A 54,386-nucleotide genomic window follows, 5' to 3' on the forward strand; every position below is an offset into this window, starting at 1 on the left:
GCCCGTTTTAAATGTGTGATTTATCTCCTGGACAGACAGCCCAGACCTGCAGGCTGGTCCTCTGCGGCATGCGCCATGCGTCGCTGAGATTAAGTTGTTTGGGTCTGAAGGCGCAGTCCGAGAGCGCTGCGCAGTCTGAGGTAATGCGACGACGCGTTCGGCTGCGTCGCATTCGGCTGACCTGGCCGCTTCCCGCCGCTCGTGAGCTACGGCCAATGGCGAGCCGACGCAGCCTGGCTCCCCGTGGCGCCCCGTGACGTCGGGACAGAGACGGGCCGGTGCCTCTCTTATCGAGTTAGCTCTGCGCGTATCTGCTGGAGACGTTGGGCTCGTCCCAGCCGCTAACTCTCTGTGAAGCGTCTGCGTGGCTGACACAAAGCCCTCTCTGACGGGCTTGCGATGGTGCAGCTGACACAGATTACCTGCCACGTAGCGGTTAATTCGCCCGACAGACACGGCTTTCACTGCAGCCCGGTTTTCTGTTCTCTGTTTCTTGTGCCGACAGACTGTTGTGGGACTTCTCAAATGCGATACTGATCTCGGAGTCAACAAAATTAAAGGAGGCGCCACGTACAAGATCAGATCTCGCCTGTCAGGTCAGGCCACACTCGTGACCCTCCTCTGCCCCCCCTCACGGGTCACAGTTATGCTCCGGACAAATGTGTCTTTGAACTGCGACCGGATTTCATAGGGAGACATATAATGAGGAGACATCATTACTCGCTCTGGTGTGTTCAGAAACTGTCTAACCACCTTCCGCTTCAATCCTGTACGTTGCCGTGGATTCACGCTTTTTCAGAAATATGTGTACGAATATAGAAGTCGGCAAGTCTCTGCAAGTCGTAGTACGGTGCAGGCTGTCATTTCATCCTGTTCTATTGCCCTGGAGACAGTAACCATAGAAACCGTGGCAGAAGGGTCTTCCGTGGAACCTTGGTGTAGATTAGCTAAGTTGCGAAGAGCAGCTCCAGGTACGTGTGTATCTGAGCAGAGCAAGAAATGGTTAACAGTGCTTTGTCGTGAAATGGTGTGTCAGTAGGAAAATTATACACAGCCAGTGTGTGAGTATTTCAGTTACCCAAAGAGGGCAACCAAGCAGAACGCTTGTGAAAAGAAATTCTACTCAAAGTATGCCTCTGTGTTCGGTGGAAATGCTATCGGTTTGATTTGCTTTCCTTTGAAGTGCCACATGAATGCTGCAACACTGGTAGCTGTAATATTTGGCACCAGAGGGTGTGTTATAAATAGCAGCAGTGTGTGTGTCCTTATCTTTCACAGGAAGTGAATCAGGCTTTTCTAGTGCCTGGGAATTTATCGCAAGAAATGACTTTATAAAACGCGTTGTTTTCATGCTGATTGGCTGAGACCTCGTTCTACAGTTTTAAATCCGATACAGTAGCAATTATTCAAACAGCCTGTTCGTAAACACAAACGGTTACTTACGAATAATATCACAAAATAAATAATATTACGTCATTGGTTGTATCTGTATGTTGTAACCATTTTATAAATGCAATACGGCACGGGACGCTGTGTTGTATCGTGAATACAGCTGCAGGGGGCTGCCAGCACTCCATTTCCCACAACACCCCTGGAGCCTTGACTGTACTCACGATACTGCACGGTCTTCCGTGCCGTATTGCTTAAGTAAAATCACCTCGAGCTCCTGTCCCTGTGAACCGCGGGACCGCGGACGTCGTTCCTCAGTGAGCAGGCGGCGTGGAAAAACTGCGCGTACAGAATAGCGAGCGAGACGCAACGGACCCGCTACTCTGAAACTGTAGAGAATTATTCTGGGCCTTCTCTGTGGGCCAGTCTTAAACGTTTTCGAGCGCTACGCATGTGCACAGCGAGGACCGGAGTCGGTGGCGGTTTCTGTGCTGAGCGGTTTTGCCGCGTGCTGCCGCCCGGATGCCGAGTCGCGCGTCGCGGGCTTCTCTGAACCCTTTCGATGTGCGCCAGGGCTTGCCCCCCTCTGCCACTTCCTGCCTGCGGTAACAACGCAGCTCTGTGCTGGGCTGCCTGCAGACCTTCTCCTCTCCACCGCAGTGCCAGTGCATAAACCCCCCGATCGCACAGAGCATGCCCAGGGGCCGGAAGTTTGGTGGTCGCTCAGAAAGCCCCTGGTATCCAGGTGCTTTGTCACGGCGCGCCCTGCATTTTTTGGGTTTGTGGTTGTTGCTTCCCTCTTTGTTACCATGACTGATGTAAATTGATGTGATGTGATGTAAAATATTTTTCTTTCTTCGGCTCAGCCAATTAAAATTGTTCTCGGCTGCGATCCCTTTTGATTCAGGAGCGACTTCTCGTAAGGCTTCTCTGGGTGCTGCTCTCTGTTTAAAAATAAAAAAAGAGGGGAAAAAAAGGTCCAAATGAATATTTGCTGATAAGCACACAGGGGCTCTGAAGACGGGAAACCGCGACGTATAATTACCCAGCAGCCCTCTGTCATTAATGCCGCCGCTGGAATGCGGCCAACACAAACTGTTTATGTGATGTCAGCAGAGCCTTTCTTCCCCTGGTGTTGGGTGCCCCGGTAACCCTGTACTTAGGGGAGGTGCCCCGCGAGAGAACAATAACACATCTGTGTGCGGAGGCCCCGAGACCCACGCGGGCCAGGAGAACACGGGCCCGCTCTCGCTGTGCGCCGCCCCAGGGCCGGCGCACGCACAGGTGCGATTTAGCCCCGCCCAGACGGACGGCTGTCATTGGCCGGTCACTGCAGCCCCCCGGGGGGGACGCTGCTCTCCCAGGGCACCTCGTCAATCACACCCCGCCAGCGAGTAACCCTAGAGCTCAGGTTCCCTGCTCAGTCCCCGTCCAGGCCCGGCTGCCTGGGCTTTTCACACGCGGAGAGGAACCAGTTTCATGCAGGGATATGGAAGGCCTGCACCCTGTAAACACTCGTGCAAGTCCACCACTTCCCTCCCCTCCCCCTTTGATTCAAGGTAGTTATGATTCAGACAGTGCAGGCACTGTTTACTGCCGATGATGTCACCTTACACTGATTTGGCCGTATCTGATTGTCTGACGGCCTGGCAGGTTTTACCTGCCGGTTGTGTGAAGGGCTTTGTGTTTCCCCTGCTCTCCTGTGCATTGTCCTCCGGCTTCCTGCTGCACTTCAAAGGTGTTTAAAAAAACAAAAAAAAAAACAAACTGCAGAAAGAGAAGCATGTGTTTTTAATTCTCCCTTTCATCCCGTAAACTCCGCGCCCCCGAGCGGATTGTGTTTCCTCAACGGCACGTCGGCTACGCGCTTCGTCCCCGCTGAGAGGGGCGCTGGCTTCAAAGCCGATCCCTCTCGCCGCGATTGGCGGGGTCCCTGCTCGCACGGTTGGCCCCCGTTTTGGGGCACGGCGCTGTTAGCGGCTCCCATCTGACCGTCCGCGTTCTGTGTCTGCCTCCCCCCCCCCCCCCAGGTCCTGCCGTTGTCGTCCAGCTTCAACGGAGAGCTCCTGATGGGCGGGGCCGGCGACCTGGCGCTGACCTCCAAGCCCCCGGCGTCCATCCAAGCCCCCCTGTCCATCGCCCCCGGCGACTACCTGGAGCGGCGGGAGAGCGGGAACGCGGCGCCCGTCAAGACGGAGGTGCCCATCCACCTGATCAGCACCACCAACCAGCTGCACAAGCAGGGCGGCGTCCAGCAGCAGATCCCCACCAAGCTGGCCGCCCTCAGCAAGGGCAGGGAGAAGAGCGGCAGGGCCAAGGGCTCGCAGCGCTCCGAGAGCTCAGGTCAGAGTCCCCGCCCCCAACCTGGCAACCACAACCTGGCAACCGGGCTCTGCCGGCTGCCTGTGTGCTGTTACACGCCCCTCTGCTCCTTTAGGGGGGGTGGGGGATAAACTGAGCGTGGTGAAAGCTGCAGGGTTATCAGATGTTATGCCATGATTGGGGAAACTCGATGGTGCCGGGTTATATCTGTCTGCTTACATTATAAATCTACATATGAATTTCAACTAACATTACAAATGGGTTCTACATCACTGTTATGCAGCACATATATCAGGTCCATTCAGAATCCGGCAACTTTTGTTTTTCTCGTTGGGGTACAACTTATGTAACATAATATTGCAGTAGTAAAATATTTGCAGTTTATTTATAACCAGGGGGTACAATGATTTCAGTATAGACCTCAGTATAAATAGCCTGTAATGTTGCCCTGTCTGGTTGTGGTCAGTAGCATATTTAGCATATTTTTAAAATTTTTATCTTTCATTTCCACTGCGGTTGTACATTTTATCGAGTTGTGTGGTGTGACTGTAGATTTTCAGCGTTTGTTTAGAAACTGTCAAAGGTGAAAGGAGTGGTGGTGGCCAGTAAACGAGCAGCCAGTTGGCCTGCTTGCTAGAAGCCAGTTCCTGTCTGGTCTCAGCTGTGCCGGGCAGGTTGCATGTGATGGTGTAAATTGGATATCGGAAAAGCAATAGATCCAAGATCCCTCTGTCCTATAACAGCATCTGTAATTTTACTCTGTCCTATAACTCCATCTGTAATTTCCCTCTGTCCTATAACAGCATCTGTAATTTTACTCTGTCCTATAACTCCATCTGTAATTTCCCTCTGTCCTATAACAGCATCTGTAATTTTACTCTGTCCTATAACTCCATCTGTAATTTCCCTCTGTCCTATAACAGCATCTGTGGACATGAAGCAGATGCTGCCTCTGAAGCTGTCAGGGAGAGAGGACGGGAGTTTAAGAGCGAAGAGATCTGTGAGTCCTCTCCAGCTCTCCCACCCAGGTAAAAGCCGACGGGTCCACTGTCTGACCTCTCTATAAATCACAATTAGTTCTTCGAAAAGTAGCTTTTTTTTTGGAATGTTTTTTGTTTTCTTTCAAAATTCTTATTCAGTGTTCTAGAACTCCATTGCTTTGAGTTACCAGTAGTGATTGTGACATCAGCATTAGAATGTTGAACTAATAACATTCTAATCCTGGCCCGTCTGGGTAGTGTAGAGGCACTCGCCTACCACCGCAGAGACCGGGGTTCAGTCCTTGGCAGCGGTACTTCCGGCTTGGTTAGTTGTTCCTATGAACACAATTGGCAGTGTTCACTGGTGGGAAGCCAGTGGGGTATGAGTCCTGATCGTTGCATTAGCGACTCCTACTTGTTGGTCGAGACGCCTGTTCAGTGGGGAGGGAATCTGGGGGAGATAGCGTGACCTCCGCACGCTCTCCCCGTGAAACCCCTCACTGTCAGGTGAAAAGAAGCAGCTGGCGACTCCACATGTATCGGAGGCTGGCATGTGGTAGTCTACGCCCTCCCCAGACCGACAGAGGATAGCGCATTGACCAGGACTGTGTGATACACACGGGGAATTGGTATAACGACTAAATTGGGGGAGAGAATGGCAAAAAAAGAACATTCTAATCCTGTGTTACTGATCTTACCCCTTAAATGGTTTGAGAAACAGTTCTGAGCATTCTGATGACGGCCCAACACTACGGCCGTAACGGTAGTGGATTTTATAGAAATGGATTCAATAAAATGTAGATATTTTTACTGAGAGCAAGAGTTGCATCTGTTCATCGATCATTTCTTTGGTTATCGGGCAGATCCTGCAATCCCTCCGGACAGCCACCCCGACCCCCAGCCCGCGTACAGCGCCAGCGTCCCCAAACAGCCCAGCCAGAGCGCACTGCAGAACACGCCCCCGGCCTACACCGCCGCGGAGGACGTGGCCAAGGAGGACGTCATCTTTTTCTGAACTCCATCCCCCCCACCACAGGCATTATGGGACAGAGCCAGGACCAAAAGGGCGGGGCCTCTGATATCTAATAAGAGAGCAGAGTTATTTGCTTCGCTCCCCATAAAAAAAGAAAAGAAGTATCCATGAGGTACCAAAATAGATGTATTTTTAGAGTTTTTTTTTTTTTTACTACAGTTATTTTTTCATGAATGTATTTTATTATGTCCTGTTCTCAGATACTGGCACCTGTTCTAAATTCAGCCCAAAAAAAAAAAGAAGTTAAAAGTGGTACGCAAAAGAGGAAGATGGAGATATTTCCTGGTGGATTGGTATTATGAAGGGGGTTCCCCTAGTGCTCCATGGGCGAGAAAGATGCGCTTGTTAAGAAAGGATCCCTAAATGAAGCGTTGACTCGGTGTTCATTTGCCTGGACAGGTGTCTGTTTTGCACAGTGTGAACATGAATGGGCAGGCAGGAAAAGGAACAAACTCAGTTTCCTTGGTATTTTACGTTCGCTAAAAACGATGAGGCGGCAGTTGATTTTGATAAAAACGAACCTTGGATTTGTGGGGATACTTTTTTCCCCTTCTTTGTTGGTCTTCATGAAACTTCCTAGTTGGTCATAATGCAGCTATGTGCACATGGTTTTAAGTAAGAAGGTTCCCGCAAGTCAAAAGCCTTTTATATGCAGAATTTATAGAAAGCCGTTTAGTTTCGAGGAAACTTTCCCAGACACCAGCCAGCAGCATCGTTTGTGTTTTACAGTAAGCCTTACGAAATATTTTCCAGCAGATCTTAAACCTGTAGCGGTAGTCGGAAGAAGCCGTGCTGAAATAAATATTTGACTCATGAAGTATTTAGAATCCTCTGAAGAATGATGACAGGCACTGTTTGTGACCCAAGTCTCTAAATGCACTCTGGTCTTAAAAGGCTTGTGCTGTTATAGTTATCCTGAGCTCTCAGAGTCAGGGAGTAAAATCAGAGCTTCAGGGCAGCTTTTTCATCATGAATGAATGGGAAAGGGGTTTCAGAGTGCAGCAGAACTGAGAGGCCCCACAGTCATTGGTCTGTCATTTCCTCACTTAGCCTCAGCGATATCGTCCATTTTAATCGCAGCGGTTCTGGGTCCCGTCTGTCTCCTCACGGTATGCGAAAAGCCAAACATTGAAATCATCGTGCCGCACCATAGCAAGGCACAACATGGCACCTGCACCATTCCAAATAAAGACACTGTGATGACCAGGCAGTGCTACGTCACTGGGCCACCGCTTAAAACCGTGACTGAAGTGAATGCCAGTTCTCTATTTGGGCAGCCCTTCTGTTTGCATAAGCATCAATACTTAAGTCTTAAATTCCAGCCATTTTATACTTGTCCCCTCATCAAATTCCATTTCCACCTGGTGTACACTTTGACTGTCAGGTGTACACTTTGACTGTCAGGTGTACACTTAAACTGGTCAATGTACACTTAAACTGGTAGGTGAGGACTTAACTGGCGGGTGTAGACAAACTATAGCTGCGCTGGGTTCCACTAGCCATTCACCAGGAAATTATGGTTTTATTATTTTATTTTTTCGATGATGCATCTAGGGTGCAGATGAGAAAATATATTTATGTGTATATATCTCAGTATATGTCATTGTACAGAACTGAACAGGATAAATGCTCTCCTTTCCTTGATGGTACTAGAGTCAAAGGTAGCGAAGCAGGGTCAAAGTTGCCAAAGTTGAAATACCTGAACACCCCAGTTACCCCAGCGAATTCCCCAACGTGAGAAACCTGTGAACACGTGGGCATTCCTTTCCACTGTGATCATTTTGAAATATGTTTGATGTAACATTTCTGTGCGTTTGACCCGACTGTATATACTTTATGAAGTCTTAAGCTCTGATGTAAATGTTCCTGTGAAGAGTAGCCTAGTCCTGTTTTATTTTTTTTATTATTATAATTATTTTTGAAGTAAGGATGTCCAAGCTTGGCAGTAAGTGTTTTCTTAACTGATGAAGGTTCCCGAAAGGTGGGTGACGTTTCTTTGCGGTGGTCTTTAGGGGATTAGTTCCTCATGACTTGTTGTTTGCCCATTTGGACCAAAGGGGAAGAGCAGACTGTGAGTTGAGGCGAGTTCTCTGAAAGCACAGAAAGCAGGGTTTTTCCGGTATAAACCGGCGAGGTCTGGTCATAGCGATGAAGGAATACCTTGTACGTACAGTTTTGTGTCTCTTTTAATCTCTCTGTCAAGAGTGTTGTGAGGGTTATGAATTGGTACATTGTAATTGTTTTAGTGTATATTTTACAAGTCATTGTAATCATTTTGATATACTTGGTACTAGGTGCGATTTAATTGTCACCAATCTGTTCTAACGGCAGATGTATGTTTTTATTTTGATTACCAAAGAGTCTGCTTGTGACTAGTGCTTATGTAAAATCGTTCTTTTCTTGTCTATTAATTTAGAGAGGTTACGTGAAACTGCTTTCCCTTCAGACAGCAAGAAACATTTTTCAGAAGTGTAAAAGTAATTTAAAATGAAGTGTATTGTCAAAGGTGAATTGTGTGTGATATTGACAGGATTGTAGTTTCTGTCCTTCCTCTGTCCATCACTGGTCTGCGGAGCACTTTATATCCCATCGTTGGTGAAGCTCTTTGACATGAGTGACAATCACATTCTCAGAGCGCCTGCTGGAAAAAAAAATTGAATTTCCCGACCACTAGCTCGAAATAGCACGAAGGACTCGCTCAAAAAACCAGCCACATATTTAAAGTACGTAGGAGATGAAGGTGGTGATATGAAGTTTTTTTTGTTTGTTTTTTAGATGAAACTAAAGCAATTACATGTGTCATTTTCTTACACAAAGTTTGATCTGTGGATGTAAATAGTGACGAACTCCGCCAATTACACTAGTCACTTTCGGATAGTTTTGAACTTGAAGGGGTAATTACTGCGTCATTATGCATTTTATTGTTTGTATACTTTTAACAGACGTTTCATGAGATCTGTAGCAGAACGATGATTTTTCTTTTGTTAAATGCTGTTTTATCCACTGTGAGACTGACGCCTGTGGACATAACTACTGCCTTAGAGAAAGAATGACCAATTTTAGTAATAAAAAAAAAATCCAAAACATGGAAGTTTTTTGTTCATTGTTGTTCATTTTTGTTCATTGTTTTATGTAGTTCTATACATATTGGATCAGAGTTTCTATCATTGATGCAAAAAATAATGCACAAAAGTCTTAATAAAATAAATGCGACTTGTGTTCAACATTTGCATAGAACTTACATTTGTAGGAGTCTAGAACGATTTAAAATGAAGATTTACTTAGAAGGAAAAGCTTAATTTCATTCAAGTTTTCTTCAAATTCCAACAAATTATTTGCCGAACTGATAACTGTGCTCAATGCGTCTGTTCTTAGTTACTACTGAATGACAAATATAAAAGGAGATTAAGTGAGAATGACTTGCTATCCAACAAGAAGTCAGGCTTCTGTGAAGTTTACAGTAAAATATTTATATGCAGTTGGGCCAATGTGTTCAGCACTTCTCTGTTCAGAATAAACAGTGCCATGTTGGACAATGAGCGCACTGTTCTCCCAAGTTAGTAACGGAAATTTGGTGCATCATTTAACCCAAATAATGCAGGGCATGACCTATGTGAGCAGATTTAGCCGATACAGTGTGCATATTTACTCTGCAAACCTGCAGTCGCTGGAATGGAGAGGCTCATGGGATTGGTGACGGATCCCCTGCCTGTCTGTTCCCTCCCTGCAGGTGTGTCTGGGTCTAATTACAGGGTCTCCATCCCCAGTCCTGGAGGGCTGCACTGTGTACTACTTCTTGGCAATTAAAAAATTTTTTTTTGAAGTTATTGATTGGCTAATAATGAGTCTACAATACCCTGTTTCCTTAGCCTAAATTTGCAGCTGATTTGAAAGGATCCAGTGGCCTTCCAGGTCTGGAGTTTCAGATCACTGGTCTACCTGTAAAGACTGCAGAGAGACTGAGTCCTGGGGTTCTGAGAGATTTAAGCGATGCTTGAGTAAAAATCCACCTGAGCTTGGCGGTCAAGGTCGAGTGCAGGAAACCGGGTTGCCCTGACCCAGTTGGCAGCCGCCAGTTCGTTTCATTTGGTTTTCGAGGGGCGCATTTTTCCTGCTGATTATATTTTATATAGAAACGTCAATAACAAGCCATGTTAATTGTAGTCATTTTGTGATCAGGCTTCTTACCACAATGCTTACAAGCAATTGCACATTTTCCATTCTTTTGAGTGAAGTTTCTGTTCATAGTCTTTCTGCTTGACATCTGCTCACCTTGTGGATGTATCCCAGTTTGCTTGTGCTGTCTTTGTACCGTGTGATTGTAAGCATATGAAATGTATTATTTCCGCTGCGTCCTCTAACTTGGCTTTCCCCCTTGAAATGAATAGCTGAGCACATCTGGAATAATGCACTTGAACTGGAAATATCAAAGCAAGTCCAGTGTATGGGAATAATTAAGGGAATGTCAAAGGAGTATGGCATTAAATGACAGTGCTCTTTGGTCTTTCAGAAAGAGGTTTCTAAGTATTAAGCCTGTCTTTATATACAGGTGGCCTGTTCTCAATGCATTCATATTATAATGCGCAGCAAAGCTATCGGTCTTAAATAAACACTAGCAGCATTTATAGGTGTTTAATACGCACCAGACATACTCTATGCTATCAGGGTTGATTTTACACTGAATATTTTGCTGTGTGTGAAATAATATTCCTGGATTTTGGACATCAAAAAGCTCGTCAGATGAGCTAACAAGTATTACCTATTCTCAAACACACACAGGATCCTGTATTAGTCTAAAACCCATTTTTGTAGTTCCTTATTTGTGTTCTGGAAAACACCATTACCCAAAAGTTGTTATTTTCAGCCAGAAATGGTGTGTGTGTATCTACACTACATTTTCAAAAAAGTATGTGGACACCTGAACATCACACCCATATGTACGTTTTGAACATCTCATTCCAAAACCATGGGCATTAATATGGAGTTGGACCCTCCTTTGCTGCTGTAACAGCCTCCACTGCTGGGAAGGCTTTCCAGTAGGTTTTCGAACATGGTCTTCCTCGAACTGTTGCCACGAAGTTGGAAGCGCACAATTCTCTAGAATGTCATTGCGTGTAGCATTAATATTTCCCTTCACTGGAACTAAGGGACCTAGCCCAAACCATGGAAAACAGCGCCAGACCATTATTCCTTTTACACCAAACTTTACAGTTGGCACTATTCGGGCCAGTACAGTTGGCACTATGCATTCCACCAAACCCCGGTTCGTCTGTCAGACTGCCAGATCCTTACTTCACTCTAGTGTTTCTTTTGCGCCTCTACATCTTGAAACCTATGCACTTGTTGTACGTCGCTCTGGATAAGAGCGTCTGCTAAATGCCTATAATGTAATGTAATGTAATGAAGTGTATCCAAAGAATGCATTTCCACTGCTTCAGAGTCCAATGGCGGTGAGCTTTACACCACTCCAGCCGACTCTTGGCATTGCGCATGGTGATCTTAGGCTTGCGTACGGCTGCTCGGCCACGGAAACCCATTTCATGAAGCTCTTGACGAGCTGATGTTGTTTCCTGAGGTAGTTTGGAACTCTGTTGCGTATGTTGTAACCGTGGAAGGATGATGTTTTAGGTGCTACACGCTTCATCGCTCTGGGTCTGTGAGCTTGTGTGACCTACCGCTTTGTGGCTGTGCTGTTGTCACTCCTATACGTTTACACTTCACAAGAACAGCAATTACAGTTGACCAGGGCAGAAATTTGACAGACTGATTTGTTGGAAATGTGGCATCCTATGACAGTGCCATGTTGAAAGTCACTGAGCTCTTCAGTACAACCCATTCGACTGCCAATGTTTGTGTATGGAGATTGCATAGCTGTATGCTTGATTTTATGAACCTGTAAGCAATGGGCGTAGCTGAAATAGCCGAAACCACTAATTGGAAGGGGTGTCCACATACTTTTGGAAATGTAGTTTTGCTTTTTGACCTCTATCGTTACGGTGGTGACATTTTCATTTGCTTTTTGACCTCTATCGTTACGGTGGTGACATTTTCATTTACTTTTTGAAATGCCAACTGTAAGTTAATCCTCTGTTTCCCTGTCTTACCAATGGTTGTTATGACAGGTTACATAATTTTTTATGTCTTCACTTCTGTGTGCCTTGTTTTAAAACACAATGCTCTCTTTATTGAACTTGACTTGCGACATTGGAGGCAATTACGAGGTGATAACTGGCAGTAAAACAGATTGCACAACCAGTCGTCCTCTCGGGATGATGACTTTCATGTTGGGTACTCAAAGCTAGAACACACTGGCTCCGATTATGTAACCAGGGCAACAGAGCAAGTAGCTAATTTTCCATGCACTGTGAACACCATCATTTGAATGGATTTGAGAGCAATTTGAATGGAATAGAACGTGAGAGGTCTCTAAAAGTGTTCTGTATGCGGAAATGTTCCAAGTGCAGCTAATTTATATGATGTGTAAATTACAAACACTGTAGCCTGGCAAGCTCTGTTCAACACCAAATATCAGAGTCGCTGTACAAATGCCGTTATGGAGAGGGGCTGATGCAGGTCCTGTGGGGCATTGTGGAATGTCATGCTGTAACCATTCTGTTCTCATGAATCAGATTACCCATATGCCAGTCTGAGCAGACACAGTCCCTCTGGCCACACCTCTCTTTCCTCATACCTGTGGCACAGATGAAAGCACTCCCGGCATCCTGCTGCAGAGACTTCTGGGTAAGAAAACATTCCTCATGAAGACTCTGTCTGGGCATGTCTTCACAGATACGTTGGCACAGCCTGGATTCAAACCTGCCATTGCTGGGCCACATACATGGTAGTGTTTGATAACTGTTCTCACGCGTCCTTAGGAAGCGTCTCGAGGGTACACAGCCGCGTTCGAAAGCCAGACGTGGACCCCTGCTCGGGCCCAGTGCTATAGCTGCGTTTCCTAGTCAACCGTGCGAGCTGAACGTTGTGGTGGGCGCTGTGCAAACAGCAATAAACCACGTTCAAGTGCAGCTGTGGGGTATGAGTGGGTATGTGGTATGGAAAGGGCTCAAGGCTATAGTTTACATATGCAGCACGGTGCTGGAGAAATCGCTTGTGTAAGCAGCAAATGTGGCATCGTTTCTGAAAGTACTTTTTTTTTTTTCTCTTCATCTCCTCAAGAAGTGTGGAATGGGTGGGAGGTCCGAGTGACATTTAAAGAGCTCAGGAGAATTCCCCCCCCCGCTTTTTTTTTTTTTGTTAACTTCTCAATCTCAAGCCAAAATCCTGTGTTGCCAAAGCAAACACACTGCATGGAATTTTTGTGCTGGCAGACTTATGGCAAATATAGCCATGTACATATTCAATCTGTACACATTTCCTGTTTTTCTTACCAGGTTTCAATGCTGTAAGGTCTTATGCATACGTATTACAAGTTGATCAGCTGTAACCTTACCATTGTATTGTAAATGTATTGTGTATTGGACAGTGAAACTGATAGATGTGCAGAATTCAATGTCCATAAAGTTACATCATAGTGAAGAAACAGGTGAGGGTTTCCCTCTCAGAAATCTGTGAACCAATACCAAAGCCTGGTGATAGTTATCTTACTGTACGGCATTTTATTAACCAAAGGGACACATTTTCCTTCATGAACTTCTCTCAGGTTTAGAAATGAAAGGGGCGTCTGATGTCTAAACTATTTTCAGTCCTCGGTTTCTCACAGATAGCATCATCATCTTCCCCTGAGCCTCTCCTTTGACCAAAAAATGCCGCACATCAAACGCATAGCTTTCAGCCAGCCGTCACAACCACTCAGATTAGCCCTGTCCTTCGTGTGTGTGACCACCCCCATGTCCAAATACCTTCAGAGTAAACACACAGATGTGGGAGGTCACCAAATAGGTTCCCAGCCCCTCCAATGCGCCCACAGTAGTATGAACACACACACACTCGCATGCACGCACGCACGCACATGCACATGCATACTCACACGCACATGCGCACACACACACGCACACGCACGCTCACTCACACACATGCAGACGCACATGCACGCACACACACACACGCATGCACGCACCTTCTCCCTAGACCAAAACTCTGTGAGAACTCTCTCAGGAGGTCTGATGTTTGGGGTTAAAGCTACACCTTTTTGAGGAGCGGGGTGCTCAGCCGGGACACCAGGCACTCGAGCAGGTCTGTGAGTGACAGCGCAGTGAAAGTCCATTGTGAAGCACCCACTCCACGAGCTTATGAGCAGGACGGTGCCTTCCTGAAGACGTGCCCTGTGGGTGTTTGAACAGCAGAGGACTCTGAAATGAGGTGGAAAAAACAACAACTCAAAAGTGCTAGGAATGAATGCCTGCCCTGAACCCTTACTTAACTTTTAAATCCAAATGTACGGAAAATGTATATAAGAGCTCTGAGTTTTCTTTCTTTTTCTTCCTCCTGACCTCCAATTGTTATGAGTGGCCCTAACCATATGGCCTGCCTCCATTCAAAAAAGAAAAAGAAAAAACCTTTCTTAATCCGCGCGCACCTTTTAACCCAGCGGAGATTCGGTAAAAACGCGGCCTTTTTGAAGGAAACAGAAAGGCGAATGGGGAGACTGGGGCGTGAGTAACCGCCACACAATCCTGCCGCGGTGGCGTCTGCCGTCGGCCGAGCGCGCACAGCGAACGCGGGCGGGCGGGCGGGCGGGCGCTTCGGAGGGGCAGACGAAACGGAGGATTTGTGCGCTGAAACGGAGCGGTCCCAGGGCCCCTCTCCCTACAGGAACACGCAGTCGCCGCGACGCGTCCCTGGCGTCTGCCAAGAGACCTGGGGGCCAATGCCCGGAACGGACAGCCAGACAGCTGGGGCCCCGGAGACTTGTGCTGCGTGCACGTGAGCAAGTGCCAACAGGAGGGGGGGTGGGTTTGGGAAGGGGAGAGGGGGGTGGGTTTGGGGTGCGATTCTGGGTGAGTTATCACTTGGCTACTTCAGATTAAAGCCCCGATTGTCGTGCCAGATATTTATTGAAAGCGGTGTTCCAGAACCGTGGCGTCCTGCCAGCCCAGCGATCTATAAACAGCAGACCCCCTGACTAACGGTTGCGGGACCTTTCTCTGCGTTTTGTTTTTTCTTTTTCGCGTCTCCCTCTTTTCAGGCGGCATCTCTTTGATAATGTTCTCATTGCCCCCTCGATTGTGGAAGCCGCCACTGGGGAGGGGGGAGGGGGGGGCGGTTTGGCGGTTGGAGACGAACGTATTCACCCCCGCTACCCCGCTCCCCCCTCCCCCCCCAAAGCTTCCTCCTCATTAGCCGTGTTTGCTGTGTCTCAGGCTTTGTGTATCTTTCCACCCCACAGTTATGTCCAGGAATGTTTTTTTGACTCTGTTATTTGTGCTAGGGGAGGCGTATTGTGCCTGTAGTCGTGTGAGTTTAAGATCGAGAAGCGCAGGTTTACAAAGACTTTCACCGCTGGCTTTGTACCTGAGCCCAAGATCTGACAGAAAGCACAGCTCTCTTACGCTTTCTGCCCTTTTCTTTCTTCTTCTTTTTCCTCCTCTCGGTCTTCCTCTGCTTCATTCTCCTCCTCAGCGGGACATCTCATTTATTTTACAGCCGCCGCCCCCTCAAGGATTTCATTATCCCCTCGGCCTCCTGGGAATTCAAGCTGTAAGCCAATCGGACCATAACCGTTGGCATCCTCTTTGTTCCTTTTTGGAAAATAAACACGTACTGTACACGGCCACCAGTGCAGTGCTTCTCCAGACCACTTGTGAAACAAAGCAATGGCTTAACCTAAAAAAAAAAATGAATGTGCTTCATTAAAATTCTAAATCTGTGTGCAAGAAGATGACACACTTCTGCTCCTAGGAGGGAAACAGATGCAGATGTATTCACCTTATGGCCAAGTTGTTTTTTTTTGTAAATCGTATTATTCATACTGCTGTCTGACTGTATTGGAGCATCCAGATTGACAGTGCTAATCAAAGGCAGGCTCAGATTAATTATTCAGATTTCATGTACATCTGCTAGGCCCCATCTCTTAGAGCAACAGCCCTGTGTGAAGGATTTAGACGTCCAATCACAACTGCTCTGACTGGAGACTGCTTTTATTTGATGCATCCTCCTCAGCCAATCCCCTCGAGATCCCCCCGCCTCTTCCTTTTCATCTCAAATGCAGAATTCTTTCCTGTTTTGGTAATGCAGCTCAGTAGAACAGTGAGTGATTACCCCGCCGCCTCTGAACAATAGCTTGCTGTGACTCCGGTACGATGAATGTGAGGAGCAGAGCTCTGTCCAGAAGCGCTCCCGTTCCGGAACGCAGCGCCATGCTAACATTCTGCAGACATAGCTGGAATTTCTGTCAGCTTCATGTCATCGGCTCTAACAGCCCACCACCTCCTTCATTGTGTATCGGTTACGTGATAAAATGTGCCACGGCTTCTGTACAGGGAGGTGGAAACGGGCAGCACTTCTGCTCAAAGCGCTATAATCTTTTGCTGTCAGTTAAGATAAGATAAGATAATCCTGAGATTATGGGAGTCTCTAACTTCATACAAACTACACAGCCGTAGTTTTATATAATAAATCATTAGTTTCATACAAATAAATCATTTTGATAGCCTAACCTGCCAGAGAGGCTTGTGCATTAGGGGTGTATGTAATTACGCTGACCGTGCGCAGGTGGAGAAAAATGTTCAACAGCAGTAAAGCGAAATGGATTCCCCATTTCCCCAAAGCAATAAGAGCTGTTTTAAGGCCTAATGTGTCAGGCCTTTGACATGTAGCTCTTAGCACGCGGGATAGAAATGCCGGGGGAAGGCCGCTGCAGGTTGTGGTACAGTAATGAGGCCTCAGCTTGACTGGCAGGTAGATATGAAAGTGCAGTCGGGAGCGCTGCGCCAGGGGCGTCGCGTTAGCCACGGCCCCGCCTCGGCCCAGGCTCATTACCGCCGCCGCGGCTCTTCAAAGCCGAAACCTCAGCGCGTCAAGGCCGCTGTCAGATAAAGCGGAGCAGGCGGGGGGGACGGAGGGGGGGGGGTGTAAAGTGCTGCCTCGGCGCTTCTGTTCTTCTGAAAAGCCCCCTTTACAGTTGCTGTGCAATTTACTCTGTTGTGTAAACAGCCGTTATGATCCTGGGCGCCGGGCCCACGTGACGCTCGCCGGCCTCGGAACGTTTACGACGCCTCCTAATTTCAAAGGTGCAGCCTCTTTTAAAAATAGAATCCATATTTCATATGGCTGGGACAGGAGCTGTTAAGGGCCAGTCAAGAGTCAAGAGGCAATCTTCCCAGTTAGTTTATGAGTTCTTCAAAGGCATTTCAGTTTAATTGTTTCTTTGGACTTCTAAGGGATTTGACAATCCACAATAACAAAGCAAAGCTTTACCTCGCCTGATGTGGTCTCTGCTTTGAGTCTGTTAAAGCTCGTATATCAAGACTGTCTTCTTATCCAACACCCAAGATCCTCCTGTGCGTCACGGTCAAACATTACACTTTACCCCAGATGAGCGCAGGAAGTGTTTATGCGCTTCTGTTTAAAAGTGGAAATACAGTCCCTCGCATTTCAAAGGGAAAATGTCACTGCCTGCGTCGGTCTGTCTCAAAACAGCGCTCTGTACGCACCAGGGTCCTGCCCCAAAAATGTGCCTGCATCTCCTGACATGCCCAAAGCTGTAGACCTCCACAGGGCCCTCAGATGACTCTGCTCAGACCTCCACAGAGCCCTCAGATGACTCTGCTCAGACCTCCACGGGGCCCTCAGATGACTGTGCTCAGAGCTCCACGGGGCCCTCAGATGACTGTGCTCAGAGCTCCACAGGGCCCTCAGATGACTCTGCTCAGACCTCCACGGGGCCCTCAGATGACTCTGCTCAGACCTCCACAGGGCCCTCAGATGACTCTGCTCAGACCTCCACGGGGCCCTCAGATGACTCTGCTCAGACCTCCACGGGGCCCTCAGATGACTCTGCTCAGACCTCCACAGAGCCCCGGGGCCGTGACAGCCAGGGAGCCCGAGGTGAAAACACTTTTCGTTGTTTTGGAAACGGATGCCAGACCAGAGCCTCCACCTCTGCGGTCGCCATGGGAGCCGTTTAGCCGCGCGTTTCCTGACCGCCCCAGACCGGCCTCGACGGAGCGGCGGAGCTGAGCTCAGGGATCTGCAGCCGGGCGAACCGCAGGCGTTTCGTGGGGTTTGATATCCCGTCTGCATCCCGACGCGACCCCTCTAGCCTCACGGAGGCGCCACCCTAATCGGCATGCGGGAGGGCCAGACCCCAGCACCACAGAGGTGGCCTGTATTTCGGCAGAGAGCCTCTCCACCAGGGCTTCCAGCGCACTGAGGTGACTGTGGTCCGATGCACAACCTGTGGGCCAGACTGGGTAATTATCGCAGCTAAACAAAACAGTCCTGTCAGCAAGAGCTTGGTATGGGAGAGGACTGTGTATATGCAAAATATTCATTGGTTATGAACATCATTTTTAATTCCTTTTGACCCTCTCTCTCTCTGTATATATATATATATATATATATATATGTATAGTATATATAAACACACTCACACTCTAAACACAACATATGTATAAAATATATACAATATATACATATTCCTCCCATTTTCTCCCTCCTTCTCCTTCTCCCTCCCCCATTTGTGGCCCTCTCTCCCTGGAGGCTTGTGGCCCCAGCAGCAGAGGCGGGGGCCCCTGGGGAATATGAGTGGAAGTTAATTCTGAACTAATTCTGCGTCTTTGTGTTCCGTGAAGCGGCCCAGCTGCGGGCCTCAGCCTGGCAGGCACACGCCGATATTAGGGTGGAGCGTTGGGGCGTACCCACCACCTCAGCTCCATCTCACGGGCCCCATTCTGCTGGGGGTCACAACGAGCGCTCCGCCCCCCCGGCCCACGCGCACACACACACACACACAGGCACACACGTGCACACACAGGCACATGCACACACACATGCACTGCACTGCACACACTCGCACACATACACACAGGCACATGCACACACACATGCCCTGCACACACACACTCACACACACACACACATGCACTGCACACACACACTCGCACACATACACACACACACAAACGCACATGTGCACACACACACGCGCACACACACACACACACACGCACACACACACACACACACGCACACCCCTCCATTCAGATTGGACCAGCGTTTGCGTTCTTTATCTCTTTTCTTCCCTCTCCGTTTGGCCCCTTTGTCTTCCGCCGACCTTCGAACGTCTATTTATGCATGGCGGTTTGACTGCGCCGTCGGCAGAATCCGTTTGAAATTTTCGTTTTTTACATTTTGCATGACAATGGCCCCATTGATAAACCCCCCCTCCTCCCCTCCCCTCCCCTCCCCGCTACCCCATGCCAGATTTCTGTTTGAGAGCAAGATGTTTCATCTTCTTATGCATGTCCGTTCCCATTGTGTTTTTAAATCCATAAATTAAAAGTCGCTTCCCCAAATAGGCGTGGAAACATGCAATGGCTGAGGGGACAGGCATGACTGCACTGATTTTGCTGGTAATGATGTCAGATTTTACAGGCCCAGATTTTATTGTCTTGCGGTTGCTGTTTCCAAATAGTTTTTGTTAGACCTGCATGTTTTCAAAGCTTCCTATTGTACTATAACCTCCATCTGTTCTAGGTTTGCTATATAATTGATTAAACAAAAACATAAGATGTGCACATTATTTCATTTTTGATAATTTATTTATTTTACATATGAGAAATCTACAAAAAATGTCCCCATCCCCAAAAGCCAAAAACTAATACCACAAATTTGTTTTGTTAATTTCTATCATATACATTTATTTCTTATATTCTACAAGAAAAAGGAACAACCTATTAACTGCCTAATTGGAGTCCAGGAACATGATTGTTCTAAAGTGTACGTGGAAGACAGTGTTTACGTTTCCCCCCTCCCAATCCCAGTTTCCATTCCCTCCCAATCCCGTTTCCGTTTGGGCGCGCTCTCCACCCCTTGGGAGGGGGCCCAGCTGTTTGTGTTTTTTCGGTATAGCTGCTCCCATCTGGTGTCTGCGCTGGCCCGTGCAGTGGCCCCTTTCTGCAGCCGTCCGTCAAGAGCCTCCCTCAAGGTCCCGCCTCTGTCCGGCATGCTTCAGAGGGGCGTGGCTCCGCCGGGGCACGCAGCTTGGCCACGCCCCCTCCACTGCCACCAGCCACGAGCCCGCGGGGCCTGGGCAGAAACAGCCGCTCCCCCAATTCCCCACAACCCCTCCCTCCCAGCCCCTCTCAGAGCCTTCTGGGGGCTGACTTTGATCCCTCCTGGTTTAGCTGGAGGCAGGCAAATGGGCAGATCAGTCACCCCGCTGTTAATATACTAACTCAATCTGAAAAAATGAAATGAATCTGTTGGGACACAGGCCTGGGTGCGATCGAGAGATTCGCCCATTCGCCTTCCCAAGAAATCCGGTGAATCAAAGTGAACTGTTCTGCTTTACGGTCCGCAGACGCCGCTGCGTTGGAAAAACTTTGTTCTGCCGAGAGTTGAGCTGTCCAGACACCTCTCCAAACCCGCCATCTCTGGCTGAATCATTTCCGTTAGGACCGCCGTTCTGCCCGCCCACGTCTGATCGGAGGGGGGCGTTCGACCAGCTGTCATCTGCAGGCCTTTCTCAACAGGAAGTGAGCACTTCCCCGCTGGAAACTGTGCCACGCCCTGCTCTCTTATCCCAGAGCAGCATCGCATTCTTACCCCCCCGCCCCCCCCGGCCCAGGTACCTCTCCCTGTGGCTCTCTGAACTGAGGAATGCAGCGAACGCTGCGCCATGGCGTTTCCCTCCGCGTGCGCTCCCTTCCCTAGAGGAGTTATGACAGCTCCTCGCTGTGCGAATATGAAAAGCATGCAGAAAGCGCTTTGCATGTCATTAAACAGTCGGTTCTGGGCATGTCCGCTCGCTTTCCCTCGGCGTGTTTGGAAGTCAGGCGATCGTTTCTGGCCTGGGTGCGGGCAGACCTCAGCACACGCACCGCACTCAAGGCTCATACATGGCAGAGGGACAACACAAGCGAGAGGCCACTTTGTTTTTTTGGACCGTATAAAAAAGACTTGTTACACTATTGGGGGTGTTGGGGTGCATTTTTCTAACTGGCCAGACTGAAACCATGCACAGACCTGGATTGAGGAGCTCCATTTATCTGGGTGTGAGGCTCTCTCTGGAGAAATGAAACCTTCGGGGCACTGTTGTCCCAGTGAGGGAGCGGGAGAATTTGAGCGAAACAATCTGAGCATTATCATCTGAACCGACTGGCATTCCTCTGCGCGGCGGTGATAGCCGCGGGCGAAGGGAGCCTCCTCAGAGCGCCAGCGCTGGAAAGCCACCAGCCATCCATCTCCCCTCGCCAAGGAAACGCGCCGCAACACATCGCCACGGGCGGCTCCGCGGCACCGAATAAGCCCATTTGTTGTCACCAGTCTTTTGTCCAAAGTACCTGCCAGGCAGCACTGGGACTTAATAATTTAGTAGATATCCCAGACAACCCACGGTAGAAGACTTGTTTGTCTCCACCGAGCCCATCGGTCTGTTTTAGGCAGTAGGAACGCACCAGAATGTTCCCTCATATTTAAAACGATACCCCAGTAAACAATATATAATGTATAATAAATCCTGAGGCTCTTATCACTGATCAGATGAATTATGCATATATTACAGTGCATACTTTACAAAATACCATTACTTCAATACATACCTTTTGACCAAATGTTATTGAAGCCCAAACTGTACATTCTATTCAAAGCTCAAATCTAGTTGGTCACCCCAAAGACATATTTGGAAATCCAAATTTAGTCATGCTCTACAATTACAATGGATCATATGGTTTTGAATGCTGAGTAGTCCTTTAAATAGTCAGGAAAAATGAAGAACAAAGTTATTTGTATTCTTTTTAAAGAGTTAATTTATTGTTACAAAAAGTCATTTCTCAAACATTTTCATCATCACGTACCTACAACATCAACTAACATCAAAAAAAGCTTATGACGTGGTAACATTGGTTTCATCCACAGTTCTGACCCCTTTGAGTATGTGGTTGTTATTCTATAAGGGTCTCAGAAAAAGCACATAATGTACTCAAAAACATGCTACGATTCTCCTGCCAAGTCATTCAACATTCTCACAGAAACAACAGTAAACATAATTAAGACAAAGTGTAAAAAAATCTAAATTATGTGCAAATCAAAAGCCATTAGACAACAAAACCTTAAAAAAAAACATTTAAAGCAAAAATATAGAAATCTGGATCCACTGCCGAGGCTTTGCCAGAAAAAAGGAGAAAAGCTATTTAGTTTCTCTGCAGCAGGTGAATTAAAGACATGAAAAAGACATTTAGCACAATCCTAATCCCGAAAAATCCTATTCTGCTTGAATGTGAACGGGCAGAGGAAAGCTACATTAGGACTGTGATAAACAAACAAACAAACAAACAAACCCCTGAGAATACACACATACACAACGTGTTAAAACAGTGCACAGATACATCAGACATACACACAGAAACTCTTACAGTGTGGAAAAAGCATCTTCATTCATAAGTCACATTCTCTGCATAGCTATTTAAGTACAGAAAGAAGATACAAATTTAGATAACCAAAATTGAAGGCAACACGACTCCAGAACTAAAAATATCCAGGACATGTTTTTGTGTACAAAACTATCTACTTCCTGAATACGGCTTCCAAATGCATAAGTGTGAGCCGTACTCATGATTTAAGAGTAACACGACGTCCCGACCAACTCTTGGGGTTACTGGAGACTAAAAGAAAACATGTCTCAAAAACTTTCAACAGACAAATGTAAACGGTTAGTTTTTTTTTTTCTTCTTCAAACGGTGGCATTTCATTTCAGTAACTTGCAGGCAATTTCGGGGTCCGTTGTGCAGATACTGCAAGTAGAATTCTCCACTTGAAATGCACGAGAGCACACAAAATGGCTCCACAAGCTGGGGCTCTACACCTCTACAGCAGTCCCAATAGGGCCCAGTTAGCCGCTGCACACAGGACTGTGACCGGGCCCAATCAGAGCCCAGCTGCGCTATCTGCATCGCAGCCATGGTTACGTGCCCTTTCCCTTCTGCGTTGCAGTCCCCACTCGGAGCGCCGCGACCGAGCCGTCCTCCGGTAGCGAGGAGGCAGGGGGCGGGGGGGGCAGGCGGGTCGGGGGGGGGCGGGACAGGAGACGGGCGTGACACCCGTTTACACGGTTCGATTCCACGACCTCGGGTCCCTTCTTGCCATGCTGATCCGGTCGGAGCGAGAGGTCCTTGTGATTCCAACTGCTGTGGAGGATTTTCCATCTTTCTTTCACCCTAACCCCCCCCCCCCCAAAACCCCCGCCCCCCCCAATTCTCCACCCCACAGCATTCCGCAACCGACCAGGGGAGACACACACCCGCATTCCAGACTAGGCTGCTCATCTGGGGACAGAGAGAGAGACACACACACACACACAAGGGTTAGGAATGCAAAGAACTCTGAGCTACCCTGCCATGTAAATCCCTCACATTTCTGTGAAAAATAGCCATGTGACCACTACAGATTCAGGGCTGTTACAGGCATATCACAGCATGCAAACACTTCAATAGTAATTATAATTAAAATAGTAACAATAATACATTTCATCATTTCATTCATATAACACTTTTTAAGGATACAAAGATGCTTTGTTGTCTCTGAAAAAAAAAATTCTGAAATGATTTACTAGCAATTATTAAATTAATGATTAAATGTATTCATGTATTAATAAATTAATGAAATTATCACTAAATATTTTTTTAGTGCAGAAAGCCTGAACTTGTCCAATGTCCAAATGTACATTCCCTGTTTCATATCTGGAGATGCTGGCATTTTTCTCCCTGCCCCCGCTCATTTCCCCCCCTGAATCTCTTGCATTTTGATGCTGGAATGCCTGCTCTCTCTGCTATGAGGAGAAAATGTACTGACACAATTTAGAAAACATGTGAAATATCTCTATTCGAATTTTGCAGATACTGAAACACAATGACTGGCGAGTCATCCTGCTTGTTTATGTGTGTGTGTATGGCAGTTTATTCTTGGCTTTGCTGAAGGAGGAATTTGCAGGGGCTCTACTGATGGCAAATTTAACCAACTTAATGAGAACTCATTAGCTTTAGCAGGAATGGCTAGTTAATGCCAGAGGATCCTCAACTGATCTACCGCCATCTGTGCCCGACGCATGCTAATACAGTCTGCTGTATCCTGTGCTGGAGACGCCACCTTCCTTTCCTTACATACAGCTCTGCTAGCGGATATGGCGGCCCTTATGCTTTCTAAGTGTAGAGCAACTGGCACGGCGACTCGTCGCTCTCTGCTCAGACCCCGCGTCTGCGTTGACGTCCATTTTCTCTTTCGCCCGGCAGAGCATCCTGCCCTGTTGCTGCCGGCACAGCAAGCGCACTGTAGGAAGTTTCCACTGCCGCGACTCTCCAGATCTGGGAGCTGTTTTTAACCGCCCTATTTTCACTGCCGGTCTTGCTTAGATGATCAACAAACACACATTAAAAATACGCCCCCCTCCCTCCCCGATATCACCATTTCACCACCAGCAGCAGCTTTAAATTTAGTTCTTATCCCAGCTTAGCACTTTGCACTCTAAGGGATTTTCTTTTTTCATTCAAAAATGAGTTTGATTTCCTTCCCTATACATATATACTGTCTGGTGTTACCCAGAGCGACCGCCCTGCGTGTGCTGAAGAGTGCTTTCCAGAAGAGCTGCAGAGCCAGGATTTGAATGCGTTTGCATGTGCAGGATGTAGCCGTGTCGCGGGCTAAAGGTCATTCTAAACTCGGGAGCAATAAAGAATAAAGCAAAAGAGCAGACCGGGCGGCCGGCTTATTCGGCCCCGCCCACACGTCCGCCCGTCTAACCCTTAAAGGACTTGAAAGAAAACGGCGGCCGGTTTTATTCCAATCGCGTGTGTTTTAAGAAATGCACTTGCACGCATGAGCGAGCGTTCTGAACAATGGCCTGCGAGCTTTGTTGACGGTGCAAGCTGCCTTTGCTACCGGCCGTAGCTTTAAGAAATGCAAACCCCGATGCAAAAAAAAGCTGTTTTTCACAAGGCAGCGCTCTGATCACTTAAACACAAATGGTCGAGAGACAAAACGTGCATTCCGTGAGACAGCTTCTTTGTCGAGGGCTAAAGCGAAACCTGCGATGACCCTCTGGAATCGCTGAAAGGGCTAGCTCTGCGTTTCCCTCCGTTTTTAAACAACAGAAACACCGTGCACCACTCTCCTCCGAGCGAGTCCTGCCGTCTCGCTGGTCAAAGAGGTATCTGGGAAAGAGCAGCTCTTTTCAAATCCATTTTGGACTTCTGCATTCCCCCCCCCCCCCACTTCCCCACTGACTCTATTGAAAATGCCTGTTTGGCGGTAGAGCGGGCTTGTGCCATTAGCTGAAGGAGATGGGACAGGACAGGCCCTGGGCTTAGCTGAAACCGAGGTCATGCTCTCATTTTTTACTTCATAAACCATCATAAACCAGGGCTCCGCAACCCTGCTCCTGGAGATCTACCATCCTGTAGGTTTCATTTCAACCCTAATTTGCCACACCTGACTCTACTGATAAGCTGTTCAACGAGGCCTCTAGCTGTTGAGTGACATGCGCTGTGTCGGGGTTAAAATGAAAGCCTACAGGATGGTGGATCTGCGGGAACAGGGTTGGGCAGCCCCGTGACAGACACCTGACGACGGAATGAAGGGACAGGAAGTGATCCGTGACTCCGGTGAATCAGCGCACGCCTGACCGCCGGCCCGACTTCCCGTCCAAACCAGAGATTCCGGTTGGTCCAGCGCGTGAGAGGCACAGCACGCGGGCCACTCTCAGCACCTCCCCAAAGGAAGGGACACGCCCACACTCCTTTAGAGCCGTGCCCCGCGCCCACTCCTCCCGCAGGACGCCTGCCGCAGACTCGGTTACCCCATAATGCACTGCTTCGGCACCCTGCCTTCTGCTTTTGCTTGGCGATCTTCTGTCTCCAGTTAACCACACTGGGGCGGCAGTGTAATTTAATGGTTAAGAAACTGAGTTTGTAACCAAAAGGGTGCAGGTTCGATTCCCAAGTAGGACACTTGGCCATTGTACCCTTGAGCAAGACACTAAACCTATGTAAAAAATGTAGACAATGTCGCTTGGATAAGAATGTCTCCTAAATGCTTGTAATGCAATGTGATGTAACCTCCTCTGCCAGCGTAGGATGAACTGAAATGGAGGGAGCATATTTACAGCTGAGCCCTGGTCTTCCTGTCATCATCACATGCCTGTTTCTCCACGGTGCGAGCTCGGCCCTGGGGCGAGGTCAGAGATGGGATTCAAGTGCCTCATTTGGTCTGAACGGGAGGACCCCTCCACCCATCTGCTCATCAAGAGCTTCGCTGGTAAATTTTCAATAGATCAGAGGATTAACCGGGACACCCCCTGACCCCCACCTCCCACCCCCTACCTCAGGGCCCCACAGCGTCCCTGCCCACGCGCACGCCCAAACCCAAGCCACCGCGATGTTTATTATCCACCAGGCCAGGCGTTAATTACGACGTATCGACAAACGTCTAAATAAGGACGTCCTGCGACGGGCCTGTTAATGAGCCTCATGAATATTAATGAGGTCTTTGCTCAGCCCTCAAAGCTCAAAGCTCACCGGAAAAAAGCACACTGCACACAGACGGGCCCGAATTATTATACTGTCCTGTTGTCGAGGTCCCGTGAACAAAGACGATGGCTGTAGCTCAATCAGAGCTCTTCTCTGCGTAAGCGGAGGGTCTCTTTAAGCCTCGATACTGAGTCATCTGGATGAATGACTTGGTGGGGGCCGCTGGAATAACAGCGCGACAGCTCGTCTGTTTATGACTGGTGATCGCACTGAAGCCCCCGATATTATTATTCGCCGGCTCTAATCACCTCCTCCCCTCCGGCCCTCGCGCGCAGGAAGGGCCCAATAAAAACCCGATTAGGTTTATGCAAATGCAGGCGCGCTGGGGGCTGTGAGGGGGCTGATTGATTACCCCGGAGACCGGCGGCGGGAGTGCTGCGCGCGTGCCGCCCCGCTGCGTCCGCTCCGCGGGGGAGGCGACGCACAGATGCCGTAAAGGCGGCTCGTTTCGGTTGGTTCGCGGTGACCTTTTCAAGACGGGCATTAATAAAACATTAGCGCCGGGCGGCCCTCCCTCCTCTCGCCCCCGCGGCTATTAACAGCTGCCCGGGGAGGCGCTCGGATGCGAGCGCCGCGACCTCCGACCCCTCCCAGGTGTGCCACGTCAGGCGGGGGACAGACTGCCTCATATGGCTCCAGCTCTGCTCTCTAAACAGGCCTCTGTGACGTCTCTGTGAGCCCAGCTCAGCAGTAAAGGACACCTTGCCTCTTACGAACCTGTACGGCACGCAGGACTGACGCAGCACTGACGCAGGCCCAGCACGGAATGTAGCACAAATCATCTTCACACTAAACACAAACGCCTTGTATTTCTAGTTTACTTTTATACCCCGCACCCCCCTTTCTGAGTGTAAGTGTAGTCTGATCTCTTCAGATGACAGGAGGAATAAACAAAAGCCAGGAAGGTCTGCTGTGTCCAGACTTCACTCCCCTTTTCGATGGACAAACTCTTCCGTAAATTTCGCTAATTCAGTCCAATGTTCGCCGAGCGCTGCTCAAGTAACAGTGCAAATGGCAGTGGTTACAAGGAAGCAGAACCAGGAAATCCCCAGTAAAGAATCAACGGCCTGAGCAGGCTGCAGGAGCTTATTCATGAGCTGCTGACTGACATTCGGCGCAGGCAGGTGTAGCCGGGCGCTCGGCTAAGAGGCAAACGGGCGCAAACAGCCCTTTCCCTGGTTCTTCCCTGACCCCGGTTGAAAGGTGAATGCTTGAGGAGCACCGGGTATTTTTAGGTCTGTGCTCTCGGCTGCCAAACAAGTGCAAAATATAGCTTCTCCTCTCCCTCCCTCCAACCCGTGACACGCGTACGAACAGGCCGCTCCGTCAGGGCTAGCGGCGCAAGTCGAGCCGGAGCGACGGTAACGACCGAGGGAGGGGCCCCTGCAAACCAGACGCCGTTTCGTTTCGATAGCAACGTGAAACAAAACCAAAAATACTCGTTCAATATGTCAGCCAGTCAGCCGCCCGCCCTGTAGGACCCAGCCTACTGCAGCCAAACGGGAGCAAAGGGCAGGCACGTGCCGCTCGACTGCTCAACCGTCTCAGATAAGGGCTCGGAGGAGGCCGTGGCCTGGTGTGACAGTGGCTGGGTTTTGACCCCAGGTTACCTGTTCATCACTCCCCGTAAGCAGGCCGAACATTAAGACGTTTTCTCCTCGATTAGCCACGGTTTCGGGTGAGTTTCCTCGGAAACCGTTTGGCACGTTTGCCTGCAGACACGCCCGCTCGCTGAGAACAGCTGTGTGGCTCTGATCAAAAGCCATTCAGGGCACAGCGTACATTTAATGTGTCTAAACATCATGCTCAATACTTCCATAATAACATAATTACTCAATAGTAACATTGTTCCCTTTCATTGAGAAACGGCGCAAAAAGAGGCCCAGAGCCAAAACGTGACTTCAAACCAGTTCCACTGTGTCTATATTAAAACGAAGCACCTCCCTAAATCTCATCTGAAATACTATCCCTGAGAGAAAGTGTCTCAGATTCAGTATCAATTAATAAGGCATTAAAACTCTTGGCCACCTGCCTCCACTGTAAGCCTCGCAGGGATCTTAACAGAGACGGTGCTGCAGCCTAATTACCCAGGGGCGGCACAGAGAGCAAAAGCCTGCTTTCGCCTGCACATGTGTAATTTGTCTAAAGGTCAACACAACTTGCTCCAACTGCCTTCATGCTACCGACCCAACATTCCTTATGCGCAGGCAAACAATGCCTAGTGTGTTCAATACCCAGCAGTCCCCCTTTCAAAAAAAAATAGCTCCATTCAAGACCATCACAGCACTGGGATTGAACCATCAAAGGACTCTTTACCCAAGCCGAAAATTTGCGTTAACCCTTCCCCTGCCAGGGCTCGGAGGGCCACAGAGCCCTCCGACGGACTTTAAACAACTCGGTCCGTCAGCTGGAAACGAAATGCCGCTGAAATGTGCTGTGGAAGCAGGCTAATGAGCTGCGCAGGGTTCAAAGCGGGAAAAACATCTGCAATATCCAAATGAAATCGCCGCATAATCTCCCCGGGACGCCTTTGCTGCGTAGCCCTGATTTACGAAGTTCAGCTCGCTTAATTTCAGAGGGGGCACATATGTTTAGCATTCTGCTCTCCTTTCATTTTTCTCCAACACTACTGTGGCTAAGAAGATTTGAAAAAGATGTTCTTTTAATATCGTAATAATTCCGGGGAGAACTGCCATCTCTTCATTTGTTTTTTTTTTTGTGTTAACAGACCTAAATTTCTCTGTGCTGTAGTATTTTAAACCATCTAATTAGCCCAGTTCCTAAAATAAAATACATAAGCCCATTCAAAAACAAGCTCTACTGAAAGTAATTATGAATAATGACTATTTTTATCTGCTGAGCTTCAAAACACTACTTACCAACTGTATGCTGCCCTCCCTGTTTAGGCAGACAGATACTTCCAGGTGCTGACGAATGCAGTGGGAATTAAAGAGTACGGCACACTGGTGATGCTGTCCCAAGTGTCTGTGGAGGGGTCATAACAGTCCAGCGTTTTACATCTCTGGGCCCCAAAGTAGCCCCCCACCACGTACAGCCGGTTCCCGGATGCCACCGCGTGGCAGCTGATCCTCTTCGCGGTGACGTCACCGAATTTGGACCACTGGTAGGTCTCGCTGTTGAAGCGGTAGGCCGAGCTGGCGGAGAACTCCGTGTCTCCACCAATCACCACCACGTGGTTGCCCACCACTGCCGCTGCCGTGTAGCGCCAGAGCTGGGGGCACACCGCGGGCACCGACCACCGGTTCTGGCACGGGTCGAAACACTGGACCTTGGGAAACTTGTCCCGGTTGACGCTGGTGCCCCCAAAGGCGAAAAGCTTGTTTTTGGCCCCGACCACGGCAGCGTTGCTCACCCCTTCCCGCAGAGGCGCCACCAGGGTCCACTTGTTGGTCTGCGGGTCGTACTGCTCGACTTGTTTGAGCGACACCGACGGGGAGGCTGGGAAGGAGCCGGCCAGGGAGGTGTGCCCGCCCACGACGTAGAGGATGTGGTCGAGCTCGGCCGAACCGTGACCGAAGCGGGCCACCAGCATGGGCGCGGCCTTGGACCACTCGTCGTGCAGGGTGTCGTACACCCACACGTCCTTGGAGGCCCCGTTCTCGGACCCCCGGCCGCCCGTGACGTAGACCTTGCAGCCGATGGCGCAGGCGCTGCACTCCATTCGGGGGCTGGGGATGTCCGTCTTGGGCGTGATCTCCTTAGTCTTGTGGTCGATCATGTAGACCTTGTCGCACATGAAGGTCTGGCCGCCCAGCAGCAGGAGGGCCTGGCTCACCTTGCGGGGCCGGGCGCAGAAGCCCGTGACCACGCCGTCGTTCTGCAGGATCCTCATCTTGCAGCGGACCGCGTCCTCCACGATCTCCCGGCCCACTTTGTGGCTCATCACCAGCTCCTCCGACGCCACGTTCTTCAGCAGGTAGGACTCCGGCAGCAGGGCCAGCCGGACGCAGCGGAGCAGCTCGGGGAGGTCCACCATCCTCCGCTCCACGTCCGCCTTCACCCAGTCGATGACGGCCTCGTACACCAGGCTCTCATCCTCCACCTCCAGCTCCTCGCTGAAGATCAGCTCCTGGACCTTGTTCTTGGGCAGGCCGAGGAAGTCCTCGGTCTTAAAGAGGGAGGCGAAGTTGGCCAGGCACATCCTCCAGGAGAGCTCGTAGAGCCGCTCGCACTGGTGGGCGTCCGACAGAAGCATCATGCCCAGGCAGTTGGAGGGGTGCAGGTTCTTCTCCAGGAACTCGGCAGACGCGTCCCGGATGTCGTGGAACTGGAGCATGTCGCCGGCCTCCAGCAGGGACTCGGCGTTCTCCTCGTTGATGATGATGCGGGCGGAGTAGGCGTAGTCCAGCAGGAGCTCCAGCACCTCGGGGTGAAGGGAGTCGTGGAAGTTGACCTCGGCGTCGCGGCTCTCCTTCAGCCCGCCGCTGAACATGGCCTCGAAGTAGCGGCTGCAGGAGGCCAGCACGGCCCGGTGGCAGGGGAAGGCCCGGTGCCCCGCCTGCAGCACCACGTCCGTGAAGACCCGCCGCTTGCGCAGTAGGTTCAGCTGCGTGAGCAGGCTGTCCGCGTGGGACGCCTTGTGGAACAGCTGGATGTTCATCGACCCCGAGCTTGACCTCGACTTCCGGTTCTCATGATTGCTCACAGACATTTTTACCTGCATGGAAAAAATACCAACAAAAAAACCCTGTATCATTTCTCTGGATAAAGTTGTGACCAGCTCTTCTTTTGACACAGAGTCCTACCACAAGAGAACAATCACTAGGAAAATAAAATCTTAGTACAAAGAAGCAGTTCCCTTTTTCATTCAGATTTTTCCCTCTTAAAACAGGTTTACACGAATACGAAACATTCTGCTGATGATGTACCCAATCAAGCATACTGAACTTGACAAGAATATTATTCAAATGAATACAATAATATTTCAAAGTTTCTCTCAGGAAATGAACTCTGGACTTCAAGATAAAAAGGCAATGAAACGAGATAAGAACTGTCAAAGCAGGCAAGCCGAGTGCTTCCCACCCACAATAGTGTGGTTTACATATCTTTAATGGATTACTTATCTGACCTGTATGAAAGAGACAAAAGTGCTCAATAAACCAGTCCATTTATTCAACTCTACTTCCATGGTAGCACATCTCTTTGTCTGAATTGGAGCCACCTAGGACTAATGGCACTCAAAAAATTAAACATATGGGTGTGTACACACCAATGCCCTTCCTTCCTTCCCAACGTGCATGCCAATGAATCATAGCCTTACGAACAAAGCAAGCGGTCTGACTCTTTAACAAGGCATTTAGTATAAATTGCTCAACTCTGTTCAAACACTTGTGTCCAGGTAGGCTACCAGCTAATTTAGTTCCCTTTTAAGCAACATTAGTCAACCAACGTCAAAGTCTGTTGCCATTCCTTGTCAAACTTACAACATGAAAACATACTGTAAAGCATGGTACACAATTTGCATTCAACTGTCCTTCCTATAACATGTATGTACGTTTGTTCAATTACCTAGTCAAATAACAGCGCTAAAAATTGACGAAATTCATTAACCTGTCACATAGCTCCGTAACCAATGCTTTGGATTCTAAACTGAAGAAGTGCATACCTTTGTTTTACCTCAACATGTATTAAATGTAGGCTATACTATAGCCATAAGGCACTGCTTAAATAAGACATTAAATTACTACACCGACAAATGACCGTGCAGGTTATAGTTAAGTTAATGATCAGCTGAGTGGGAGAGATGGTAAGTGTATTGTTACACATGCATTGGTTTGTACTCTGGGTTAAAATTTAAAACTCATCGTTCACTTATTTCTAGTTAATAGACAGACTCTTACAGCGTCTTACTGTGTGCAAGTAATGAAAAATAACCTCGTTAAGCACATATGCCATAATCCTGACAGCTTCTATACGTTAAAAAAAATGGATGAAAAAACTTCTACCATCGTGATACCGCATGAAATCCAACGTTAAGCGAGCCGAGCCGATACAAAGCTAACGTTACAAGCATATCATGTCTATGTATTATTATACTAAACCAGGTTTCGCTCGTGATGTAGCTAAATATTAGTTTCTGATATTACACCGCCAACTTCAGATCCACTAAGTATTGCAACAGACATTTTCAATGCCCATACACATAATGTCAGTATGAACACCGGATTGTTAGTTTGATCATTAACCCGCTAATTTAACTTACAACCTGTACAGGAAGGATTTCCACGGTTTTTCTTTAACCGGCAGCGTTAGTGATAAAGTCTTCTTTACTCAGAAGCATTAGCTAGACGTGCTAGGTTGCTAATACATACGCAGTCGTCATTACCTGGAAAAGTTGGTTCCTCTTGAGACAGTTCAAAGTTGCGCTGGGAAAGAAGGACGGAGCTACGGGTGAGCACGCAACTTTAACGTGTCAGAAATATTTTCTCCTTGAGCCTCAGCGGGAGTCAAGTCAGCGTCCTGTCACTTCCATTGGACAAACAGAAATAACGGTAACCCATCTGGTCTGTATTGCTCAGTTTTTTAAAAATCGAAGTACAGGTTTCACAGCAGTGCCAACAACACACGTTGTACTGCGTCCAGACAACATGACCGAGGCAAGTCGAGTAAAGACTTCTATATCCATTTGCTCCTCCTCTTTGGATCCGCTTCCAATCATCGCTCAGCAATATTGTGGTGGGAGGTACGGTCTGAACCTGATTTTCAGTAATTCCCGTCGCAGTGAGTATTGCTTCTGATATTGCTTGGGGCAAGACGATACTATGATTTATGAAAGTAGAGGAAACGGATAAACAGTTGCTTAATCTATTGGTTGATTAGCGCTATGTCCATTCCAGTCTTAAACTGTCTTCGTGCCGTTATGCCTTTCTACGCTATTATTTTGGCAGGAATGTTTGGTGTTGCAGGCTAGTAATTATCTGCTATTTTAACTGACCAGGTGTAGTCTACAGGAGGAAAAAACATGGCATACTTTAACTGGGAAAGAGATCGTTGTAGTGACCTGGTAGCTAGCTAGTTTCTTAAAACCTGAATCGGTTACAATGTTGATCCCAGTCTTATATGCCGATAAATTGTATTTATTGATGAACAGAAACCAATAGGAAGAAAGTAATAGGCAACAATTTCTGTTTCTAAGTACTGTAACAACCTCATGCCCTGCACAGAAAGCAGAGGGAAGTCATTTCCTCCTAGGGGCATTAAGGAGACATGGTCCAAAAAAAGTGGGGGGAAAACTCCACCGAGCTTGGTAATGGGAGTTCATTCCAATGGGAATTAATGTTGTAAAGCCATGCCATATGGCTTTATAGTTATAAAAGGAAAGTGGGTGGTCAAATTCCACATGTAGTCTTTGGCTGTTTAATCTGCGTCATACTTATGTTTTATTATCTGGAACCACTTTTGATGGTTCTGTAACTTTTTTTCTTTTCTTTTTTTTACAGAATTGTACTTTGAATAGAAACCATACCTCCAGTTTTCTGATGACTGGCAGGTTTGCAGATGGAACATGAGAGGACCATTCTTTCAGAAGACATGGCATTTTGTCGCTGACAGGGAATGGCTGGAGTGCAAATTTGGACGGAGCTTGGCTGGAGCAGTGAAACCGAACCAGGCAGACCCTTAAACTCAAACCGTTCCGCACTCCTGCCTGCCAAGTTTCCTGTCGCCAGGCTACTCTGGCACCTCCTTCCACCCTAATTCTGAGCTTTTCATTGAAAGAAATAGAAATGCATGGTACTGCTGCAAGCAAAGAAGAAGAAAAAATAAACAGATTGGCAGGCTACCTCCCTGAAACAGGGTCCCTTTAACAAATTTGCATGTAATCTGAAACACAATGCATCTGTCCTTCTAATGTACATCAGCGACAGCCGTATATTTACAATGATTATATTAACTTTTCTGTTCAGTACTGGGTAATTGAAACCTGAAGTAAAACAGCTGATGACAAAGTTAACTCACATCACCTGTATTCTTGGGCATGAACTGTTTGCTAATTTTAAGGCAAAACAAAATGATTATGTGATACGATGATTATAACAACTGTGGAACACAGAGGAATGCAAAAATAAGAATATTCGGCAAAAGTACTACTCTCGGTTATTTGAGGTCTTGTTCTCTAGTCTTTTTTTATCATATGCAATATATGAGAAATGTGGGCAGTTTTTTTTGTTGTTGTTGTAGAAAGCGTGTACCATGGCGAAATGGATACTGCACGCTCATATTGAGCAGTGAGGTTGGAGGCTGTAAGGGGATCCCGGGGGTCTTAGTGGACCCAGCTGTGATGTGACGAACGCGCACAGCTCCACCAGAGTGCGGGCAGTGGGAGAGGCGTTTTAATGAAGAGCACTGTTCCGAGGCCGCATCTGAACAGCCAGAGTTTGGGAGTGCTGGAGGGGGGGAGACTTAATCGACCGACTCTATCTGTCCACCTCATTGATCTTCAAAGAGAGATGGGAGTTCAATTCAACACCAGCTGGCTCGGGCAGATACGACAAAGCTCAAATTTCCTTTCCTTTCTCACTCAACGGCTGCGTCTGAAAATTAAGAAGCGCTGTCTAGAAGGGTCTCCATTATAACATTTTGTTTGGCAATTTAGATTTTATTTAATTACTCTGGGCATTTCAAAACAAACATATATAATTTAAATAGTAAGCAAACAAATATGAGGGCATTTGAAAACTGGAATTGTAAAAGGTAGGGTATATCTCTCGAAGGTTTAGAAAAAAATGTTTAATCTGAGCATCAGGGATATAAGGGATAATTGTGCTTCCTGTAGCATAACCAGTAGGCCTCGGGCTTCAGGTTTCTCCCCTGACGTCTTACAGTTCTGTTAGTAGAATGAGCGGACATAAATGTAAATTAACAAAGGGTAAATTCTGCACAGACACTAGGGAGTATTTTTTCACGCGGAGAGTGGTCAATGTGGGGAATAGCCTGCCAGGTCATGTAGTAGAGGCAGGGGTTTTCAAGACCAGGGTTCATACAGTGTTCAGTGTTAGATACCATCTAGTCTGTAGGTAATCAGTGCACTTAGTACAATTTAGATAAGAAAATAGCGAGCATGTTGGGCTGAATGGCCTGTTCTCATCATAATGTTGTTATGTTAAATTATGTTAAGTACAACTCACAGATCAACCAACTGATAGAACAGAAATAGCTCACACGCATTATTTGAATCTGACATTTCCCTGCACTTCGTCCACCCCTCCCTCATTTGAATGGCATTATTCTAATGCAGCCCAGAGCATATGGGCACCTTTGCACTGCAAAGCTGGACAATCATTAATTACTCATGGCCATGCTACGATCCTGCCCCCCACCATCTCTGCACATGTCCCCATAACTAAAGTCTCAGCGGCTGAATTCAGACACTGTTCTGTCTGAATGCCGTCCCATTGCTCCTAGTCTTCCCAATCACTATCAGACAATTGAAGGATGGGGCCTGCTCTGGAGTCAATCTCTGGAATTTATGAGGTAGTCAGAGCTTTCTGTGACCCAGTGTACCTGTGGAAGTCTGATACAATCACTACACCTGGTGGAACCTGATCCAATTGTACATAGTGGAGGCAACAAATGACTGCATTTTGCATAAAAATTTCATTTGCATTTAAAATGGTGTATATTTTCACAAATCAAAAAATACTTAATTTAGTAGAGTACGAAACACTCATCTTGCTCATGGGCATGTTTTAATGCCATAACATTCATGATGCTTGCAGACATGTGGATGTGGTTGTAGCTGTGTAGTTCATATATTAGCAGTAGCACTGTTGACATAAATAAAAAAAAGAAACCAAAATCATTATTTTTCTCTAGTCTGTATTTGTGCAACATGCATTGTATAGATTAGATTCCCCCTGTATGTGTCTTTAATTTGTCAGCCATTCGACTCTTTTAGTAAATCTAAATCAAAATCTTTTTTTTTTGGGAGAAGCTGAACAAACTATGAGAGGGTTGTTTTTATTTTTATGTCCTGACCACATTCGCTCTGCCTACTGGTAAGCATGCTATCTCATGTCTTTTCCACTGTATTTTTCCATTTTGCCATGTAGGGAAATGAAAGATGGATTGGCTGTGTAGTGTATGGTAATGCTATGTTACTCCATAATTGTAATCATTCCTCTTTATATGTTGCAAGATGGCGCCACCCTGTGTCCACACTGGGATGACATAATTTTAATTTTGCATGGGATTTGTTCCTGCTTGTCAGTACAGAATTTTGCAATCCGATTAAAAATTGACCAGTAGGAAGTACTGTTAAATATTTTTTAGTGTTATGAAAACCAACAGTTAGAACAACATCATCATCACCATTTTGATAAGCACCAACAAAAAATCACAACAACAGGGAGAAAAATAACTTGACATTGCCTTAGAATTTCATTAAAAACCAAACTGTTTGTTTGCTGAAGTGATATAGTTAAAGTAGTATATATGCCTACTATTTCCCATAAGTTTCCCAAACATTTGAGCCACATTGGACATCAAAAGTAGTAGTAGTAGTGGTGGTGGTGCCAGTAGTAGTCACAGTGATGACAGATATAGTAAAGATATAGCAAGATGTTTGTTCAACTGTTGGAGGAAAAATGAAATAAACTGTATTGCATCTGTACAGCACTATAATAGCATAATTTGTGTGATGATCATCCAATACTTCAAGCATTTTGATACCACCCACAGGAGATAGAGGTTTGTGAGAGGATAGTGAAGACAACTAAGCGCTGGTATAGCCAGCTACATCTCATTCGCTTGCTAGGCAGATAAACCTAGTCGTACTGAAGGTGGGGAAGTGAGGACTGCTCAGTAGCCGGCCATCCATCTTCTCAAAACCATCAACGTCAATGGCTCAAACATGAATGACAACATTTCCCACAATTCATCGTACAGGAAGTTGCGTACAGGGCATATCCGGCGCTTTTCAAGGGCATATCGCGATTTCTTGGTGCAGTAGTTACCTACAATCACGTGTGACTTTTAGTTTGAGTGTCTTGTGCTTACAAAAGCCAATTTACTGTACTAGATTGAATAAGATGGATGGCTTTGGTTCCGATTTTAACTCGACCACCGGGTCTGGTAAAATGGACACTGGGACAATAATGGAACAAGTCAAAGTACAGATAGCCGTGGCGAATGCACAAGAGCTCTTACAGGCAAGTAATAGTAGCATGTTCGCATGCTAAAGCCGGGCTCCGGATTGCCCACATTGTTCCAACAATTAGCTGGTCTTCTCAATGAATTAACGTTAACTTAAATGATTGCGTTGGTTGGTTAAATTATATTCATAGGTGGAATTGTAATTTCACTAATTCATCTAGCCTGTAAATTTACTGATCAGCTAAATGTTCACTTTTCTGCCAGTAAAGTGGCAGTTTACCTGCATAGTTACAAATTAGTCTTCCAGTTACGTATGTTAACTGTTAGCTTATCGCTTTTTTATAACTATGTTAACATGTAACCGATGCTACATGTACCCCAATTCTAGTACTTTTTGTAATTTGTATTTGTCCTAATACTGTAGCTTGTTCTTCTCCCTAGTTTGGCTTGGCATATATTAGGTCATAATAATAATGTTCACTGCGTGAACTGAACTGTGCTGTTGGCTATAAATAGCTGTACGAAATGAGTATTGTACCTTATTGAACCTGTGTTTTGTAGTCGTCCAATGACCATGATATGCACTTTTGTACGTCGCTTTGCCTTTGGATAAAAGCGTCTGCTATGTAAATGTAATGTAATTGGCAGTACGCCGATCAGTCCGTCTGTTTGGAAGGATTACATGTACAATGTAAGAACGTTTAAGTGGTTATTTAGGCGTAGACACAGATAGTAGTAATGACGTAGTTCAACAGTACTGTCATTTATAAAATCTTTAAACTGCCATGTGTGATTTGCAGAGAATGACCGATAAATGTTTCAAGAAGTGCATTGGCAAGCCGGGGAGCACACTGGATAATTCCGAACAGGTAAATCAGCGTGGATAGAAGTTGGTTTCTGATTTCACTTTAGTTTGTACCTAACGTTAGTAAGCTTGATATGAACACCATATGGATATGAAGCTTTGCTAGTTCGCAAAATATCAATTAATACTATGATAGATATTGATTGATTTGATGTTTGCGCCACTTTTGTTTGTACAGAAATGCATCGCCATGTGCATGGATCGATACATGGATGCTTGGAACACCGTATCCCGAGCGTACAACTCCCGACTGCAGAGGGAAAGGGCGCGGATCTAACCATCACATCGACCCAGTACTGGCACAGTCTTGTTGAAATCTTATAGCAAAGACGCTTCACTGAGGGTGCAAAATCAAACCTGGCCGTATCGCCCACAAACCCTCCAAGCCAACTTCCACGCAGATATCCACCAGTACATTGCGTCTGTAGCTGTGGACACTCTCTGCAGACGTTGTCTTTTCACGAGGTTTCTTTTGCTCCTTGATATTATTTTCAATTCCGAAAACGGGACACTAGCTGTAAACTGGATTAATGTGGAGTTTAAGGGACTACAATACAGCACGGTTATATAATGAAATATTGTGTAACATCCCTCTGGACTTGTTAGCTCATTGTCACCATTGTCTGAATGGCATGTCCTTTAGTACATGCTCTTTTGCAAGTCTCAGGTTGTCTGTTGAGAAAACACTGGCACCCTTTGGGGTGATGTGCAGGAGGGATGAAATGGCTTATTATACTGTTTTTATTGTATAAACAGTCTCATTCATGTGGATATTTCAGGCTCAACTTTGTTTTGGTACATGTGACACCCAGTGGCCCGTCCTACAAACATTCCTATATCAGGATACACACCAGGGACAAAACATTTTTACCGCAGTCATTGCTTTCATTTATCAGTCTGCCCGCAAGCCGCAATGGTGAGCCGGTTTTCCCGTTGTCCTCTGTGGTTAAAGGCGTTGGCCTTGAGCCAGCTTGCCTTGTGTGCTTGGTATATCAGTGTTCTGGGAACGTCTTCCCTCGGAACACACTTCACTCAGTTGACATAGAGGGAAGATGGCACCAGTGAAGGAAAGGTGCCTGGCAGATAGGGGGTTTAGTTTTCACTCTGTGGGTGCAAACATCTTTTAAATGTAAACGGATTAAAACCCTGTATTCCATACTTGCCCCTATTTTCATTTAGCCTTTTTTTAAACCTACCTCTAAATTAGGTGTGTCCAGTCTTATTTACAAATAGGACTGGGGTGGGTGCTGTTTTTTTCTTAGTTCAGCACTAACACAGCTAATTGTACTGATCAAGGTCTTGATTGAAGACCATGATTGGTTAGTTAGTTGAATCAGGTGTCACAGTGCTGGGCTAAAACAAAAATCTGCGCCCACACTGGCCCTTTTCAGATATGACTAGACACCGCTTGTCCAGACCCTGAAATAAACTAGGCCTGTGCCATGTTCAGAACAGAAGCAGATGATTTTTTTTTCAGACAATTTTTGAAAGGTAAGATGATGAGAATTACAGGTTATTGTTTGTTGTAGGGGTTGCATAATAAAGGCACTTTTATTTTACAACCACAGCACCTGCAGTATTTGCATTTAAAGATCAAAACATTTCATCATATGACATATACACTCAAAACGTGACATGTTTTCTCTGTGTGGAGTAAAAATGGATTCACACAAGGTTACATTCTTGAGTATTGAGTTGAAGGCACACTGTATTTTACATACATGATGAGGTATTGTCTGCTAAAACAGCAATTCTGATTTGCCATGGAATCCAGTGTGATCTTTTTCATTTTATTTACGCATAATGCGGAAAGTACATGGTTTCAGCATTATGCATACATAAGTACAGTAAATAAATACTTTTAATGTAATTAAGCATTGATGCTGCTTGTGATGTCAGAAGAATGTTAAACAGTACCACAGAAATCAGACTTTAGGGGGTGATTATCTAAAAGGGCAACAAAAGAACTTACACTAAAATCCTGTGTGTGTGCTGTGCTCACATGTTTGAACAGGTGATTCACAGCACCAGCTTATGTGTTATCTATGACACTAGTGAAAGTAAAATTGGGCAGGCTAGTGTTCTGTAAATATCATTCTGAAAATAGACCACATGTATTCTGCACTTATTGAATTCCCACAATTCAATTTTTACTAATTTTGCACAGGTAAGATCCACATCCTTTGAAGTAGTAATTCAGCGCTTTTTAAAATGGAGGACTGGATTTCAGTGGAGTGCAAATGGCTGTTGTGTGACTGTGGTCTTTTAAACCCCCCCCCCCCTTAGTTTCATTTGCTGTTTCTTGACCTCTGCAAGTAGAGAAGCCGGCAGTGTTCTGGTAATTTTCTGATTTTGGCAGGCGTTGTCGCCGAACCTCTGATATATCCACACAGTAGGTCACAAAGCCGCTTTCCCCGAACAAAGGAAGCGGACGGCAAGGTAATGGTTTACAGGTGGATAAAAGTCAGCCAGAACGGGACCTGCAATAAAGGCCGTTTCTCTTCAGTTTTGTCTTTAAAAGGGCAGGTATTGGGATATCCAGTGTCTGACCGCGGTGACTCGTGTGTAAACCCCCGGGAAGCCAATTCGGCCACAGCCGCGTCCCCAGCTGGTCACCCCTGCCACAAACCACTGGCCCGAGGGCTCGCGGCAGGTTAGGGGGCCTCCGGAATCTCCCTGCAACACAGCGAGGCTACGGTCACGCTTTGCCAAAAGAAAGGTCAGTTGGATAGATTTTAATTGCAAGCCCTGAGACACTGATGCACTTAAGATGCTGACAGAGTTGCAAAAGCAGCTTAATGAGGACGTGCCACTGTTTTACTAGGGGGGAGGGGGAGGGCTGAGCACTGACTAAGATAAGTATCATTGGACAAAAGTGCAAGTATTTCAGGTGAAAACACTACAACATCAGGTTTTAATGGCAACCTAAAATTACATAGCTCAAAGCCAGTTTCACAGCGTCATTTCATGACCCTGAATTTTGTTATGCATGGAGAAGACGCTAACTGAACTGCAGTCATTGCAGTGGGCACAAAAGTAGGTCTTTAGTCATTAACAGGGAAGTGTTGCATTAGCATGGGGAGACTGCCTACAGCAGGCGTGTCAAACTGCAGTCCTAGAGGGCTGCAGTGTGTTGGTTCTCGGTGCGTTTCAGCACAAATTATTAATTGGTTAGAGGCTCTGCACACCATACTCTCAAGGCCTTAACTGGCTGCTCATTTGAAAGGACACTGCGACCCCAAAGGACTGGAGTTTGACACCCCGGGCCTACAGTGTGAAGTTCTCACCATGCAGGTGTCTCTCCCCCCCTCTGCGGAGCCGGCGCACACCATGCTGGGGGTCAGCCCATTGCCATAGGCCTGCCGGCATTCGTGCTGCTCGATGACGCTGACGGCAGCCTTCTGCAGGAGGCTGGCCAGCGAGCCTGTGGGAGGGAGAGGCAGCAGAGATGCTGAGCAGGGTGATTACAGCCCAGAGCAGGCAGAGCCAAGCCAGCGTGGTGACTGGATATCAGATTACTTGGCTGGATGCATGAGAAAATACATACATCATCACTCCTGGACTTGTCTGGGTATGGAATGAAAGAGAGTAAGGAATGGATATTGGTGGGTTGAGAAAGAAAGTTTATTGCCAAAGTGGAGTACTTGTATAGTTTTTTGGGGCCGTTTCATTGTGTACAACATATTCCTTATCCAACTGAATAAAAATGCTAAACCTAAAATTTTACTTCAATTTCTAGCAGTTTTTAGGCTTTACTCAGTTTTATGCTTTACTCAATTGAGAAAACCTAGAAAATATAGGTGTAACAAATTGAAGTAAAAATTTTAGGTTTATCCAATTAATCATTTTTTTCTGTGTACCTGAATGCCTTGTGTAAAGCTATGAACAGAAGACTCAGCTGTCACAGTGAAGTATAGAGCTATAGGTTGCAACAGTTGACACAGTTAAAGATATAACATTAAGTACTGGGGGATGTGTAGCTTCCTCACCTCCCTCGTTCTGCGCCCCCCAGCCGGTGATGTAACACTCCGCGGTGCTCAGGAACCGGTGCGTGGGGGCGGGCAGGCACACGGGCTGGATGGTGTAGGACTGCGGTGCGGGAACAGACAGCTCCAGCAGGGCCACGTCAAAGTCCATGCTGGTCCCGTTATAGCTGGGGTGCAGGATGACCCTCTGCACAGGGATGACCAGAGCCCCGATCCCAGACCGGAACACGGAGCCCAGACCCACCGTCCAGCCTCTGGGGTTTGGGTCGCTGCGTGAGATTTTGGGACCACTGTTGGAATGTAGTCCAATTTTTAAAGTGATTTCAACAGCAAATATTCTTTGAGCAGTCAATGTATGAGAAGCAAGCAGTGCAGAACAGACAGTACAGCTGTGTTAACATGTTCAGTTAGCCTGAACAAATATTAATTCAGTTGCATAAGTTTGTACATCAGGGGTGGGGACAATACATCCATGAACAACTCTGTGTGTAATGCAGGTTTTTGTTGCCACCAATCACAACTGACACTATTAGCTAATTAGCTGTGTACACCAACACTGGTTTCACCAACACACTTCAAATCCCATTCATGGGCTTATCAAGAAATATGGCTAAAACATCAATAAATAAATGGTGGAGCTATATAAATAACAGAGCAGAAGAAAGCATGAAATGCAGAAACAAATATGGCCTTCCTTTCATTTCAACTCCAATTTGACATACCCGAGTCTACTAAGTAACTGCTCAACATGATCTCTGTCTGTTGAATGACATGTGCTTTGTTAGGGTTAGAGTGAAAACCCACAGGATGGTAGATCTCCAGGAAGGGGGTTGCCAATGCTTTAGGAAAATGTGTGATAGTGCATGATCTGTCAGTTGATTGAGTGCTTGGTTGGGTTTGGTGTTGACGCTATCAGGATGGTAGATCTGGGGTTGCTGAGGCTGCAGCAGTAGGTGTGATGTGGGCTGCATGCCGGAGGTGTTGAGGCTGCAGTAGGTGTTGACATGTTGAGATTGCAGTAGGTGTTGAGGCTGCAGTAGGTGTTGATGTGTTGAGATTGCAGTAGGTGTTGAGGCTGCATGCAGTAGGTGTTGAGGTGTTGAGGCTGCAGTAGGTGTTGATGTGTTGAGATTGCAGTAGGTGTTGAGGCAGCATGCAGTAGGTGTTGAGGTGTTGAGGCTGCAGTAGGTGTTGAGACTGCATGCAGTAGGTGTTGAGGTGTTGAGGCTGCAGTAGGTGTTGAGGCTGCATGCAGTAGGTGTTGAGGTGTTGAGGCTGCATGCAGTAGGTGTTGAGGTGTTGAGGCTGCAGTAGGTGTTGAGACTGCATGCAGTAGGTGTTGAGGTATTGAGGCTGCAGTAGGTGTTGAGGTGTTGAGGCTGCAGTAGGTGTTGAGGCTGCATGCAGTAGGTGTTGAGGTGTTGAGGCTGCATGCAGTAGGTGTTGAGGTGTTGAGGCTGCAGTAGGTGTTGAGGCTGTATGTCGTAGGTGTTGAGGTGTTGAGGTTGCAGTAGGTGTTGAGGTGTTGAGGCTGCATGCAGTAGGTGTTGAGGTGTTGAGGCTGCAGTAGGTGTTGAGGCTGCATGCAGTAGGTGTTGAGGTGTTGAGGCTGCATGCGTAGGGTGAGTTTGAGGTGCAGTAGGTGTTGAGGCTGCATGCAGTAGGTGTTGAGGTGTTGAGGCTGCAGTAGGTGTTGAGGCTGCATGCAGTAGGTGTTGAGGTGTTGAGGCTGCATGCAGTAGGTGTTGAGCGCACTGTAAGCGAGGCCCGCTGCGGGGTGCAGGTAGGCAGTGGTGCAGGTACCTATTGAAGCAGTGGGCGGCGGTCAGGAGCCACTTGCAGTGTATGAGTGTGGCTCCACAGTGGTGGGAGCCCTGGTACTGCAGGCTGCCCGTCCACGGCCACTCACCCCTCCGCGCGTTCGCACCACCCACTATCTTCTGGGACCCCACGGCCGGACGACGCCCACAGTCTAGACAGGACAGAGGGTTCGTCAGGAGTCGAAACAGAGATGCGTTAGGAGTCGCTACCTCTGGAATGCTTTAGGACAGCACTGCTTCAGGGGACTCCACTGAGGTAAGCAAACGTTTTATGATGATTCCCTGACTCCATACCAATGCATGCTTTAAGCCTATATATGTATATATATTACTGTTTTTGGGCACATTAACATTAAATTTACACAACCATTTGAAGTAATTCAGAGACACGCTCACCGCAGTTCTTCTCATCAGCTTTGTTAGAGCAGTCGGTGACTCCATCACATTCAGGGTTAATTTTGCTGATGCATGTTCCAGCACCGCAGTTGTAGTTACCACTACAGTTTACAGCTGCCAAGGAAAAAGATCTCCATAAATTCATGTCAGCATAATCACATGGTGGACTAAACACTATGAACTAAATCTAATACAAGCGCCTACAGTTTCCCCTATTATTTGATGTATCCATTTGTAATGTCTTGACAGTAATCTAACACATAATAGACACTGACAGGTGGAATCACGTTGCTTGGTAACATACTGTCTGGTGTTGCTTTCAGTTAAATTGATTAACACATTGCATTTATACAGCACTTTCATCTCATGATCTCAAGGCACGTTACAGTGTAGCACACAGCTGGGTGATGCAGGGCAGCTGTTCAAAAACACTCACTGCAGATTTTGTTTATTTCACAATTTAAAAGCATTTGCGGTCAAGGTAACCAGTGCGTTCATTAAATATTACAAAGGATAACAATAAATTATACAATTATTTCCATTGTGGCCGAGATTACATGGCATGCTCAGCACAAATTTACTTTGCTGGAAAGAATACTTTAGACATACTGCAGATATGACATCTGAGGGTGGGTGGATAACCGATTGGTTGGCAGGATGAGAGATCCAGGCTGGGAATTTTTCTAGGATGCCGGGGAAGCCCCTACTCTTGCTGTGGGATTTTTAGTGACCTCAGCGGGTCAGGACCCCGGTTTTAGGTCTCATCTGGAAAGGTTGAGTGCTGAGGAGGGTATTCATTACCTGGGAGAGCCGGGAGCGTGATCAAAGATCGAGGGTGGGCGTCAGTCGGCGTGGCGGTGGGTGCAGTGACTGCCTCTGACAGAGGAAGTGCTAGGTTTGGCTCGGTGTGGCTTAAGATCCAGTTCCGGAGCCTGGTGACACGGGAGTAGACCCCAGGCTTGTTGACCTGAGCGCACCCCACCCCCCAGCTCACCACCCCTGCCAGGAAGAACCTCCCAGGAGCTTCTTCACACACCAGGGGACCTCCGGAATCACCCTGTTACCCCCCCCCCCCAAAAAAAAACAAGCACATTCACAGAACTTCTCATAAATATTATTACTTTTGTTCTATGAAAAACCAATATGGGATTCATGACGTGTGCAGACCTTTGTTTTTGTGCTTATCCCAAGTATCAGAGATAATGAATGCTGATGATGTTACCTACAGGATTTCCAGGAACAGGGCTGGCTACCACTGTTTCAATGTGTTAAGATCTCAAATATGTGATTAGAATGTTCTTAACTGAACATTCTAACACTGATGTAGCAATCACTACTGGTAATTGAAAGCAATGGAGTTCTAGGAGACTGACCTTTGAGATTAAAAAAAAAAATAATAAACATTCCAAAACCTACTCTTTACAAAGAGCTAATTTACCAACTCCTATAACTTCCTGTTACCACCCAGTGTCCACAGCCCCTGGTTCACTCCCCACCTGACACGAGTCCACCTTGCCCTGCAGGAAGCCAGCGCACACCATGTTGTGGGTGACCGCTCCCCTGTAAACGCTTGACTTGTTGCAGGTCTTGGAATCGATGATCTTCACCACCGCCTTCTGAAGATTGTGGGGCAGCTCACCTGCCCACAGAGGAGACACACAATCAGAACACAGCCGAGCGGAAGACTGCTACAAGCAGAGGGACAATAAATCTGACGGCAGCAGGTGACAGTGTGATTAAGAAAAATCGTCTGAGAAAAGACGACAGGCGTCCCCACGTCAGTAAGTAAATGCTTGATATTTCAAGCCCTATAACAGGTGACTGACTTTTGAAACTAGGCTGTGTGCAGAGGTGGAAAATACAGGTTCAGAAATAAGAATTCTCCCCAGTATTTTGTTCCAATCACCTGGATCTGCTAATTAGCACAATTCTACAGCCAGGGGGTAGAACTATTCAGTGAAATCACCTGGCTTATGAGTTCATGAGTGGAAGAAACAAATGGCAGAGCTTTTACTTTCTTTTACCCCTGGTTGTGACTTGCCACCTCTGGTTGTGTGTGAGCTGGAGGGGAGGGATGGAGGGGGGGGGATTTGTTTGAGGATAGTGGAGAAACATGACGCTCTCACTCACTGTTAAACTGATGGAGGGCTCCCCAGCCGGACACCACACACTGCTGCCCCGAGCTGAAGACATGGGAGATGGATGGCAGGCAGACGGGCTGGATGTAGGCACTGAAAGTGACTGGGCTCTCCAGCTCCAGCACTGTGACATCACTGTCGGTGGTCATAGGGTTGTAGTGAGGGGACACAATGATAGTCTTGATCTTCACCAGTCTGGACTCGGACTCATCCCCATTGACAAGACTGGCCCCGATCAGGGCTGTCCACTCCTTTGGGTTCCTGTACCTGCAAAAGTGTTGGGAAGACAAAGCGTTGCTGTACCTGGTAGGATTTGTGCTCTGACAACATGATGCTGAAGTCTGGCCTCAAAAACACTTTTCATTGCATAATGAAAGGAAGGAAGCCCAATGCTCAGGTATTAAAAATGTGTTAAGTTAAAAACATACTGTTTTAGTAGTTGGTTTCATATGATTAATTTTCAAGAGGTGAACAATCTTTTATAAAGGTACCAGAAGGTACACATCGGTTTTCACAATCCATTAATTAAAAACAAAGGATGAAAGAGAACAAAAGTGCCAGTCAGACAGTGAAAATGAAGCCTGTGCTGATCAAGGACAAAGCACACCCTTATGTGGGCCTGTATCACAAAGCAGGATTACTGAGTTAGCTGAATTACTGCGCTAAGTAAAACCCGGAACAGCTCTTTATTCCATGTTCCAGATTTTGGAGGTTCCTGGGTTTTACTCAGTGCAGTTACCCAGCTAACTCAGTAATCCTGCTTTGCGATACAGGTCCCAGGGAATTTGGGCAGTTTCGAAACAAACGGGTGTGGTTATTTACTGTACCTCTCGAAGCAGTGGGCAGCACTGACGAGCCACTTGCTGCTGATAATAGAAGCCCCGCAGGTGTGTCGGCCCTGGAGCCTCAGGCTGACCTGCCAAGGGAGCTCTCCGTGTCGGGCGTCCTCCCCACCCACCACTCTGCTGCCCATGGCTGGACGTGTGCCACAGGCTGAGGAACACAGTCAGAAACATGAGGCCACTGCAGCTCCAATGCAGCTCCAATACAGGCCTTGCTGAAATCCAGCATAAGCCTTACCCAGGGATCTCAAACTCAAGTCAATGGTGGTTATAAGAACTTAAATCATTGATTGGCTAAAGAGTCTGCAACACTCACAGCAACGGGCTTCATCCGAACCGTCGGCGCAGTCTGGGACAAAATCACACTCGGGGTTTGGCTTGGTGAGGCACTCTCCGTTGTCGCAGGTGAAGGTGTTGGCAGGACAGGTGCCTGAAGCAGGAAGAGAGCCCCAGGGTCAGGCCAATGCACAGAAGAGTCCCGCCGTCAGCATAAGTAAAGCTGGGACAACACCTACACTCTCACCTGTCTCGTCTCCTATGTGATAGAAAGACTTCCCACTGGCTCCTGCAAGGCCCAAATGAAAAGGATACAAAATACATTTGTCATTTGTCACCTAAAAATGAGATGAAGTAGATCACAGAGGACAGAATTTAACCTCCAGAGAAGCATTAGCCCAGTCAAAGGGTTCTGACAGCAGCAGTGAACTATAATTTGGCACCAAGCCTGCTGGTCATAGTACCCAGCAAGACGATAGCGCTGATCTCCCCAAAATCTGGCACCAGCAGGGGGCGCCCATGGAACAGGGCAGCCAGGCCCACTCTCAGGAGGTCCTGGATGAAATTGTCAGAGTACTTCTGTGCCTTGGATGCTCTGAAGATCAGCCTAAATGTTGCCATCACATTGCCGTTGATGTTCCTGGAATATGAACCAAATTTCAGCAGTAAGACTAGACACCATGGTATTAATCTTTTTTTTTGAGGCAGAGGAAATTTTCCAGACGATCAATTGGGAGAAACATGCACGGGCAGCTAGTTTTTTAATTTAGTTTACAGTTACAGTTGGAGTGTGTACTTGTGGAAAAATGTTTGCCTTTCAGTTTTCAGGGCTGTCTCACAGTGATATATAATGCATGTGTGATTACTGTGACAACATGGACAACTAATAAACTTCACCTACCCAAAGGCTATAACATTGCAGCCCACAAAATGAGGTGCTATTGATGAGGCAATGAAGACATGTTTGATCTGTAAGTGAACAGAAATAAGTATTGCATTAGCATGTCAAATGTCTCAAGAAGACAACTATTAATTAATGATCTGTTTATATCAAGATGAACCATTACAAAGTTACGCAATAAGGAGATATAAAACTACCCCCCTTTTCTCTCAGTTTAAAGATGAGCAAATCAAAATAAAAAGATCTAATTCATATTATATTCAGAATATAGCATAATATTACATCCCAAAATTCAATGAAAAATATGTTAAAAAGCGAATTTATAAAATAAGAATTATTGTGGCCAGTTAAAGTTTCGACAAAATATCTGTCCTGATGCTGGTAAACAGTAGTCATTCTGTGACACACTTCTGTATATTTTGCAACATATTGGTGTCAAGCAAGAAGAAATCAGTCTATACACTCCGTACACCTTAACTTCATAATGAGCAAGCATGAGAACTAAAGGAGGTTGTAACAATTTTCTCAGCCTTGATAGCTTTACATTTATTATTTTCTTGATAAAATAATACATATTCTTATTTGTTCACCCAGAAAATTATTAATTACACTTTGCTCAAATAAATAATAAATAAGTGGTATGGCCACTAAAAATAGTGAGTATCTGACAAATTATATCAGATCTTAGATCTTTCTATCAATTCAAATAAGGCACAAAGTAATGTTTACTTATCTTAACCTAGTAAACCTTGCGGCCACTATATTAATCTCAATTCTCATTTTCAGTGAAATACGTGGTAGGTAAGGAATGCTAGAGACCGTACAGCCAATCTACCCTAGGAAGGATGAATAGATAAGATCAGATAAAGATGCAGTTTGGGAATTTTACTTGGCATAGCAGATAACATTCTCCTATCTACAGCTGCACTCAAGCTTAGGCTTTCCCTTGGTCCTAATGGAAGAGTGCCCCCTACTGGATCCTCAGGAGCACGACCAGCAGAAACCCAATTTTAGGACCAGTTAGGTCTCCCATGGACATTCTAATCAAGTCCAGCTCCTCTTAGCTTCAGCTCTTTGGCATGACAATGCTCCAGGGCAGTGTGGCCATTTGGTGTACCATGTAATGTAATTTTTACATCAGATATTCTTGTTAAAGACACACTGTCTATGTCAACAAAAAATACCAATTCAAATCACATGGCTAAACCAAAAACTGCATACTTTTCCATTCTAAAATGGCCAATTCTTGTAATGGAAGAGAAAAAAGGATCAGACTGCAAGCACCCAGTGTGCTTTCTGTACCAACCTTGGACTGGATGGTGGAGGAGAGAACTATGGACAATGATGACATCTCATCTTGAAGAACAGAGTCATACTTGAGGCCCCTCAGCTCCACAGTCTCCATGAAATAATGTTCTTCTTGCACCAGGTAGGCTGAAAATGGCAACACGGCTTTGTAACAGCATAACTGAATATTTGCAAATAAACTGAAAAATACCCTTTAATTGTACCCAGAAAAACAGATGCTAAAATAATGTAGGAATCCTGTAGATGGCATTGATTACATATATTCCACAAGAGAAAGCCTGCTTCACTCACCAATCAACAGGCCAACAAAGACCCCGATAATGAGAAAGAGCAGGATGAAGGCCAGAATGATGCTTTTGCACCATACAGAGCTGCCACGGTCAGCAGAGGACTCAGCTGCGGGCCATTCGTCCAAATTCTTCTTCAACTCCATCGTGGCCTATGAGCCGGTCCCTGCCGGTAGGCCTGCAGTGCTTCTGCCAGTAAGAGAAAATCGGGTATTTTGCATAGGCTTTTACAGTAGCCTACTCGGCAAGTTATGACGACAATGAAAATAAAGACGTGTGTCCAAATGATGCATTCTCATTGCAAGGAGTGGTTAAATACCCGAAAAACCTTCCTTAAGGTTTTTTTTTTTTTTGGTAGCTAAGTTTCAGACATCGCCTCCGTTTCATCATCGCTGGGGATAGGCTAAATGTAGTGACAATGGATAATGTTACTTGTAACAATTATATTGAACAATGTAGGGCGCGGTACGCCTAAGTGAAAGTATGCTTCATATCATATCTTCTTAAAGAGTCTGGTCCCTCAACAAGGTAGGCTACTACGTTTCGCTGAACGAAAGAAGTTAACGGACCTCATTACGAACCTATAGAACGGCCTGGCTCAGCATACAGCCCGTATTTAATAACATCTTGATGGGCTGAATGAAAGGGTTAATTCAGATTGCAGAAACACATCAGTCCAGATCTATTTACACTTCATATGCAATCTTCTCGGCGCTTCTCCTCAGTATTCAAGTTTCAATCTTGTCGGTTCTGCAACTGGACACCAACGCTCCAAGTCCTGTCATCAAAAACTTCAGTCGCAAGTAGGCTACAGCACCCTCTAGTTCGTGAAAATAACGAGGCTGCAGGAATGCACTTTGAATTTAGTTCAAGATCACTAACGAACCCCCCAACACTGCAGGGAGTCACGCTATTGTTGAAAAGTTAGAAAACCCAGTAACTGATTTGTGAGCGACCTCCCTCAAGCAAAAAATAAAATGCTAGAGTTTTTACCTGAAAAACGAATAGGCTACTAGTAAACACAAATGATAATATTTATAAAATAAAAACATCATAATATGATACTCGGCGTTTAACGCCGCGAGTTATAGCCTACAAAATATGCCGAACGTTACATTTAATTTGTAGATAAAAAAGTGTATTTATTCATTGAATGTTTATAGCCCTATCTATATAAACGGAGACCTATCATCAGACGTGTCAAATATTGTAGATTCAGCATTAAATCAACCATGTTCCTTAAGCAGAACATTAATTCTAACACTGTAGCTGCCCGTAATGGTAAGACCATAAATGACATTTAAAATACTGTAACATCATGTAGATTGGATAAAGACAAAAGCCTCACCTGCCGTTAACGCCGTTCTTTTATTCCAAGGGAGGCAAAATATCCTTGTTTCGGCACGGAGAAGCGGTTCCAAGTAGCTACTGAAAATATCAAGGCCACTATTATGTGTTCAACCTGCCGATGGGCGTGTAAGTTGACAGACACAGGTATCTGCTAACCGCCCTGACAAATCCCTTGAGCACCCCCTCCTACAGTTCCGTATCCCATTCTAAACAAGACACTAGTCCTCTTAGCTATTCTGATATTCCCAGGTACACATAAGGAAGCCCAATATGATGTAACTTGTAAACCGCAAAAAGGCCTCATCCTGACATAACTTCGTAAGGTTGAATATACAGTAGGCTACACAGCAAAATGTCCGGTGTTCAATCAGCTCTAACAGTTTATATGAGTCCAGTAGAGACGACATATACTCTGTAAGAGTTCATTTAACACTGAACATTTTATTGTGTACAAATAACTGTTACTTAATTGCCAGAATATATATGAAATATATATTTAATTGAAATAGCTAAAATATTTTATAATGTTATTGTTCATCCCAAAATTGGTCACATGACAAAATAATCAACAATTTAAAAGTATGTGCTTGTGTGCCTGTTATTTGTGTCCGTCTTACGGAGTACTGTTGACTAACAGGTGGTTGACAGAAGTGAAACCAAAGACATTAATTAGACATCAGACAGAAATGAGACTCCTAACAGATGTAGAATTGCACCATCCCTTCTAAGCAATTCTGTTGTCTCAGTGATTATGAAATTATACACTTTAAAGTAGGGAATATTAACGTAGATAACACTGTGTTATATGCAATCCACTTAAAAAGAATAATTGTGCACTCCAGGAGTAAAATGTACAAAGAGGTTTGTCTGTTACTCAGTTGATAAGACTGGGTCCCCCAACACCTTTCTGGTAAACAGACTAAGAAAACTGTAAGATCAACTGTCATTTACAACTGGGTGGACTGTTATTCCCTGCAAAGTATGTAATCGCAGACCCTGCCCACAAGTGTAAACATCTAAAGCACCTTCGGAACCGGCATGGATTTCCAGTAATCTCATAGAGGCAAAAGAAATCTGCTCTTAAAAATATTAGCTCCTCCCTTCACCTAGACACTCACAAACTATGACCCTAACAAGGTAGCTGCACATTTATATTTAGACAATCCTTTGTACTGCTTGTTAACCTACTCAGGAAACATTTAATGTGTCCAACAGTCTTTAACATGTCCAAATAAATAATACTGAAACTAATATGACTCTTACATATTTTTGACTGGTTAGAAAAAGTAAGGGTGGGTTTGCCCAAAGCTGGCTTCCATGAATCTCAACCACTATTTCTTTCCACTACACAGCTAAATGTTCAGTGTTAAATTAGCTCTTACAGTGTACATGTGATCCCTGTTGCATTCCTATAAACTCTATAAACACTGGACATTTTACTGTGTATAACTATAATGATTTAATATATTGGTCGATACATTTTTCTGCATGTGAAAATGAAAAAAAAAGCATGATGATAGCGACACAGAGGCCATCTTTACTTTCAGGAAAGGCTGCTCTGGAATCCTATTAACATTTGGACGGATGCCACAGGCTCACTGCTCAGTGCAGGTTTCTTTTCCCCTCTCTTAAAGGGATTACATTCCCTCCCCATTTATGCTCAGACTTTCCAGGTACTAGCGGCTCCCACACCACTTCCAGTGTGTCACTTAATCTCTGCTTTCCACATCCCCTCAAATGGTGTAGGGGTGGCACTGAGTCCAAGGGTATAATGTCCCGTGCCCAGACAAGATATCAGACATCTATAGTATCCCTATAAACCGATGAAGTAAAAATGGTAAAAAGCCAACAGTCTCCTGCTGGGTTGCACCAATGCATTTTGTCCTACAGTCACTTAAAACATCCAGGCATTAAGAAGAAATGATTTGGTGACAAGTATTGTGAAGCAAAGGTAATTTGTGCTGCCACTGGATTAAATTTAGAAATGAACAGAAGGTACTCACCCCCCCCCCCCCCCAACCACCACAGTAATTTTTTAAAAGAACATCACCCGTGGAATATTAAATTACTCCTAGGTCCCTCTAGTGCCAACCAGGACAAGCCACATTCCAGCCTATTTTCTCAGATAATTCTGTTCGTGCCCTTCAGTTCTTTACCTGGCGTGAACCCAGGAAATAGACCTCCACACTTTAGGATCAGCCGCAGGGACGCAGTTCTGGTCAGAGCACTGCCCCAAGGTATCCGAGCGTACAGGGGTCACCCAAGGCGCCCCAACAAAGGCATTTTTCATAATTCCTCCCCACCGAGAACTTCTAAGCAGATGCAGTTAAAGCCACAAGCCTCCCTTTGTGAGTGTGCTGGGAGGCATGAAGGACTAATCTTCATACACCCCTCACAGCAGCCACCAATGAGAGCCCACAGATTGCAATCAACACTCTCTTCCTGCTGAATGAAAAGGGACGTTCATCTCCTCCTGGGGAGCTCCGGCCTCCCGCAAACGCGTCCGAAAAAAACCCCCGCTCCACATTTACACTGAAAACAGAGGTAATAAAAAATGACAGATTTACAAGGAAAAGTGGGCAGAAATGCCCAGCCTAGACATTTACACTGCAAACACAAGAAACATACAACCAAAAGCACACATTTACACTGATAACATCCACAACATGAAACTGTGTGGTC

At 46.4% G+C, this 54,386-nt stretch overlaps 4 protein-coding genes and 1 long non-coding RNA gene across 10 annotated transcripts in view; 3 read left to right on the forward strand and 2 right to left on the reverse strand.

Moving 5' to 3' along the window:
* arhgef18b (rho/rac guanine nucleotide exchange factor (GEF) 18b) overlaps positions 1 to 8,810 on the forward strand; it is a 60,821-nt gene extending 52,011 nt beyond the window's left edge. For 3 of the 4 annotated variants that reach the window (XM_064331707.1, XM_064331709.1, XM_064331710.1), the window contains 3 exons: positions 3,420 to 3,732; positions 4,635 to 4,739; positions 5,555 to 8,810. In XM_064331707.1, coding sequence (XP_064187777.1) covers positions 3,420 to 3,732; positions 4,635 to 4,739; positions 5,555 to 5,706 — 570 coding nt within the window. In that variant the 3' untranslated portion in view covers positions 5,707 to 8,810. The remainder of the gene's footprint in view (positions 1 to 3,419; positions 3,733 to 4,634; positions 4,740 to 5,554) is intronic. The other variant, XR_010329503.1, reaches the window with a different exon arrangement.
* A 12,816-nt stretch (positions 8,811 to 21,626) lies between these two features.
* enc3 (ectodermal-neural cortex 3) lies at positions 21,627 to 33,038 on the reverse strand. Its single transcript, XM_064331719.1, has 3 exons — positions 32,770 to 33,038; positions 29,303 to 31,101; positions 21,627 to 23,168 (listed from the first exon to the last, which is right to left on the reverse strand). The coding sequence occupies exon 2, from the start codon at positions 31,093 to 31,095 to the stop codon at positions 29,326 to 29,328; it is 1,770 nt and encodes a 589-aa protein (XP_064187789.1). The 5' UTR covers positions 31,096 to 31,101; positions 32,770 to 33,038; the 3' UTR covers positions 21,627 to 23,168; positions 29,303 to 29,325.
* Positions 33,039 to 33,088: 50 nt separating this feature from the next.
* On the forward strand, positions 33,089 to 34,600 carry LOC135252996 (uncharacterized). Its single transcript, XR_010329507.1, has 2 exons — positions 33,089 to 33,164; positions 33,884 to 34,600. It is a non-coding gene; the product is annotated as an uncharacterized LOC135252996 (long non-coding RNA).
* A 2,776-nt stretch (positions 34,601 to 37,376) lies between these two features.
* On the reverse strand, positions 37,377 to 52,009 carry tmprss9 (transmembrane serine protease 9). 3 transcript variants are annotated; one of them, XM_064331714.1, is made up of 16 exons: positions 51,703 to 52,009; positions 50,359 to 50,543; positions 50,066 to 50,193; positions 48,760 to 48,827; positions 48,323 to 48,498; positions 48,106 to 48,147; positions 47,899 to 48,012; positions 47,568 to 47,733; positions 46,733 to 47,007; positions 46,099 to 46,241; positions 45,404 to 45,659; positions 44,603 to 44,716; positions 44,190 to 44,358; positions 42,390 to 42,655; positions 41,688 to 41,824; positions 37,377 to 41,076 (listed from the first exon to the last, which is right to left on the reverse strand). In XM_064331714.1, exons 2-16 carry the CDS (start codon positions 50,498 to 50,500, stop codon positions 40,915 to 40,917), a joined length of 2,358 nt encoding a protein of 785 aa, XP_064187784.1. In that variant the 5' UTR covers positions 50,501 to 50,543; positions 51,703 to 52,009; the 3' UTR covers positions 37,377 to 40,914. The 3 variants fall into 3 exon arrangements, with proteins under 3 accessions (XP_064187784.1, XP_064187783.1, XP_064187782.1); XM_064331713.1 differs by having other exon boundaries at positions 42,390 to 42,676; positions 50,359 to 50,540; positions 51,703 to 52,007; XM_064331712.1 differs by having other exon boundaries at positions 42,390 to 42,676; positions 51,703 to 52,006.
* Positions 37,456 to 39,171, forward strand: timm13 (translocase of inner mitochondrial membrane 13 homolog (yeast)). The gene is made up of 3 exons (XM_064331730.1): positions 37,456 to 37,591; positions 38,336 to 38,404; positions 38,579 to 39,171. Exons 1-3 carry the CDS (start codon positions 37,472 to 37,474, stop codon positions 38,675 to 38,677), a joined length of 288 nt encoding a protein of 95 aa, XP_064187800.1. The 5' UTR covers positions 37,456 to 37,471; the 3' UTR covers positions 38,678 to 39,171.
* Positions 52,010 to 54,386: the final 2,377 nt, after the last annotated feature.

The sequence above is a fragment of the Anguilla rostrata genome, chromosome 4 (assembly GCF_018555375.3).
Source record: "Anguilla rostrata isolate EN2019 chromosome 4, ASM1855537v3, whole genome shotgun sequence".
NCBI lineage: Eukaryota > Metazoa > Chordata > Actinopteri > Anguilliformes > Anguillidae > Anguilla > Anguilla rostrata.

Excerpts from the sequence above, each read along its gene's own strand:
- enc3 (XM_064331719.1), bottom strand. The coding sequence starts at position 31,095 with ATGTCTGTGAGCAATCATGAGAACCGGAAGTCGAGGTCAAGCTCGGGG.
- timm13 (XM_064331730.1), top strand. The coding sequence starts at position 37,472 with ATGGATGGCTTTGGTTCCGATTTTAACTCGACCACCGGGTCTGGTAAA. Across the intron at positions 37,592-38,335 it reads ATGCACAAGAGCTCTTACAG|AGAATGACCGATAAATGTTT; the intron begins GCAAGTAATAGT and ends TGTGATTTGCAG. Across the intron at positions 38,405-38,578 it reads CACTGGATAATTCCGAACAG|AAATGCATCGCCATGTGCAT; the intron begins GTAAATCAGCGT and ends TTGTTTGTACAG.
- tmprss9 (XM_064331713.1), bottom strand. The coding sequence starts at position 50,500 with ATGGAGTTGAAGAAGAATTTGGACGAATGGCCCGCAGCTGAGTCCTCT. Across the intron at positions 48,148-48,322 it reads CAGCGCTATCGTCTTGCTGG|GAGCCAGTGGGAAGTCTTTC; the intron begins GTACTATGACCA and ends TGGGCCTTGCAG. Across the intron at positions 48,013-48,105 it reads TCACATAGGAGACGAGACAG|GCACCTGTCCTGCCAACACC; the intron begins GTGAGAGTGTAG and ends TTCCTGCTTCAG.